The following is a 72,089-nucleotide window of genomic DNA, read 5'->3' as shown; positions in this document are numbered from 1 at the left end:
GAGCCTCCTTTTCTCCTGGCTAAACACGCCCAGCTCCCTCATCTATTCCTCATCAACCTGAGCTCCAGACTTTTCACCAGCTCTGTTGCCCTTCTCTGGACTCACTCCAGGCCCTCAATGTCCTTCTTGTCTTGAGGGCCCAAAACTGGACACAGGACTTGAGGTGTGGCCTCACTGGTGCTGAGTCCAGGGGGACAATCACTACCCTGGTCCTGCTGGCCATGCTATTTCTGATACAAGCTAGGTGCCATTGGCTTTCTTGGCCACCTGGGCACTCCTGGCTCATGTTTGGCTGCTGTCGCCAGAGCCCCGCGGTCCTTTTCCATGGGGCAGATTTCCAGTCACTCCGTTCCAGGTTGTGGCACTGCCTGGGGTATTTGTGACCAAAGTGCAGAACTCAGCACTTCACCCTGTTGAAACTCACACCACTGGTCTTGGCCCATCAATCCAGCCTGCCCAGATCTCTCTGCAGAGCCTTCCCACTCCCCAGCAGATCAACACTCCCACACAACTTGGTTTCATCTGCAAACTGACTGAGGGTGCCCTTGATCCACACATCCATATTTTTGATAAAGGCATTGAACTGGACTGTCCCCAGTATTGAGCCTTGGGGAGCCCCAATAGGGACTGGCCTCCCACTGGATTTAGTTCCATCCACCAGCACTCCCTGGAGCAGACCTTACAGCCCAGTTTTTAACCCAGCAAAGAGTGCTCCTGTCCAAGCCATGGCTGACAGTTTCTCAAAGAGAATGCTGTGGCTTCACTAAAGTCCAGGTAGACACATCCACAGCCTTTTCCTCATCCACCAAGCAGGTCACTGTCATACAAGGATATCAGGTTGGTCAACAGGGACCTGCATTTTACAAACTGATGCTGGCTGGGCCTGATCCCCTGGTTGTCCTGCACATGACATGTGCTGGCACTCCAGATGATCTGCAACTTGAAGTATTTAAAAAAAAATAAATCATTGCTCAGTAGGTATAGCAGCCCTGAGACTTTGTAACAAGATTTGATTGCCATCAGTGTGAAAAAAATATTTAACTTTCAATACTTTGAGGAAGTTAGAAAGACAAAAAATGCAACTGTGACATTTGAGGAAATGAAAAGTCAACATATAACAATGTAAATCACACATAGCAAATACAGCTATAATAAACATACCTTTATCCATCTTAGATACAATGACAAATACTTCTAAAATTCAAATTATATTTTACAGCCTAAGTAAATATTAAAAGGCCGCCAAATCTGCTAGCATAAATCCCTGTGACCTCGCAAGTTTTCACCACGTGTATTAAATAAAATGAGAATGAACCATGAAGGCATTTTTGCTCTCCTGACAAAACACACAGGTAAAAAGAGATTGTATTACCAGCTGCTTTCAGAAGGGCTGTGTTTCTAAAAAGACCTGTGGAACTGTGGCTTTGTCTACAGGCAGGTTTCACATTATTTTAGTGCTAAAGTTATAGAAATGGTCATAAATTATTTGCATGGTGTTTTCACCTGCAGTGCAGTAATGCCAGTAATCAATTACCAAAGACAGCACCTCAAAGATATCGTAGTTGCAGAGAAAACATCCCACTATGAGAATAATTTATACTTGGACGGGTTTGGTCACTGCTGTAGAGTGTCACTTGCTTCAGCTGGCTCAGCTGTGGCTCTGCAGGTCACACTAGGGAACACACTTAGCATGCAAGGTCAGGCTGGACACAGCTCTGAGCAACCTGATCCAGTAAAAAAAAAAATCCCTGCTGGTTGCATGGGGTTTGGCCTAGATGATCTTTAAACATCTCTTCCAACCCAAATTATTCTCTGATTCCATGTTTCTGTGTTTGCTATCTTAGGTGATGGCACATGTGCATACATTCACCTCCTGTGCCAGGCAGTGGAACTCCTCAGAGAGGGGTGCATGCAGTGCCACTGGGGTGAGCATGTGCCCAAGTGACTCCACAAAAACAGCTGAAGGTCTTCACAGTTCAAATTTCAGTTTTCCCCCCTCATTTTTTCCACAGTCCATCAGATCACTTCCATTACTGTTAGCATTCTGTGTGTCCCTATTAATAATGTTTGAGCAAGCCTTGCAGAACTGCAGCAATAATCAGTGTTTCAAGCTGTAACCCTGACTACACCACATACTGAGGCTTAAAATTCTTTTTTCTCTGATAATTTGAAGCTTTATGTTTAATATTTATTGCAATGCATATTCTCAGGAGCTGACAGCGGATGCATGATAAATATGTTATCTCCCCCTGAAACAAACAGACATCCGTCTATCCAGAGGACGGTGCTTGCCAGCTGTGCATATATAAAGAGTAAATGTAAAACCAGCTGTTCTGTCAGTTCATCCCATATAGTGAGGTTGTCACTGTAATCACTTTGGCTGGGAAAATTTCCAGTCATCTCACTGCTGCTCCTCATGAATCACACTTGTCAGGAAAACATCAGCATCTTTTATATGGTATTTGGTTATTTTTGGGATGAAAGCTATGAGTGTTTTTAGGGCAATTACTTTAAGGACTTGAGAGAAACCATTTGATAACACTAAAAAACATATGTCTAGCTCTCCATTGAAGCAGCAGACTTGATGTTTGAATGGAAGTATAGAGTCATCCTTCCAGTGCATTCCAGTAAAACAAGCCCTGACAATAAACCTTCACAGAGTTTCCTGAATTTATGAAAAATGGACAGGTTGGAACACTTCTGAGAAAAGCAGTAGCAGGGACTGGTCAGAGATCTAGAAAATATTGCTAGGAGGAGAAATATGAACAAATTGTGTTAAAGAAAAAGGAAAAAAAAATTACTGAAGACATGAGAACAAATTTCAAAGAGTTCAAAGTGTGGCACAAAAAATAAAGTCAATGATTTGGTCTTGTTCAAATTTAGTGGATCAACCATGGCAGTAAAGACTCAAGATGGATATTAAGAGAAAATTTCTGTGGATTGGGACATTTAAATTAAATTTAGGCATATGCTATATGTCTAAATACTTGGATAGAATCCCATGACATCTATTTATATAAATTCTATTTTTCAGAGCAGTATAAAGATATACATTAGAGATTTTATAAATGTACAGCAGTATGAAAATAGCATTTCTGTGGGAAAATAAGAGGTACCTCAAGTGGCTCTGTGGCTCTCTGTTAGTACTGCTAATCTATAGAGAATGGGTGGACAAATTGCATTTTTAACAGAAACCAGAAGTTTTGATTATGCACAGGTACAGCAATGCCAGGGAAAACAAGTGAGTGGTGCCTTCGTCTGGGATTAGTGATGTCAAATGTGCCAGGTCCAATTTTTCATTGATGCTTGACCTGATAAAGAGGATTTTCTACATCCTACAATACTCCTGGCCCATGAATTGCACAACATCAAAGTGGTTTTCTCCTCCTAACTTTTCAGCATTTCAACCCTTTTCCAAAGGATCATTGATTAAAACTGAAATATCTTTGATGAAATAGCACACTTTGATGGTATTTTTAAAGGGAAAACTGTTCTGGTAGAACACAATTTTTCTCAAGTGTTCAATATAAAGAAAGGTTGACAATGTTTCTTTAATTAGCTACTACTTCTTGTTCTAAAACAAAATATTTCTTCCTGTATGGTCTAGGGTCTGCATCTGAAAATATCAAGTTTAAGAATATAAGTTCATTTCATTTTGTTTTTACTTTCAGATTATATTTATAATAATTAGCTATTACAGCTCTCTGCTTGCTAATGTAGATAAACAGGTGATTTGTACGAGTTTTGATATTATCCAGACAAATTCAAAAAAGTTGAGTCATTATCACTGGTTAGTCAATGTTTTCTAGTATAAATTGTTGTGATTGTCAGTTCTCCAGGAAATATCAACATTTTAGGCAACATTTTGCATCCATTTGGTTTCAAAATATTTTTGAAATGAGGAAGTGTCTTGGCAAAGGGAAATTCTGTTTTTACCATAATCACAGATGATGTAACTGGGGCTCAGCTGCACTATTCAGAGCTGTACCTTCTCAAAGCTCAAGGATAGGTCTATTCTCCACTGATAAAATGGAAAAATTCTATAGGATATGAAGAAAAAATGGGTTATGAATACCAGAATAAATTGTACGTTTAAATTAACTGTAGTTCTGATTAGTCTCATTACAGTCACAGGTGTTTTTCTGTATTTTCTCAGGATGTCAGTTTCTGATATTCTCTGACCCATACAAGCCAGTCATAAGAAAAAGCTAAATAACTAAAAATTAATTTAAAAAAATCATTTTGCCAGTCAGATCCTGTCCTTTGAATTAACTCTGGTCATAAAATACGATTTACCAGGATTTATCATCATTGACTTCTGCAATATAAATTATTCCTCTGGGATTCTTTGAATTCTTCTTAGTGTGGCGTTTCTAGTGTGTACACAATCAGGCAAGAGTGTGATTTAATTTGTTTTCATTCACATATGTGCACATCTGGCCAGTCAGACACAGTTTCACATTTTACATGGTTAGAAAGGAAAAGGTGCCCAAGAGAGGAATTATGAGGAGCAAAGCCAGGGGAGCACCTAACAGAGTCATGGACAAGGTTTTAGGAGATTATTCTGTTTATAGCCATTGCAGTGATGCTTCACAGTTAGTTACACAGAAATTTTTATTTGCTCAGAACAGGGGCTGATGTAGAAAACTGGCTGTGCAACCTCTGTGGGAAACTGTGAGCTGAGCCATGAGGTTTGCTTTATAGCTGTTGGATTCAAGCAAACAATTCTGGCCCTCTTGGAGGACAGTTAAATTTATTTAAAAAAAAAATCTTCCACAGGCTGCCACCCATCCTTTCTAACTGGAAACTTCACCTTCACCTTCTAAACTATTTGCTATTTTAGATGTGTGAAATGCATGTGACTCAATTTTTGCTGTTATAGTGGGATGGAGATGCAGAAAAGGAAAGAGCCAGCTTTAGGGCAGGGATCCAGGGATGTCCTGATGAAGTCAACCAAAATTGACCAAGATGGTCAGTTTACAGTTTACCCTTTGAACTATGCTAAGAGTAAAAAAAGGTTAGTTATTCTTTCCAAATAATTAAATAACTAAAAAGATCAGCATTTCCCATTATCTTTTGGAGTGTTTTCACAAAATGACATTAGTAGATTTATTTCCACAGAGTCTTACCCCACAGGATGTAAATGCAGTGCATACCCCTAAAACACAAGAGAAAAGAGAGGAAAATTGAATGCCCTTACAAACTCAATGATATCACTCATGTTTCATGCCAATTCTTTTTCTTTTTCTTTTTCTTTTTCTTTTTCTTTTTCTTTTTCTTTTTCTTTTTCTTTTTCTTTTTCTTTTTCTTTTTCTTTTTCTTTTTCTTTTTCTTTTTCTTTTTCTTTTTCTTTTTTTTCTTTTTCTTTTTCTTTTTTTTTCTTTTTCTTTTTCTTTTTTTTTTTTTTTTTTTTTTTTTTTTTTTTTTTTTTTTTTTTTTTTTTTTTTTTTTTTTTTTTTTTTTCTAGTGAGGGTGTCTGGCTGTGCCCTCATGCCCTTGGAGATCCATGGAGCTTTCATGAAGCCAAAGAGCTTCAAAAGTTGAAGATGTGGCAAGCAAAGAAAGGATGAGATTCAGGAAAGAGGTGGGAGTCTGCAGATTGGCAGAGTGCCTGAAAAACTGCAGAGAGGAGCAGGAAGAGATACATTAGGAAAAAAAAATACCTGAAAGTTACTGAAGATTTTGGGGCAACCAGAAATTCAAGCTGGTAATAAATTAGTTTTGAAGCAAAGAATTGCTCTGCAAGGCCACAACAAATAGATGAAGATGTGTCTATGAACTTTTACTCACTTCTCTCTCATAGTCAACTTTACAGTCACTGTAACTTTTACAGAAGCTAGCTACTCTAGTTCTTGTTAAAACTTAACTTTAGAAATAACAAATTCCTGTCTGTTTTAGATGTGGTCTTTAATAATAAAAATATTTAGGTAGATCCACTTTAGAGCTCTGAATCCTGTTCCAAACTTGTCTTTACATTTATGTATTTAACCTCCAAAACATCCTATGGCAAAGATAATCACAGTTTAGTTGTGCATTGCATTCACTTTATCAAAAACACTTTAGATTTTAAAGGCTCTACCATCTTTTTTGGTCCACTTCTTTTCCCTCATACATGGAAACCATACATACAATTATCATTGTAAACATCATCTTTAGCTCTTCATAAATCAATATATATAAAACCTGTTCCAAATAGGGTTTTCAGGACTTCAGGAAGTATTGAAGATATTCCAATATTATGGACAAGTGCACTTACATAAAGATGTGTTCTAATTTGGATAAAGTAAACTGCTGTGATAACTTTACAAAACCAACATGTCTTATTTATTTCTGTGAATATAGCAAGTTCAAGAAGTGCTAATGAAATTATTGCAGTCAACAGTGAATGGGCAACATAAATATCAGTGATATAAATAAGTGAGTAAATTAGGATTTTCCTATTTCAGAACTCAGAATAAATGTTCTCCTGATGGAAGTTGACAATAACATTAATGATTAGCTAGGGAAGAAAAATTTTGTGTCAGCTATACAATGTTTCTGTTAGCGAAATTAAAAGAAAGGTGGTAAAATGTCCTTGGGTGCTTGGGGGGGACAGAGTTCACTAGAACATTTCATGCTACCTGACCTCAGGGAAAGCATTTATTTAGTCAAGGAGAGCTTTGCTGTACACTTTGTCAGACTTCTTGCCTATTGTATACATAAGTAGGTCTCATGACATGTCAATAAAAATTAGAGTCAAAATTAGAGTAAAATGTGAAAATGTGTTCACATTTTACATGGTTAGGAAGGAAAAGGTGCACGAGGGAGGAATTATGAGGAGCAAAGCCAGGGGAGCACCTAACAGAGTCATGGACAAGGTTTTAGGAGATTATTCTTTTCATAGTCATTGCAGTGATGCTTCACAGTTAGTTACACAGAAACTTTTATTTGCTCAGAACAGGGGCTGATATAGAAAACTGGCTGTGCAACCTCTGTGGGAAATTAGAGTCAAAATAAAAACAGTAGCTTTAGCATTCCATGGTACAGTTCACAATATAAATGGATATAACAAGTCCCACAAAGCTTCTGTTGACTTCAGTCACTCTAGGATTTCTAAGGTCTGAATATTGCTGTGCTGAGAAATTTACAACCTATTTTAATAAAGAAGTCTACAAGAGTATTATTTAATCGGAACAATGAAGAGAGACCAAAAATGTAGGGAATGGATGCAGTGACATGCAGGACTGGAATATTATTTTAGAAGTCCTGTCTTTCCACTGTCATATGTGGCATAAAACTCAACCTTGGCTGGAAATACTGTGTGCAGTATGAAATTCCTTACAGACCCACAATTGCAGGATCAGGCTGGGTGCTTTTACACATTGATTTTCGTGCTCAGATTCATTGATTCACCTCTCAGAAGGAGAATGACTTTTCTGAAACTAGTTCTGTTAAACTAACACGAGTAATTGTCAGTTATCAACACTCATGCTCCATGTTTCATCAACTCTCTCAGAATCATGATGTTACATCACCTCTCTGCTTATTTATAGCTTGAGTTCAACCATGTTTCCTTATCCCTAATGGGAAGGAAGGAAGGAAGGAAGGAAGGAAGGAAGGAAGGAAGGAAGGAAGGAAGGAAGGAAGGAAGGAAGGAAGGAAGGAAGGAAGGAAGGAAGGGAGGAAGGAAGGAAGGGAGGAAGGAAGGAAGGAAGGAAGGAAGGAAGGAAGGAAGGAAGGAAGGAAGGAAGGAAGGAAGGAAGGAAGGAAGGAAGGAAGGAAGGAAGGAAGGAAGGAAGGAAGGGGGGGGGGGGGGGAAGGAAGGAAGGAAGGAAGGAAGGAAGGAAGGAAGGAAGGAAGGAAGGAAGGAAGGAAGGAAGGAAGGAAGGTTGGTTGATTGCATGTGCTATCTCTGTGTATCAGACCCCATTTGGGAAAAACTCTACAAATGATTGTGGCCTTTGGTCTGTGAGAGGTCCACCTACAGAGAGATCTTTGGTGGCAAAACTAAAGAAACACATAAATATATGCAGCAGAGCCCACAGAGAGCTGAAGGCTCCTTAAAGAATAAGATATTCCCTTCTTGTAAAGGTCAGCTTGTGTCTGCCATTCTCAGCCAGCTCTGGAGAGCTCAAGCTTGGCTCCATGTGTTCTCACAAAAGCTTTCCAGAGCATTTTCTGCACTTCAGGAAAATAAAACCAGCAACAATGCTAATTGAAATAAACTGTCATGAGCAACGAAATGCTCATTGACTCCAATTGTCAGCACTTTCACTTTTCATGATAGCTTTGGAAGGATAAATCAAGAGAATCAAAAACTTTAACAAACCTACTAAGAAATCCATACATTTTAACACCCCCTTCCCCCTTCAGCCAATGCAAGTAGCAGAAAATGAAATCCTTGCTGTGTTTCTGTGTAAAGAAAAAGGCAAGAAACAGCTGGCCTCCTCTGACCTCCTCACCTCCATTAAGCACTGACTCCATATGAAATGTGTAGGTAGTTCTGTCCTATATGAGATGGTAGATATTGCTAGCTTGGAACACAGACAGCACACTTTGTTTTCTGGTTTTGCATCTGACTTATCCCAGGTTAATAAAATCAACCAAAATTTTATTTTCTTAACAATTATTATGTTGTAATCTGCAAGAAAAAAAGAGGTAGGTCAGGTTCCCTTCCATTGCTCAGTCATCTGTTAATCAGTTTTCTTAATAGGAAAGGTACTTGAGGGGCATTAGTGGAAGAGATGGCAGAATACATTCCCAGAAAACTGGACCTCTCCCTAGCAGCACTAAAAGCAACTGATAATCTACCAGGAAGAGAAAAACACCTGGCCTAGTACTCACAGACTAATCCCAGGTGAGAAATTATTGAGCTTGTTGCCATCTCTTCTTCTGTGGCTCTAAACAAATTTTTTCATATCTCTCTTCTCTTTTTAGACCCTCACTTCTTGTTCTAATTACTTTTCAAACCAATAAGCTTTCCCATCTCAGGTTTTGTAGCAACTACCACAGGTAACAGGATCCCAGTATTTTTTTAAGCAATTCAATAAAGTTACAGTAATTAACAACAGCAAAAAGATCATTGGTAATATTATTTTTACTACATCACCCTCACGTGTTTTTAATTTTTTGCCTTTGCTGAAATAAATCTTTCACATGTTTTCATCATAATTCTTAAATTTTTTTGAAAATCCGCTAATTCCTAAAAGAGGCAGAAGATGGTCTGGGTATATGTCTGAATCAGGATTCTGGTCAGATTGACAAAGAATTTCATATGAAAAAATACTCATAAAAAGAGGTAAGATGATGGTCATATAAAATATTTTAAATCATATAAAATTATTCAAGGGCTTTAAATATTGCTATTTCCATATGTCTTTCACATATTTTTCACTACAGACATCTGTTTTAGGATTACAATACACCTGCAAATTTCATTTTGTTAGAAACATTAGCAGATGTTAAAACCCATTTAGAAACAGACCAGCTTAGACCTGGCAAGTACTAATGTCCCATTTTGAGAGAATCCTAAAACATTTTGAGGAAACCATAAATTTCTTACAATATCTGAGTGACTCAGTTCTTCTGGAACACCATACATATTTTCTAATTACATTTTTATTTCTGTTTATGGGAGAGCTACAGATCATAAGTAGAGTTTTAACAGTAGAGGCAGATGTTTCTGATAGTCTGCAGAGCTAGATGCTGTGGTCCTAACTTGGATACCTAGAGGGCATCAATCTTACAGAATCACAGAATGGTTTGGGTTAGAAGGGACCTTAAAAATTATCTAGTTCCAACCCCCAACCTTGGTCAGGACACCTTCCACTAGACCAGGTCAATCCTGAGACCAATTGTCTCTACTGTCTGGACGGAGAACTTAAATAATCGTTTTAGTAGGTCAAATTTAGGTGCTTAAATTTGGTGGGTGGAGAAACTATTCTATGATTTTCTGCTTGTTACGTGGTCTCTAGATGTGTTCAGCCTCCCAGAGCGCTAAGATTTATATACTCAAAAGGGAAATAAAATCCCATGCCCAAAAAGTCTTACAGTCAAAGCAGAGGAGACAGAGATGTGATGAAAGGAAACTGAAAATCAGGAAGATGACATGAATTCAAATAACAGGTTAGATGTGGGGCTGGAAATAGGAATCACATCTACAAAGTCTTAGTCCAGTCATGGGGTCTGCAGACCACACTACCATTAACACCTCAAGCACAGTGCAAGAGACAACAGGGAGAGACCACACCAACATCAGTGTAAGATCTAGAATGAGACCCTCTACTTTGGCAATCCAAGAGATGGGATCAGTCTGGGAATAAGAAGAAGCATATATCCATGGCTGACTGCACAATGCCATCTGGCATCCTGTTCTGAGCACTAAAATGTTTCATTTTTTTAACTTTGGTTTCTGATATTTTATGGTAAACTAAGCTTCCAATTTTATCATATGCAGAAAATACATAACAAGACTTATTTATATTTTTAATAACTCCTAAGCAGCATTCTTTTTTCTTTTTCCTGAAGAAAAGCTACTTTCTTTTTAAAGTTAAAAAAAATACAAATCTGCTGCTCAGGATTGTCTAGAAGCAATCTGCATTCAGTGATTGGATTATGTACTAACAGCATTACTTATCCCCATCTGAGAGGTACCCTACAGGGAAAAGCTCCAAAGAAAGACACTGCATTAAGGGAAGATTTGGGAGTCTGATTGCATTCTGTTTCCATCTCTCTGCAGGGCTGGCTGTCAGTGGCATTCAGAGCCTCGCAGCAGAAAAGGAAAAACAACTCTCTTTCTTTAGCGTTGTGAGTCATCGGTGATTGAAAGCATCTTTACCCCAGTTTAAGGTCTGACAGGGGAATGTGATCCAGAGTTCATTGAGAATTTGCATTGACTTCATACCAATTCAACTATGGCCTGTACTGTTTAGTTGGAAACTGATTATTTTACAGTATCGTGAAACTGAGGGAATAAAGTGTGTAATTCTTATAGGGAAGATGCAGTTGACAACTATAAACATTCTCTCAAGCAGTGAATCTGGATCCAGATGGTATACAATATTAAACCAGAGTATCTGGATCCAGATGGTATAAAATATTAAACTAGTGATATGTCTCTAAGCACATTTTAAAATAATTAATATTACCATGGATTTCCTCCAGACTTCTTCCTTATCATGAATATAGATCAGCACCTTCCCTCAGGAGGGGAAAATTGCAAAGTTTTCTGTGTTAACTGCTAACTTATTTATTTTCATCATCCAGTGATCTAGTAGGTCATGGCTTGAATTCTAAGGGTTGGAGAGAAAGGATATTTCAATAGTTTTACACCAAATAGCTTCATGGAATAGTTTCTCAAATGTGGAATAGCTTCCCCAAATATTTGCAGAATTTCTGTTGCAGTGTTTTGACTGTCTGGAAGAACCACCTAGACTCTGTCAATATTTTTTAATTTTTTTTTTTTTTTTTAGTTTGAATGTAGGGTTACAAAATTGGAAAACTACCTATTATCACAATTCAATTGTGTTTTCTGCTAACATTTTATCCACATGAACAGGAAATAGCTGCGTTGCATGCAAAGGGTAGGAGCAATTTAAAAACCTTCAGTCTTTTTATACCACATATCACAGAGAAGTGGCTGGATGGATAGAAGATGAAGAATGAAAATACATCCACGAATTAAAACCTTTTTTTTTGTTTAACAGAAGTTATTTCTCACAAAACAGGGAGATTAGTGTCTATTTTAGCATGTGAGGGTCAAGATGTCCAGAAGTATCAGATAATTTAATCTCAGTAAAGGAAATGCAGCAACTGACTATCTGCCCTTTGGATTTCATATGCATAATTTGTTTATTATTTTCCTTCATGTGAAATAAAATTAGCATGGAATTCTTTTTGCCCTTTGTGTATGAAAAAATGTGTAGTGCTTTCCACTGTTGAGCACTGGTAATTGTCCTCAGCTTATATTCAAGTGTTTTAATGCTTAAAAAGTTCTGTCATCCTAAGGGACTTCCGAATGAGATTTTGCTTTGCTCCATCAGTATCTTCCTGTATGCACAAACAGATTAAGGTCTTACTGGTACCAAGTCATAATTACCACATCTGTGCTATCTTTTTTTTCCATTAACATGTTTCCAAGATTTTCTGTCAGTCAAGATTAGAACAATATAATTTAGAAAGATTCAAATATGACATATTTTTAAATAACATAGCATCATTTTGTTTACCCTGTTATACAATTTGTTAGAGTTTGATTTTTATTCTTTAAAAAAACGTGTTTTATTGCTAACTCTGCCACTTACTTGTTTTGGAAACTGGAAAAGTCACTTTATCTTAATTTTCTCTTACTATTGCATCTTGAGTAAAGATTGCTGAATGTCTCCAGCAGCTTCTACTGTCACTGTCATCAGAGAAACAATAATAACAAACACCACTGCATTATAAAAAATACCTCCAAAAAGCAGAAGTGAGAATTCATCTATTGCACTTAGACAACTGACAAACATTTCCCTTGTCTCAGCAGCCATATAACTTAGCAAACCAGGCTAGAATGTGTTTCAAAGGGAAGGAGAAAACCAAAACAAAACAAAACCACCTCATATAGATTAAAATATGACAAGGTACTACTATTAAAATGTTAGGTATCTACAGAAAAGGAAATGTTTGTCTTTCTGATTGATGCAGCCTCTCACAGGGTCATCTGAAGATTTCAAAACAATGAAGATAAGTGCCAAAATACTTTGAATTAATCTTAATGGTGTTAGCAACGATAGCAGATGATCTTGCTTCCAAAGTCAGAAATAAATCCATCCAGCTGCAAAGTCATTTGCTTTTTCATATTTTCTTCTTTTCCATCTACCTACTCCTTGTCCTTCACCTTGTTGAGTCTCACGGATGAATATAAACTTAAAAAAAAATAAAAGTTCTGCATTTTTTATTCACATACTTCGTTTCTTTTAAGGTACACATTCTTCACAGACTGAGATAAGGAAGTTGCAGGCTTCAGCTTCATAGAAACAGATATTATGTTTTCATACTGCTTTATCGTGACCTGCATTTCTTTAAGAGCACCTCCAAACTTTTTACAGTTTTATTAGCAACTCCAAACTCCAGACCTCTGTATTTATTCCCTTGCTTTCCTGTGATCAAAAATGGACCTTGAATGAGCTTGAGGAAGGAATACTGCATTTTGATAGTTGAGAAAGAAACCTGTGACAGCATATGGCATAAATGCATCTCACCTGAGACCTCACCTTACTGAGTAAGGTCAGGAAAAAGAGAGGAGTGGAAGAGCTGCATGCAAGAAAAGCTGGAATTTGTCTGGTTACACAATGGAGAAAGGGCCACGATGTGTCTGTGCATTCCTCCCCAGCTATGGGAGATCTGCTGAGCATGGGGTGGTAGGAGGAGGCCCTGGTCAGTGGGTGAGGCTCAGAGAGCTGTGCTCTGGGTCTGTGGGCTCTGGCACTGTCCCTGAAAGAGAACAGAACCCAAAACCTGATGGACACACGCCGGGAAGAGCTCAGCATGCCTGTGGATGTCCCAGACAATGCATTATGCCCATTTATGCCCATTCACCTGCCTTCAAGGCTCTCTTGTGAATTTTCTAGGCCAAATGGAAGAGTCAGAGGCCCAGACCATGCCCCATAAAAAATGAAAGGCACTGAGGAGCCCTTAGGGGCTTTCTGTTGTTGCAATTGATAGAAATGTCCTGGTGTTTGCTGCAGCCACTGGATGGATGAATGCTAACAAAATTACATGTTTGTTTTCCAAGCCCATGGCAGTAAAAGGGAGGAAGGGAGATTTTTGCTTGCTCACTAGCTCCTCAGGGCAGCACAGAGATCATCACAATAGGCAAGAGATCAGCACCATTCATCACTACCAGATAATGCCTGCCAATGACTTACCCACCATGCCTAAGCTTCAAACAGCCTTCAAAATCCTGTAGGTCACTGATCCAGAGCTATCATTTAACAGCTCCCATTAAACAACCCATTATGGTGTGTCACATTTAGGCATAAATAAAACTGTTTGGTCCAGCCAGATAAAATCCTCATACAGTCTCAAGTCCTTTTTGTAATGTTTAGGGCTGGGTTTTTGGTGTTTTTTACATATGCAGCTCAGTATAGGTCACTGATTACTGAAAAACATAAACTCACTTTTCCTGGAAGTTCAACAGTGGAATTAACATAGTCTAACATTTACCTCTCATTGTTAAAGTCACATGCAGGAGCTACAATGGCAAAATTTCTCCCTCTGGTTTCTCATTAATGTGCTCATATAATGCAATGCAATGAATGCAGAAAAGTTTACCTTCATGTATTCTTTTTTCCGTTTTTTAAAGCCCAAAAGTTTTGTCCTTCTAGTTCAGATTGTCAGCTGAATTCATTCAGTGATGATCAGAGCATGAGCGACATTGTGTGCCTATTAGTGATGTCCTGTGCTTCCCTTATCTGTCCATTCCTTAGATGACACTCATTGATGTAATTACACCAGAGATTGGAATGAAATGGATATATTTCAGCTAAGGATCCACCCTACTGAATATACTTGAAGACTGGCATTTTCAGTTAATACATTATTTCAAAGTATACAGGACACATTTTCTTAAACTGGCATTGAAAATTCTCTTAAATAATAGGACTCTTACTGTAACATTGACTTGTATTAGAAAAGGACTCTGATTTAATCAAACCATATCTAAATCCCTACCTGAGTCTGGCATCTAATTATGCTTTAGAATATATTTTTGTATTCCCCATACTCCACCCCTTCTTAGGATTCAGGTAGAAAATAACGAGCTTTAGCCATAGGTAGGTGTTTAAACTTCTTCTGATCTTGAAGAGGCAGAAACAGAACAAATGAGACCCTCTGTTGTGAGCTATGATGTGTGGGGGCACAAGCAGAGCTCTGGCCCAGGGATTGCTTCTATAGCCTCGATTTGCAGAGCATGACACATGCAGGAGCACCCACTCTTTCCACATTTGTTTGCCTGATTTTGATGAGACACACAATGAAATGGCTCAGCCAAGGAAAGACAGAGAGCTATGCCCATGGCAGTTTTGCACCTAAGCCAGCTGTAGCAAATTATATCCTATCAGAGACATCACAGACAGCACGAAGGCAGCAGCAAATGCCGTGAGCTAAAGATGTCAGCACAGACCATGCAGAGCTTGAACTGAATCCCATTGCAGATTTCCACATGTCAGCAAAAGGCTTTGGAATTCCCTGCTGAACACAGAACCTGAGTAAGGATTTGTCCTTCATCTGACTCCCTTCTTTTCCCAGCTGACAACAGCCTAAGAGGAGAACTACATGCTCAGTAAAACAATGTCAGGTGCTACAGCTACCTCAAACTATGAAAAAATATATTATAACCAAGCATTTTACAAACACAACATTTCAACATCCATTTTGTTCAAATCTGTCTCACTACAGGGGCTCTTGCCATTTTCATCCTCATCCTGGCCTTAACCAATATCCAGGTTTTAGACAAAAAAATATTGCAGGCCTTCAAACAGCTCCTGAGTGAGCATCACTTTGGCACACACAGATTCAGGTAGCATTTTAGAAGTCAGTTACTCTGTAATATACAATGCCTGCTTAGCCCATTATGTATTCTTTGCCAGTAGAGAAAAAAGAAGCACATGACCCAAGAAATGTCAAAATTCTGGTAAAGTTTCTTCCGTTAGAACACGAGCTGGCAAAGGAGTAAAGACATCTGTAGACACCTTTAACCTGGGTAAACATAAGTAATTTTGGCTCCATCTGTGCCATACTGAAAGAGGGCTGAGCTAAGTTACATTGCCTTGCACTTTGCTAAGGTCTAACTTTGAGATCTTGGAGAGCTATCACAGCTCAGCTGACCATCCATAACTGGCTGAGCTGGAGCAATATATCTGTAGTTTGAGCCTTCATCTGCCTTGTGCTGAGAATCCTGAGCTTGAGGATAGTTAGCTAGCTATGAACTAAATTTCTTGGAAAGATAAAACATGCAGCTCATGAGCAGGTGAATAATAGAAGGCCTTGTAATGGAGAGGGGTAATCTTCTGGCTGAGACAGCTCCAAAATACATCAATATGGTTAATGCATGAAAAATGACAGGAAAAAGAAGCAAGGACCGGGAAACTGCTGAGAAAAATACAATTAATATAAACATCCTGCATGGAATTGGACTAACTGATGGAAATACATTTCCATGTCTCTTGTGCAACTCTTCTGGAGAAAAACACTACCTAATTTTTCACATAGGAAAGAAATCTGGAATCCGTTCTTTTTCAGAGTTCATGCTCCTGTATTTAACCCTCTATTTGGGTAGGTTAGAAGTTCATATTTACAGCTAACATTCTGGACTTTCATCTTTGCAGTGAATGCTCTTTGGCAACTGTGATATAAATAACATCAAAATCCCTCTTGGCCATACATCCCATCTTTACACACACTGGACCTGGCTACTGGCACCAGCACCCTTGGAAAAGAGGCATTTTACCTCTGAACACAGTGAAGTCTGATCTTCCCAGAAGCTGTAAGCATGCTTAATGCCCTGTGTGCTCTTAATTTTCAGCAGACAGATTTTTCTACCTACCCACACTTCACCTTTTGAGTGGTGATGTTTCCTGCAGTGCAGCTGCCAGATGCAAACCCATAGGCAGTTTTGTGTGAGTCGTAGACTAACAATTCCTTCTACTAGTGTGCTGAATATCCAAAGCATTTTGACACCTTCCAGGATGAAAGGTGCGATGTAATATGATTATCATGACTGTACCATCGATCCCTGCTGAAAGTGTCAGAAGGATCCTTCATTATCTTGTTAGCTAGGGTTTGCTATTTTAATTATCCCCTTAGCTTCACTTTCTTCTTAGATCTCTTTGCTATCAATACATCTGGCCTTTTAAAGGGCTTTTTGCTGCAGGGAGAAGGTAAAGGAGCAGGGAGACCCTATGACCAGTGCTGCATGCAGGGTTACCAGGTCTAAAGACAGTGATCTCTTCAAGGGCAGGGCAGGGCAGGGCAGGGGAAGGGCAGGGGAAGGGAAAACAGAGGAAGGGCTGGGAAGGGTAGGGAAGGGCAGGAAAGGCAAGGGGAAAAGCTATGTCAGCAAAGCCTGCGGAAGGAAATCAAAGACCTCTGAACTCTGTTATCCCTTTCTTCAGAGAAATATAAACAGTGTGCTGACCTCATTTTCTTGCCTAGCTTCTCCTCTTTGCCTCACTCTGTTTTTGCCCTGCCAATCATGACTGTTTCAGGTAAATATATTAAACTTTGTTTGTAGATTTTCTGGTTTCAGATTATTGAGCCTTCCAGCAAGGTTCCCAAGGGCAGGATAAGAGTGCCTGGTTGGACCTACTCGGCAATAAGTTTCTCCTTCATTTTAACACATCTTCTTATGTATAGTAATAAGAAAGTGGAGAAGGTAGGAAGAAAAATTATTAATTGGAAATTGAACTAAAGCCCATGAAATAAAGCTCTTGGATGTCTACTAAAAATCACAGCTTTGATAATGTCTTCTAACTTAAGATATAACTTATGGTATCATTCATCTTTCACTTTTCATTTCTTCAAATAAGTGCTTAAAAATAATGGCTTTCACTATCCAAAGGAAGCAGGAAACCCAGCTGAGTACTTAACTTTAGCCTTCACTTGCAAAAGAATATCATAAAGGCAATAAAAATGTGCACAGATAGCAAATGGGTGTAAAGTCAAATGTCTCAGATGCACAGTAAAAAAAAAAAAAATTTAGCCTAGATACACCAAGTGAAATTCATCTGCCTTGGCACTGGTGCCAGAGTTAGTGGCATAATTCTACATTGTCAGTGAAGTGAAATAGGCACCTCCAGGAGACAATTGTTTTCATCCATAGACAGACACATGTGACAGGTCACATGGATTGCCCTTTGGAGATACTTATTTCTCTCATTAACTATGGAGGGACTCCACAGCGACAGTTTGAAGTTTGACTGTTCCATTATAGATGCCTTAAATCACAGAAGATTCATCTCACTGAGAATGACCTTCCAATATGAAATCCACGTATCTAACTGATCTCTTAAAAAGCTCTAGAAGCACCAGAAAACTCTATTTAACACCAATCCATGCTTAGAAAAGAGAAAATAAAAAGGTAAAATACATTATGGGAGTTTTAAATAGAAAGTAAGAATCCAAGGGAAAGAAAATGATGACATTAAATAGGAAATATTAGGCTAGAGAGTAGCAAAAAGCTAACCTCAGCCAATACAAAGTCACCTTTGAATAGTCACAGACAGTTAATGCTGCAGGGAATGAGTTCCAGAATCTGAAAATGTCACTTTATGCATCGTTAAAAGCACCTGTCTTCAACATAAACAAACAAATGGAAAAACACTACGTGTATTATAGCAAAAATGAACAGGGCATTGGGTTTTTCTTTTTTCAGTGTTGCAAATGCATGTTTAAAGCATTTAACTATTAAGAGAAACTGAATACTGATTTCACTTCTTTGTCTTGAAATCTTCCACTAAACAAAATTGACTATCAGTAATCAAAAAATACCCAATGTCACCTAAAATGTAACATCCCTTGTAGCAACATTAATGTAGAGAACATTAAATTTGCCCTTATCATAAAGGAAAATAAATTACAGCAAATTTCCAGTCATGACCTATAAGGAGGTTTCAGAATGGACTTTAAAAAATAAGTGGCTATGTCAGTGGAGCCATTCAAGTGCTAGATTTGAGATCAACATTACCTGTAAGGAGCAGCAAAGAAATCTGGGTTTGTCTGTTTTGGAGAAAAGGAGGTTGAGGTGCAACCTCATTGCCCTCTTACAGCTTCCTGAGGAGGGGAGGTGAATAGGGAGGTGCTGAGCTCTTCTCCCTCATATCCTGGCGTAGGATGTGCAGGAATGGTTCAAAGCTGCACCAAGGGGGTTTTAGGCTGGACATTAGGATGCATTTCTTTACTAAGGGGATGGTAAAATACGGGAAGGGGCTTCTTAGAGAAGAGGTCAATGCCACAATCCTGTCAGTGCTTAAGAGGCATTAGGACAATGCCCTTAACATGCTTTAACTTTTGGTCAGCTCTGACATGGTCAGGCAGTTGAACTAGATGGCTGTTGTAGGTACCTTCCAACAGAAAGATGCTTTTCTATTCACTTCTATTTTAAACTCCAAGGGGTAGAAAATTTGTAAAATGTGCTTGGGGAGCTGGTCTAGCAACAAGAGAGTCATGGGACCAAAGGAAAGAAAGCAGGAGGAAGACTGACTAAGGTTTCCAGTTGTAAAGAGGTGTTAGGAAGGAGTAACACAGCAGGCAGCCCTTTGGTTATTCAATACCTGCATGGTTAGAACATCCTCCTGGGAAAAGGGTGAAGAAGGTTTGAACCCACTGGTTTGCCTACAGACCAAATATTCTTGTTCCTTGTACAATGAATAAAGTCTCTGCTTTCCAAGAAACAGAGGCTGTTCAGCTTGCCATGGTCCGAGCATCCAGGATGAGCACCAAGCTACCTATCCACAGGAAAAAGGGGACTGAGATCCTCACTCTTCTTGCCTGAGTCATTCTGCTGGGGACAGACACTAACATTTTAGGAATCTGAAAGGGATACCTGAGTATCAAGTCCTGCCAGTATTCGGTGGGACTGCACTGTGATGTGTCACAGTAAAAAAACCCAACAAGTTTTGATGTTTTCCAGAGTTCTTTGCAAACCTCCTTAAGAGTCAAATACCACTTACCTCCTTGATTGTATCAGGGACCAACAAGAGTTCAGCTCTACAAGCTGCTTCTGAAGGCTGATATTTTAATGCAACTTGAATTTAGATGCAGATTGTATCTGCATGGTTGTAAACTTAAAATAACTTCATGGAAGTGTCTTCTTAAAGAAGAAACTGTAACTTTCATTTGGTGTGCAGGTAGACTTCTGCTGCTGATTTCAACAGGAGTTTAGGCTCCAGGCTTTCAACTTGCATGACCTAAATGTCAGTATCATCAATCACCTGATTTCTCAGTTTACTCCATTATTGTTCAAACAGTTTTAATCATCTATTTCCTGCCTCCACTTAATAATATATGTAATGTCTTCTGAAAATTAGTTTTTGAAAAACACAAAACAAGGAGTGAAAACAGGACCTCCTATTGCCTCTCCAAGTAATCAAAAGCTGAATCTGAATAGTTCTGTGGCAACAGGCTGAGAAAAGTGTATTTTCAATTACTTTTTTTTCCATGTATAAACTGCACATCCAAATCACATTTCATGAATAAGTAAACAATTTAATTTGGTTGTGGCTTGTTGTTTTGCTTTTTGGGGGATTTGTTGGGTTGGTTTCTGTTCTTTTTTTTTTTTTTTTTTGAGGGGTGTGGCTTTCTATTTTCTTTTTGTGTAGGAAATAATCAAGAAGAAATGGGGAATAATCAAATGCACCCAGCATCAGCAAACTTTTCTCATTACACTCTGAGCAATAGCAAGATGGGGAAAATAGCAGATCATTATGTCTGATGAGTATAATTACACTTTTTTGAAAAAGGGGGGAAATTTAGGTTTATCACTACACCTGCTTGTTTTTTTTAATAGACACCTTTAAATTCTGCTGAACATGCAGCAGCAGAAAAATTATTCCTTCTTGCTGTTTGATGGCCTCCAGTAATGCTTAAGAAAAATTGTTTTCCATTCCATTGAACTGTAAAATAAACAAAACAAACCCTTCACTAAATGCTCTAAAGGCCAAAGGGTCTCAATGAATGAACTTCAAATGGCTGCTTTGCTCATCATAGGAAAAATCCATTATGTGATTGTGTTTAGAAATAGTCTAGCATATTTTGGGTGCTATAGCATTTTAAAATAATAAGGTTTGGAAATAAATAATAAACTGGCGAAGAGGCAAAAAGTAAGTTGCTCCCTAAATCTAAATACAAATGTATTTCAATGTCATTTTCTATACGCAGAGAAATGCATAGAACTAAATCAGTTCTATCATTTATAGTGAACGTTATGTTTTCCTGTACTTTTCAGCTTACTTTCATTCCTTTCATGAAAGAGAATCTCATGACCTTTTCAGTATTAGCCTCAAGACATAGCTGAGCTATTCTTTTCATATAGAAACCCAAGACCTCAGCTGGCTAGCATGAAAGCTAACTTTGCCGACAAATCTCTAAGAAAACATGTGATAATGTTCATCTGGTTTTGGGGGATATTTTTTTCTTTTTACTGAGACTATCAATGCACCTAAATGTAACAGCTTCCTGTAGTTTTTTAGGTTTAACGAGGGCCCTCTGAGACCAAGCATTAATTAACATTCTGTCCTGAGTGTTAAAAGCTAATAGAAGTTCGAATATATAGCAGAATCATAAGACTTCTGGTAACAGACTCTCTTTCACTGCATGTTAGAAAATGTACATGCTGGTGTTTTAGGATACCTAACCTCCTATTCATCACTAGAAAATAAAATCCCTGTAGTATCTGTTCTGTTGTAAGCCCCACTAAGAGATAATTTCCAACCTCTCAGCTGGATTTCTAAGAGTTTCACTGTGAAGTTTACTTTTTGTAAGGGATTTCTTTATAACAGACAAACAATTGGGACAGAGATTTTCGTTGGAAGAGAAATATTCTCTGGTTTTGTCAAGGAAATTTCTTCTACTGGTATATTCAAAGCCCTCAGGGTTATCTATTAACAATATCAGTAGGTAACGAAGTACAGAAGGTGGGCTTGAAAATTCAGGGACAGTCTTCACATAAGACTCTTCAAAATGGCTTTGGAACAGTACCCAAGACATCTGTAAGAGCTCTTTAAAAACTACCCTTGTACCCACCTTCACTTGCAGACATTCAGATGCAACATCCCTCTGATTTTCATCAGACTTTCTGTCTCAGCCCCCTAATTGATTACACAGGCACAGCTACTGGAAAAGCCTGTTTACAGGTCTCCAGGTGAAGCTGCCACCTGAGCACTCCCACTGCAGCTCTTGGTAAGAGCAGAAGGCACACAGATTTGTAGCTTTGGTAGGCTGAGGTATTCAGGGCTGCATATATCCTTCACCAGTCACTGTCTTCACCACTCCATTGTCTTCAAAGAAAAGCAGCAGGTCGGAAAGGATTTGATCTGTAAGATGCACCCTGGAGAGGAATGCAGACCAGTGCAGCTTTTCCTGAAACTCTGAAAGAAGTGGCTGTGACACTCTTTTCAATGAACATTACCCAACCACAGACCCAACTGGGAGCCTCTGTTAATGGTATTGGACCTTCCACCAGTCACACCCTGCCCATTACGGTGTGTTTGTCTAACACTGGATATTCTGAATAGGCTTCTCAGAAAATTACCATGGAAACCTCTTGGAAGGAGTGTCAGATTACCTGTACAATTGGATTGGGCATTCCTGCTGTGCAGAATGCTCTAGAACCCACAGGGTTCAGAAAACACAAGGTGTCATTCTTTCATTGTAGCTCAGAAAGTGACAGGCAAGCAGCTGGGGAGTGAGCATGGTAAAGGATGATATAACATCACTGCTGAGGCCATTAGAAAATGGTGAAATGTCACCAGAACTGTGTGATGCAGCAGCGAACAGACATGGAGGACAACCCAAAGTACAAAGGGAATGCAATCCTGTACAAAGTTATCAAAGTTGATCCAACTTATCAAAGTATGACTTGGTGGTAGAAGGCCCTCCTCACACAGACAGGGATTATTGGCAAAATGAAACAGAATTTCTTTAGTATCTATCCCTACCTGACTTATACCTGCCAACTGCTGAGCTGATATTATCAGGAAACGACTGTGACTGCTTCCAGCTCTACGCCATGTGATTACATTTGGACATAGGGGTATTGGGAAATATGAGGACCTTTAAAACTCCTGCAAAGCAGGCAGGGGACAAATTCAGTATGTATTTGTGCCTTGTGTGTTTTTCTAAAATCTTTTAAGGCTCTGATTGCTTGGGTTTAGCATGAAGTGGTCACTAGAAGGAAGAGCTGAAGTAATTGTCATCAAATGAAACATCAGTGGTGTCAAAACCACACACACCACTACTCTGGCAGTTGTTCCTGTAGCAGAAGCATTGTTCAATCAGCCATTGAACTTGCAATACAATCTTCCCAACATGCAATTAAATAAAGCCACACCTAATAATGCTGCTCCTTCTTGACTTACCAGATGAATTACTGTTCTGTACTAGCAGATATAATTTTTTTTCTATCATTCAAAGTAAACTTATGCTAATTCCAGAAAGCTCAGTTTCTGATGAGAAAAGAAAAGAAACAAAAAAATCACACTTCCCTTATCTGACATGGTAGTATTTCTACTAATATATTAAGCTGCTATATATAATATTTAGAATTGCTACCAACTCTAAAAACTCTGATAATTCCCACAGAAATAACATGTCTGTCATATATTTCTCTTGGGTTATGGTGCCATTTGCCAACTGGGGGAGACCTTTAAAAAGAAAAGAGCTATTCAAGATTATTCTTTCAGTACTCCCACAGAAGTCAAGACCTGAGCAGTTTCTTAAATGTTGACAGAAGGCAGTAGAGGACCAGTTAACACTTCAGCACATTTTTGATACACTTTTGACCTACAAACTTGCTGTGGAACCCAGAATAGGATTTTTACCCACTCAGTACCAATTAAGTGATGGGGATATTAGAAGTAAGACCTTGCCAACACTTCCACAAGAAGACAAGAAGCTTCACATCTAAACCAAACACATTCAGACAGCATTAAACATCCTGATGGACTATGGATTTATGATTAAAATTGAAGAGATAAATCCTATATGGTCTACAGCTAAATCAGTATATTAACCTGCAGCAGGATATAGGCATCAGATTTCAACTATCCGTACTACTCAGACCTGAGAAACAGTAAGAAACACTTTTGACTTTGTCCAAGGTTAATTTCCTGTGTCTACACCACATCAGGATGTGAGAGAAACTGTCAATGGAATTGCAGTATCTTCCCTTGAGCACTATGTATTTTAAAAGTATAGAAGGTGCCTTAACAGCCTAAATGGCAGAATCTACTGGCACATAAAGCCTGCAGGCAGAGTCAGTGCTTGGGGATGGTTGTGTGAGGTGACAAGAGGTGACTATTTGCTAGATATTTAGGGCTGCTACACTATCCTCCTTTTTATTGATGGAGGAGCAATGTTGAAATTCTTTGACACATCTGTCCTGCAACCAGCTCAGGATTCCTATTGATCACAGAGTATTCTGATTTCGAAGGGATCCACAAGGATCATGAAGTCAAATTCTTATTGAGTGGCCCATAAAGGGCATCAAAACCATGACCTTGGCATTATTTGCACTGTTCTCTAACCGATTACCCCTGTTAGCCCACTTTTGGGGTCTGATGTAGACCAGAAAATTCAGGACTTAAATTCCACCCAGACAGAAACCTGGAGGGCACAGAGAGGATGACATAGCCCAAAAAGACAATCTTAGTGGTATTTGAAAATTTCTGTAGCAGTTTGATCTTTGACCCATAGTTGACTGAGTTGGGTTAAACAGTGAAGTTTTGTTTTGTTTTGTTTTTTTCCACTACCAATTGCTTGGTAAAGGAAAAGAGTAAAAAAACATTTTGAGAGTTGTATGTTTCTTACTGAGAGTTCATATTACAGTCTGTGAGTTCTATTAGCATTAAACATTGAGGGCTTGAATTTTAGAGCTCTCTGTACTAGCACTTCATTTTCTTGCACTGTTAAGAAAATTTGAAAGTCTCTACAGCACACATACAAACACATGATTTTTCACACATTCAAACAAATAATGCAAAATGAGGAAATATCTACAAAAGTAATGAGAAAATCAGTTTACAGTCTTACATTTAAGCAGATTTGTGACTTGACTTAAAATATTTAGAGCATTCAACAGAATATTTCTGTATGAAGTAAATAAGGTTTCCTTGCTTTCTATGAGAAAAAGAAAAAACCTTTACCATAGGCTTCATGGTGTGGTTAAGAGCAACGTAATAGCCTTTACCTTCTCAAAATTTCTAAAAAAAGCATTAATATTATTTTACTTGTCCTGCTGGACAGGTTAAATCACAATTAGGCCTTTATGCAGGAAGCTGGAAAAAAAGTGGTTCTAATACTTAAAAAGTAGTTTTTGTTGGGCATATTGCATCCCTGGTCAGTTTTGCGTTTATGGCTCAGTACTAGTGAAACATTTCATTTTCACATCTTAAAAGATCATTTCAGGGCTGAACAAACACAGCAGATTCAGCAGCAGCTGGAATACAACTACTACTGTTCACCCTTTGGAAAGTTTATGAAAGCGCTGACATGGCTCTGAAATATTAAAAGGACTTCTGAAACTCAGAGAGAAAACAGCAATGTGAAATCAAGGGTCTGGTCTGGCTGAGTGGATAAAGTGCCATCTTTTGATACTGGGGACCTAAATCTTTCAAGTCAATATGTGGTATAGAATGGCTTTTATGGTCATTGGCTAGTGGCTGTGAATTCATATCAACAAAAGTAACATAATTCAGACCAGGAGAGAGGAAGAAATAAAAGTGTAACAAGGCTTGCATTATGAAAAGGCACAGGCACTCGCTTGGAAACAGCCTTGAACAGTAACACCTGACCCAAAAGCTCTGGCTCCAGGGAGAGAGTTCAGATCACAATTTGCATTGGGATGTTTCAGCTCCACTTAGCTCTATACATCTAACACATTTTATACTTTACATGGTTCTATGTTATATGTGACTACACCACCGTGGCACCAGAACATCTCCAATTTTGATGCACTTATTTTTTTAACCCTGTGGGGTAAAGAATTCTTGGGCAGAGACATTACTTACATTTCCACAGACATCTTAACTTGCACCCAGAATATCAAGAGTGTTTAAACATGCTGGCACTAAAGCAGGAAAATCATTAGTCCATAAAGTTTGAATTGCAGCACAGTAGCTCTGGCAGTCCTTGGGAAGCAGGCCAGCACTCCAGATCCACCTCAGGGCATGCCAGCTCATCTCATGTATGTGTTCCAGGCTCAGCCCTAGGAGAAGGCAACTTGATGCTACACTCAAGATTCAGGCTGAGGTAAAAATGACAAAACAAAATCACTGTCTCCCTCAAGCCCTCACCTCCCTCAGGCACATCTTTAAACATCTCTCCAAATTTCCATTGCAAGAAGTTGTACAATGCCTGGGCAATATTCCTGTGTTTCATGCCTGATACCTTTGGGTACTTTTACAATTTACCAGGGAGAAAAAAATGCTTGTTGCTCCAACAGTTCCTCAGTTATTCCCATGTGAAGTGGGAGAAGTGCTGTTTAAAATTATTTTCAGTCTTCCCACCTGCTACAACCAAACAGGCAGCTACCAGGCAAAAAAATCCTCTCAGAACTGGATCTTTCCACACTTTTAAACTGATATAATGCTATATCAGATGCAAGTCTGATCCAAGTCATCCCACACTATGTTTATATCTTAAGGACACATCCCAGAACACACCCCTATTGTCCTATAATATAAGTATTTTTTCCATCCCAGAGGGAAAGATCCTCTTGTCCACTCCCAAATAATGATAATTGACTTTCCTTCTTATTTTAACGGAGGTAGATTATATTTTTTTTTTTAATTTACTTTTCTGCCATGAAAATTCCTTTTGAATGTCAGAGAACACCTGTGGACTGAGTTCAGTTCCATGACATAGCAAATATCATAGTGGGCAAAAATAAGTTTCACCAGACCCAGCAAACAATCTCCCTACTGTAAAAGTTACTGTTTGGGGTCATTTATAGTAGAAGGATGAGAAATATTCCTCTTTTTTATTAGGTTTTGTTTGTTTTTTTTTTTAATATGAGTATTTTATAGGATGATCTTTTCTTCTGCCTAATTTTACAAACTTTTTATAAATCTATTTTACACTTTGGGCACTACAAAAACTTCTGTCAATGAGTTCCAGAGTTTAAATATGCTGTGTGAGAAAAGTGCTTCCTCACTTTTACCTTAACCTAGCAGCATGATGATGTCCTCAATCGGCCCTCAGTTCTTCAAACATTGTTAATAGAAAACATTGCAGTTCATCTACTTTTTTATTTGATATACTCTATAATTTTCTCCCTCAGTCATTTCTTCTCCCTGAAGACCCATAATCCTAGCCTAATTGCTCTTCACACAAAAACTTCATATCTAATCCTTGCTGCCTTTGTCTGTTTCAACAAGTTCTCTGTTTGAAAAAGGGAGGACAGAATTTCATACAATATTCAGGACACGAGTTGATCCTGGTTTTATACAGAGGAAAAGTTGTATCAACTATTCTGTTCTTGATGCTTTCTTTGTTGCTCCTATGATCTTCAGCTTTCACTGAGCACCACCTGGCACTGAGCTAACCATAACTCTAAATGTCTTTCCAAAAAAATTTATACCTCATTTATGAACCCACGGCAGTTTAAAAATTATTAAGATTATGCTTTCTTGCATCTATTACTTTCCACTTATCAGTGCTGATTTTGTCTCTCATTTTATCTCTGATCACTCAAAATCACAAGTTCAGTTTACCCTTTTGTTGTCAGCATTAGTTTCTGTCACTTTGAAGAATTCTGTAGTATCAGCAAACTCGGTCACCTCATTAAGCACTTGCTTTTCCAAATAATTTCTCTCTGTGATGAAAAGTGTACCTCTTATGAAGGTTCCCTCTTAATCTGTACTGGCAATTTCTTTGCACTGTGAAAGCTTTTAAACTATCCCTGCACTATATTCCCCACTTTTTCACCTGGCATTCAGCTTTTCTCCATAAATTCAGTTTATCTTGAATGCAGTTGACAGAAAGTTTACACATGATTCTGAGTCCATTTCTCTCAGTTGCAAAGGAGTTGAATGGAGTTGTTTCTGTTTCATAAAACTGGAGATAAAGCCATTTCTCTGGCCTATCAGAACCCAGCAGCAGCGCAGCAAAGAGAACCCACATCTTCTGCCTGCTCCTGCCTCTTTTTTGTTTTGTTCACTGCTGTTGAACATGGTCAGGATACACTCAAACTGGGCTCAAACATGCATCTCCAATAGTTCTCAGAGAGAGGCAGGAGGAATGCAGACTTCAAAACAGCCACCAGTCAGTATCACCAGTCACTAATCAACTACTTGGCTTTCCAGCCCCATGTATCTCCATAAGCTTCCAGTACACCATAAAATCCTTTCAGTATAGCAGAAAAGCCTTGATTATCTCCATTGCATGTTTTAAATTTCTATCCAATTTCTGTTTAAAATATTTTTCTTTTTCTGGTCTGACTTACATACCCAGCACAGAGATGTAGTAGCTGAATTCATATTTTTTAGCTTTATGGGACAGCTATTTTTCCTTTTTTCTGGTCTAAACTTCCTCCTTCATGACTGCTTCTCCTCGCATTTTCTGCAAGGAAATACTTAGCTTAACATGCCAAGCAAATTTTCTTGCAAATTTGGATAAGCCCATCCAAAATCAGAAAGAAAGACTTGTACTTAAAAAAAACCCTGATGTTTAGAAAATCAGCACTTTCTTTCATCATATATTTTCAATTCCTATTCAAAAGGAGTATTTGATTAGGTGACTCAAAGCATACCTATGCCTACTCCTGCTCTTCTTTATGGCTACCATTTCAGCAATTCATTTTTTACTTAGCATGTTGAGGGTGAGAAGAGATATTAAGACTTAGTGTTGTGGCAAGGTTGTGGAGGTGTATTAACTTACTTGGCTTTCATGCTGATTCTGCAGTGATAAAAATGAGACAAACCAGTGGGTAAAAAGTACACAGAGATATAATAACCAATCTGCTTCTTTGGTACTCACTTCTGTCTTCATGGTACTGAAAATCTCACTGATTCAATCCAGGGAAAGAAATCTTTTTGTATTCCTACAAGAGCTTACAATCTACCACACAAATCTAAGTAATATGGTAATCAGCAGATAAGCACAATAACACATGTGGCGTTAAATGAAGTCTCTTGTTCTCTCATGAGGAGGAAGAGAGAGACTTATTTGTTCAATATACCATTATAAAATTATGTAGTTTCAGGAAGAAAAAAAACAAGAAAGCACTTTTTAAATTCTTGTCTTTTGCCTTTTATTTTGGTGAAACTTATTGATGAATAATTTAGGAGTGTTTCTTAGCTATTCTCCTCTCTCTATAAAAATGTAATCTGACTTAATTATGTGTCATCACAGCAATAACAGTAAAGGAAATCCACTCCAGGGATGAGTAGAGTATATAGCGTTTTATGAAAAGTCCAAAAGACATTATTTTAATTTATACAAAGTGGATTTTAGCACTTGAAACACTTTTATTCATGAAATTGTTTCCCCGCATTTCAGAGGCCTCCTACCAGTAAGGGGAGTTGCACAGCCGATGAACACAAAGGGTGGTGGCAGCCTTGGTTAAAGGCTGACAGGCTGATTGTGAGGATTTTATGCACTCATTCAAGAAGTTAAGATTGTTAAGGAATATTTTATGCATCAGAAACAGAGGAGTTGACGGAAAACTTCTATTAACCCAAGGCAAATCTATTTAGTTGACCCCTATCCATGTCACGTCAACAAATTCATGCTGCACAATTAATTAAAAACAAAATTAGCAACAGCTTTTGCTGTTGTTTCTTCAGCCAAGTGGAGAAATGTGTAGCGACCATTTCAAATGAGATCACACCAAGATAGCATTTAAAGTTATCTCCTAAATCTGAATTCATGTACACATTTTCATCAGAGGCATAGTAGGTTGGATACATACACAGTGACTCAGAGGTATAAAGTCATAAACAGTACAAGGGCAATAAACATTCCATCAACTTGGACGGGGAATAGAATTTTTATTTTGTTAAGGTACAGTAGCGCATACCACCAAACAGACACTCTGTTGCTAAATGGTAATAATTGCAGTGGCTGAAACTACAAACTGTGTGACTGAGAGTGATGAGCAACCGCAAAAAATAAAGCCAGCAGCTTTCCTGCTCTACATGCACACCCTTTCTTCTATGAAAACTCCAGAGCTCCACTAAAAAAAGGCCTATTCCGAAAAATTTGCATCATAGTTATACTACCTTTATATTCAGGTCACAGATGCCTAGGCAGTTTACTGCATTTCCTGATGAGGAAGGGACTCACAGCCAGGTAACAAAGATGGCCACACCATGGAAAAACAGAAGTTTAATAATCAAACAATAATCCAGCTCATTATCTGCAATTGCTTCTGTCTTCAGAGACTTGATACAAAATAGCTGTGTTTTCCAGCACAGACCATCTACCTATTCTGAGATGCAATTTCTAAAATACAGAAGGTTAAAACTTCAAATATTAGTGTAGGAAAACACGATTTGTATATAATGTATGTACATTATTGCTTATACTTCCCTAGAACTATTGTTTCTAAGAGAATCCACACAGGGGTGATTTAAAAACAGAAGTTGCTGGAAAACAGTATTCAAAGTTATATTTCCCTTGTTAGACCTTTTATCCTGTGAGTTTATACCAGACATCAGTTGCTCAATGGACTGCAGTTATTGCAAAAGGACATGAATTTTGTTCAGCAATATAAGTTACTTTAAAAAGTTCACTTTTTTCAAGCTAAAAAGTGAAGCTCAGCTTTCAAAAATGAACAATGGTTTGGGGGAATCAATTAAAAAACCCTTCATGCCTTTTGTTCAAGAGGAAAAATGATCAGAACCTTCTGAAGGGCAAACAGTAAGGCAGTGAAATGGGTGACAGTGACCCAGCCTTGGCAATCACCCTGGGGCAGAGGGTCAGTGTCAGCCCTCTTCACTTAGGAGCTTTTTGAAGACCTTTAAGTTGTGTCATTTAACACTTGCCAGCCATGGCTTGCTCTTCGTCTTCTCCTCATTTCAGAGAAGAGACAAATTCTTGCCATTCTTTTGTCATGGTTAAATAATGAATGTACTGGGCTCCCTATTCATGTCACAGTCTCAATAACGGCCTTTGTAGTACTTCTTCTGGCAATATATGCAACACAGAAGTACTATTGTAATATAGATTAAAAACTGGTTTCATCTAAAATGAAATCCCTTTGCATATAGCCTGTCCTAACCAAAAATCCTTTTGAGGTTTAGAAGCAGATTTCTGTTCAGATTACAGTTTTAGAGAAAAACTCTGGAAGGTTTTCATGATATCGAAGCTAGTTTAAACTGCAATGAAAACTTTCTTTTATGACAAAATCAATTCACTGCAAGCAACATGTAACACATATGTGAAGTCTGTTTATATAACATTTCCTTAGTGTTACCAGGCTTCCACACATTCAGAAGTAAAGCAGGAAATTGTAAAGTATAAGACACTTCAAGTTTTGCATGGCTCATTTTCTTTCTTACTTTTTTTTTTTTTTTAGGTTCAGAAGAAGTGTCTTTATAAATAGTCAAAGGGCAGAATGAATGTAACTAACTATGCTAATTGCATTGCTGGTTTCCCTGCATATAACAAGAGAACAAAGCAAAGATAAAAATGGCATAAAACAATGGGACCAGGAAAAGAGACAAAAAAAAAAAAGGAAAGTACCACGACAGTCTGAAAGAGCTGCTGTTGCCGAAAGAGAAAATTCACTGAAAAGTTGATGCTGAAAAGAAACAGAAATGAGTGGGCTGAATTGATGGGCGTCCTTTCTACATTGAGCAATGCAGAGTTCAGCTGAAGGAAATTGAGTGCAGGCTGTAATGTCAGAGCCATGCATAGAAAAAAAGTGTTTCGAATGCACAGCAGTGTTCTGTAGGCTCACAAAAGTAAGCTCTGATTCCCCCTTTATTATTTGATTGGTTTGATTCTTATTGGACATGACTGTGGAAGTGAGGCTAATAGGAAGTTAATTTTGCCTGAAGTGTTTATAAAATACAAGATTTTGGGAAAAAACTGACATTATATGGTTGGATTTAGTCCTTTCTCTTTAACCCCATCCTATGCTGCAGGTTGGCTCTCAGTAGAGTGCTAGATAAGTAGGATCCTGGGCATCCAATTTGGACACCCAAGTTTAAGGAACAAGAACTTTCTTTACAAACCTCCAAAAGGACCTATTTTCTCCAGACTGCTAAAATGAAAGACTGGGACATGGACAAGTCAAGCAGAATGAGTGCTGGCTGTATGTTGCTTGGTATTCTGGCATGTTTTATGGGGAAAATCAGCATGCAAAGAACAGTCATTTCACATGTTCTAAAACATGCAGCAACCTGTATAAACTTTGTGTTTGGCTGCATGATTTTTTTCAAGAAAAATCACTGAGCTCAAGAAGCAACCATGAAAAAACAGGACCTTGGCAGTACAGTTCTGATTTGTTACATCAGACAATATGCAGATATAATTTATTATAAATTGATGCATGTCACATTTGCAGCATCTTTCCAGGGCTTTAGGAATTTCAGGGCACAATAAACACAGGCCATCAAAACCTCCTAAGGCTACATGTATGGATGAGATGTTTCTAAACTCTCTGCCAATAGGATCACTATTGTTAAAAAAGTTTTAAGGAATTAATGTGGTTGCTCAGATTCTCACAAGGAACCGACAAAGGCTCATTACTAGTTGATGGGAGATTAATGTTGTGGAAAGAGGAGAGACTTCATGGAATTATTTATTAGCTTGCATGAGACATCTCTGAGATGGAATGAGAATACAAAAGGGGTTAAAGACTGCTGCAAAGTCTCCTACTGAGATAACTTGTTATACAAAAGGGTAAGTGCTAAAAAGCTTTCAAGCACTGCCTCACCTGACAAGGTTGGAAAAGTAGGTATTATCTGAAAGGCAGACCATACTTTTTAGAAGTAAGGAGGATGATTCTCTTTTGGCTTGCAAATGTCTACCTATCAGACAGGAGGGGATTTAAATGGGAGTGTTCATCTGTCTGCTGCTGAGACAGACTTACTGGGAACAATTTTAACAGAGAGCAAAAAATTTCTGTGAAAATGATAGATAAAATAGCAGGAGTTCATCTTTTTTCCATTACAGAAAGTCTCACGTCCTTGTCTCTCCTACTCCTCCTGCCCCCCAAAAAAAAAATTTTTTAAATTCTGAAGATAATTCTTCCTCACCATCATCACTAGGAGCTGCTGGATTCATGCTAGTTTTAAAGCCAGTATCCTTATTAAACTTGCTTTATTAAACCCATGAGATTAGAGCCTTTAGGTCTTTAATTTCAGACTAGCAGCTCACAGGAACAGCTGTGAACAGGGCTCTGGGCTTAGAGTCCTCTGTTTGGAGCTTTACAATACAAAAGGAAAAGCAGCCCCCTGGGATAAAATGAAGTATTTAGGAAGTCACACACTGTACATTGGGTTTTCTGGTGTCCTGTTTCCATGCCAAACTCTGGAAATTTGCTACTGTCCTAAGGGCTTGGGTTATTCCAGAAAGTATTAATGAAAACAAATGAAATTTCAAAAGGCAAGGGGGCAACCTGAACACATGGGACAAGTTTGAAAGTGATGAGTGCATGACTTGCCCTGGATGGTGCTAGAACTGTATCTTCTCTGCTTAGCTAAGAGTATTTTAGGTGTTGATCACAGGATGGTTAAGGTAAGCAAGAAGTGGACACAGAAGTGTAGCTGTTACCCCACCAGTGCTAAGCAGAGGTGAAGGATGACCTCTCTCGACCTGGAGTGAGGATGCTTTGCTAGATCATGGTCACCTTGCTGTCCATCAGGACACCAAGCTGCCTTCCAGCCAGGCAGCCCCCAGCATGTCCTGGTGCATGGAGTTGACCCTCCTGGGACACAGAGCTTTGCAATATCCCATGCTGAACTTCTCAAGATTCTTCTCTGCCCATTTCTCCAGCCTGCCAAGGTCTCTCTGAAGGTGACACAACCACCTGGTGTATCACCCAGTCCCCTCAGCTTGGATATCTGCAAACCGGCTGAGGGTAAATTCCATCTGGCTGCATTTTCCCAGTAAGTTTGGGAAAGACGAATTCCATTCTGTGTGTGCACATGTCTACAGCATCCACCTTAAATTGACTCCTCTGGAATTTATGCAGATCTATAGCTTGTTACAGTGTAATTAATAAAATAATAAGAGCAACTATGTTCAGTATAATGAAAGCCACCATCAGAACAGAGGAGTGACAAACATCAAGAAAAGGAGAGAAAGAGAAAGAAATCAGGCTGGGAGAAAAAGATTATTCCTATATAAAAGATATCTGAGGCCTTGTGTACAAGAAACTCAGGAAATAAAAAACAATAATAAAGGTGTGAAGCTAGAATTGATTTGCTAAATCTCACAAACCTTGTGTAGACACATTTGTTCAAAGTTGAAGTGGTTAAATTTGACTTAGCTTAATTCATTTATAGTATGTATTAAATTAAACAAAATTAAGGTCTTCTTTTCTTCTAACAAGGCTGTCAACACAGGGATTTAATGCAGCTGAAGTGTGAACTTTAACATTTAATTTGGATTGACTTTCCTAAATGTCCCAATGCAGAAGAGTCCTATTAGCTTTCACAGTGGCAAAAATTAAAAACAGAAAACAGGCAATGGATGCTAGCCAGATAATGATAAAAAGTAATTAAATGAAGACAAAGAATGTTTCCAGAAGGAATTATGAGAAGCCACAGATTCTGGCCAGGAGGTGATCAAAGCTATTTACCAGCATGCAGACAAAGAGCCAGGAACAGATGAAGAGTAATCATAAAACAGATCAAATACTGTCAGTTAGAGATTGGCATTGCTGAAGATCTGGAGCTCACGAAAAGATATAGAATTACTGTTTTTAAATGACCAGATGGAACTGGCAAAAAGGCAGAGAAAAAAACAGCTAGACCATTTCAAATAGTCACAGAAATGGACCAAGTTTTTAAAACCAGAAGAATCTTTTAGCTTTAAAAAGGAAATTTGGAGATGCAGAAGTGGCAAAATTGGAAGCTGGAAGACCAATTACCCTGCAGAAGGGAAAGAAAATGTGGTTATAAGTAAAAATGACTGTGAGGACTTTCACCTGTATTTCAGGGCACAGTGACAAGACACTGGGACTCATCCCCACTCAGGTAATACAGCTATTTTGGGTACTTGTAAGGGAAATAGTGACTGATCCATGCAGTGCTTGCTGCCTGTTTCTAACAAGCAATAGATTGTTGTGATTTGTAATGATTCCAAAACAAAAGAAATTCTTAACCAACCTAATCACACATCACCAGCCTTGACTTCTAGAATGGTTCTCTGCACCTGCACAAAAAGACTCTTTACAAAAGGTTACAGCTCTACCTGTTCCCCAGAGGGGTCACAGTGACTGAAAACTGAAGCTACAGCTCCACTGAAGAGCTTTGCTATCATTTCATGCTGTTCCTTTTTGCAAATGGCACAGGGAAAGATGGACTAGCCAGCTGACACACTGAGGAGCCACTTTCTATGACACTCATCCTATCATTCTTTTTCTGCACTAAAGTCTTCTGAAAATATTCTTTTTTCAAACTTAAGAAGCCAAATGGGACAACTGCCTTTTCTTGTTCTCCAGAATGAAACACATTTTTGAAAAGAACCATCTGATCACTATTTTCCCCTCACAAATTTCTGAAGCCATAAGAGAGAGATGAACCAAGCAGAGCTAAATCAAGTAGATAAACAGGTTTCCATAAAACACCTGCCTCCCTGTTACCTTACATGCTCACGTCCAAAGTAGGAGAAGAACCAAGGCAAGCTCAGCCTGTAGACTGCTTGGTAGCAGAGAATAGCATGCTATAAAAAAATATCAGATTTGAGTGAAATGGTAGTGGAGGCCACACTGGTAAATGGACAAGATCAAATATGAAGAAAATTATCTTAAATGAGTTCTTAATGTCTGGATTAGAATTAGCCTGAAAAGAGTGCAGCACAGACAAAATCTGAGAAAGCTTAATTTGACCCTTCTGTCCCAGATAGTTTTGCCTTTCTCAGTTTAGCTGAGAGCTTGGCTTACCATTTATGAGGCACAGGCTACATGAAAATATATTTTCTATGCCCACCCCTAGATTGCCAGAAGAAATGCAGTTTGTAACCAAATTTATGCCAATACCTGCTCGTAGAGCCCTCATCTGTTACCTTGCTAAAATTTCACACTTCGTAGTAGGGACTAAATCTAACCATATGTGATGCAGCCTTGCCTAAATTAATTTACAGCAAAAAGACTTATTTATTTCCTGTCCTTGGTATAATCTGATTGGCTTTTGTGACAGCTGTAAAAGGAAAACTGCTAAGAAAGACAATCACATCCGACAAAGAACATGCTAATGAAATCAGGCTTTCTAAAGGGAAGTGATTTTGACAGATTAGAAATTATAGCTTTGTATGGATACTACCCAAGTTGTCAGCCCCTCTTCCCACACTAGCAGCAGGCTCTGTTCAATTTGAGGAACACTCTGTCTGCTCATCATGTTATATAAAATCAAACTCTCGCCATATCTGGGTGATTTCCTACAGTGAAAAACTCAGAAACAGAAGGTAAAAATTCCCCATTTGGCATCTTAATCTTCTATTAATGATGCAACCTGTACTGTACCATCTGAAAAACATGAATCAACACTGAGCCCACCCCTCCACAAATAGAACTCTCTACCCTATAATGTGGTGATCTTTCTCTTTCTAATTACATCTTACAGATTTTTAAAAGGCACTTCAGTCCTTAAGTGTAAAATTTGCATTCAAACTACTGTACAAAGAAACACTAACAATGATTTTGAAGCAATTCCTGTTAAAAAAGAGCACAGACTTCTGATCACACACCATCAGAGAAGATGGAAGTGTACATGGGGTATTTTTCTTATCTCATTAGCAACCATTAGAAGCCCTCAGGGGGAACATAATGACCAGTGGAAAAAGGGCAGAGCAGACTTCAGTGAACAAAACAGATGTTTAGTGCATATAGATATTATCCAACACCAACATCAAACTAGTGAGTTTGGCCATTTAGGGCATCTCCTAGGAAACCATCAGATAACATTAAAAGATATTGACTAACATAAAAGAAGCTGCAGGGGAAATGGTGCATATTTGATAGAAATGGGATGTGCTTCTAAATGCAACAGTTTTAATTTGTTCTGAGGAAAAAAATCTTTTTCTAGATGCATATTGTGATTTTGGTTAAAGGTCTTATGATTTGCTGTACATTTCTGTGGCTTGACATTGCAGTCTTTAACTAAGCAATGGATAAAATGCAGCGCAAAAGCAAATCACAAAGTGAGATAATATAAAAAATATATCTTAAATATGTTGCAACTTGTACAGCACATAGCATTGTTTTGTTGTTCTTGTTATTATCTTCTGTTCCCTGCCAGTTCTTTCTGGGTGAAATTTTCCACATAGTCTGAGAGCTATAAACTGGCAAAGGTGTTGGGCACTTCATTTCCTTTATGGTCCTTTGAGGAAATCTTCTGCACATTACGCCAAAAAAAGCCACTGTAATTGACCTGGACCAACTGGCAGTGTGTTCATCACACCCTGTGAAGTATTCTTGCTCATAACTGCAGAATTTCACCTCTGTGTTGTGCCCAGAAAGAGAAGGCATTTGATTCACTGACATTTTCCCTTCCTCCATCTGATTTTGTGTCTGATCAACAATGTTTATTGCCTGGTAGTTTCTTTTTAGAGTGCTAAGGACATCTTTTCCACTGTGATTACTGTTTTGCCCTCTCTGCAGTCAGCGAGTAGAAAGGTTAGCTCGAAATTTTGCTAATGAGAACTTTGCTGATCTGTTCAAGTTGGCTGATACGCCTCTTGGGCATGACCAATCAGAGCATAAAGTGTCAGGAGATTTGCTGTCTCTCTACAGCCCTGGCAAATGCCTTTCTGCAGTCTACCAGAGCATTAATTCTCTGCCCAGTTCTCTATTTCTATGGCAAGGGATAGTGGCACACACTCACCTCTATATAAATCACAAACTATCCATGCATGTTGTGCTCCTTCTTCAGTTTGGTACATTTGCTTCATGTGTTCAGGTCAAGTTGTATCATCAAGTCAGCTGAATTAATAAAATAAGGAGGAAGGCCATAATTTAAAAGCAGGGACAGGGTATGAAGAAGGAAAACACTTCAAGAACACTGGTTGTTCTTTTCTGGATGGAGACTAGTATGGAGTTCTCTACATCACAGCTGCAGTGTATCAGTAATGGCAGTTTTAAAGGCAAAGCAGCACAGCCCCTGCATGCCATGGTGTTAAACCTGGTAGAGAGCTGGGCAGAACTGAGGAACAAAACTGGATTAATTGTTGAAAAAAATCTACCCTCTTAATTCTATAAATCATATGGCTGCCCCAGCTTTCCTTAGCTCCCATAAGATAGTCCTGTATGTGTTTTCCTGGGAGGCTGTTCCCATTAGTGTGCAGAGTATCAGCTCAGCACCAACACCCTGCTTAGGTGTCCCTGTTTTGGGAGGTGATTGTCATATGGTTAACTCAGGGATCAAAGATTTATGAAAGGACAAAGATCTGCCGTCTTCTAATTTCACCCAAGAGACTCTGTTATATAACAGACAAGCTATCAAAAAACCTCTGTGAAACATAAACCTTGCTGAACTTCTTTTGATGTTTGTATTTTATTTTCCAGATGGAGCACTGCCAAATAACAGCTGCACAGACAGTTAAGATCATTTACAGAACTGCGAAGAGTTTGATTGATCAGCTTAGATGTCAGCAATTTTGTTATACGCTTGGGCACCAAAGGAGCAGAGCAGGTTGGGAAATGCAAAGGGGAAAAATATTGTGTATTCTGATTGTGTCCTTCACACAAAATTACAAGCATTTTCAACAACAAAGTAATTCACTTCGTCCAATAGACTGCCCGCAAGTTCAGGGCAATAAAAATGAAGAGCATCTTTAGCTGACAATTTAAGCTCAAATCATTTTTGACTGGCAAGGTGTGGTATCATCCAGAAGAATTGATGCTATAGTAGTAGCTTCAAATTATGGGGTTATAGAGTGTCTACTCAACATGCAGCTCTGATCAGTGGAGGTAAGGGGAGGGATAGGAAAGAAATGGATGGCAATAAATGCTTTCTGTAAGCTCTGTAGTTAATTAAGGATAAGAATTTGTATACACATTTATATTTGAGAACTCAGAACAAAAATTAAAATGGAAGATTTTTGACTGAGACTGAATACATATTGAAATTCCCATTTCAGGCACCATTTTCCTATTCAATCCCATCCATGATTTTTTTTTTTATGAGAGAGGTCTGGGGGAAAACACATCTCCCTTTCAGCAAAGGAAATTTTAAACAATGTCATTTTCTAAAAATGGTGGTTTATTGAAATTACATGTTTCTGTTATGCCAACCCATTCCACCCCCTACCCAAATATAATTCAAGGCAGTTTGTTGTGTCAGCAGTTGTCAGTCTTTGTTAGCAAGTGTTAGGGCTGAGATAACCACTAATGTCCTTCTCTAGCTGATGAGTATAAAGGGCAGAGACTAAAACTCAGTATTTTTGAAATGAAAAACAAAACCCCTTCCTAGGTTTTCTGTGAGCAGCAGAACTGTTAGCACATTTTTTAATGGGCTTCTCACCCCAACAGAGCTAAATAATAGTCCAATAACTGTAACCTAGAAATCCATCCAATTGTAAGAGTTAATTAAATATTACAATAAATCAAGCAAAAAGAACTACATTGAAAAATCCCAAGTAGTTTAAACAGAAATGGTCCACTAATACTGGAATATGCTTCTGACAAATCAGAAACATGTGAGATTAGAAATCCCTGCATCAAGATGGATAAGTTAAAAGTTAGACCTAAGAGGTAATCAGACCATTGCTATTCCCCCCAGAAAGTACCTTTTATCATTTTCAAGAGAAGGTTTGCGGACTAAAATCATCGAATATACAGCCTCTAAAATTATTGCTTCACATCACAAAACCTGGTCAGAAATGATAACCTGTACTCACTGGGACACTGATTTCAACACAAATGATCCCCACTGGATCAGCAGGAACACCAGAATGATACATACAGAAATACATTTTGTGTTACACCCTGAGAACACTGATATTGGATTTTTCCCAGTTAGTTTTGGAATGATTCTGTTACTTCTCCAAGTGGTGTGTCCCTTTCATCAGAAAGAAGAAAAATTTCACAATGACCACTTGAGGATTCAACATCAGTCAATTCTCATTAACCGAGTATCTTTAAAGGGAAGCACATAGTTGATCAAATAGCTCAACACTTATGTAATAGCATAAGTGTTTTTTGTTTAGTTGTTCCTTTGTTCCATGTTTTAATTATGTTCTTTCTATTCTTAAAGTGAATTTCTTTTCTTTAGTATTAATTTCCTTGCATCTATGCAAGATATGGAGGTTGAAGAACTCCTCACCATGAATCCCTAATCAGGTTTAATAGTTTAATGCTGCACAGTAACAAGGTTGTGTTAAAACAATTGACCCTTCAGATCAGCTGATTCCATAGAAATTAGAACAGCACTTCTTTACTCCTTCCCCCTCCCACATGTCTCACCTAAGCATAGCCACCTCAAAAGCAGGCGTTGATTCTGGAGTGTTGGGATCCCTCTAGAGTGAATAGCAAGAAATAGGCACGATTTATCCCAGAATATTTATCTCAAGATGGGGTCAATTGCCCTCTGCACTGCTTACATCTCTCCATTGACTTTACAGGAGGCTTAGGAGAATTCACATAGAGAAGACATCTAACTTTTAGATTGATATGGTTAATTGAGGTGAATCCTTGCTGTATGTCAATATATGATTTCTGCAATGCTGGGCATCTTATCCAAAATGCCACCTCCATCTTCATTGTCATAGATGGCTCTGACTGTAAAGTGCAGATCAAAAGATACAGCAGATTGGAATGAGTTTCCTTTGTAGTGGGGATTTGCCTGAGAGATACTGTGATTGCTGTATCTATACAAGTAGTGTTAAAGATACACTTGTGCACTATTAACAGGAGATTTACTCTGAGAATCTTCTAAAAATACATCTATTCACTGTTCAACTTTATCTTCACTATGTTCCAGAGCTTGGCATTTTTATTGCATTAACATTTTTATTTTATCTGTTATATTTCTTCTCATAAACAAACTACCAGCCAAATGCTTTCTGGCTGATCGCACCAGAGCTTGACTATGTCTGGCTTTTAATCACAGTTTCACCACCTCTCTGAAAACATCCTTGGTCTTCTGGGTAACACAAGCCCTGTGGCAGGCTAACCTATGCTGAGAAAAGGTCGGCTGGCTGTCGGAGCAAAGCACAGGGAAAGCAAAGCCCAATGCTCAGCTGAGAGCTGAGAAGTTGCCAGGAGGCAGCTGAGCTCATGCAAAGAAACCCCTGCCTTCCACGCTATGCTGAGCCGAGGTCTCGGGATTTTCAAACCTTCAGATTTCCAGACACTCTCCAAACTTTGAATAGCAAATGGGAATCAATTCAGCTGTCAGCTGGAGAAAGCACTCAATGTGTGGGACAAATGGGGATTCGGTTTGAGGCCCAGGGGTGGGAGGTAGTTGCCTGAGATGACTTCAGAAGACAACTGCATAATGCCAAGTTTTTTTATCCCTACCATATTTCTGGGCTTCCTGAGGAAGTCATCAAGGCGAGTTTGACATCAATCACAAGGCTGAGCCAGCATACAGCTTACAAGCGTGTGAAAAACTGAAAGACATAACACCTAAAGAGGACAAGGGGGTCTAGATGATCTTTATGGGCAGGTAGTGATAGGACAAGGGGGAACAGTTTTAAACTAAAAGAGGAGAGATTTAGATAAGATATTAGGGAGAAATTCTTTGCTGTGAGACTGGTGAGGCACTGGAAGTTTCCCAGAGTAGTTGTTGGTGCAACATTCCTGAAAGTGCTCAAGGCCAGGTTGGATGGGCCTTTGAGAAACCTGGTCATGTGGAAGGCATCCTGGCCCATGGAGGGGATTAAAATTAGATGATTTTTAAGGTCCCTTCCCACTCAAACCATTCTGTGATTCTTTGGTTGCACAATTTTTCACAGAATTGCAAGATTCTGCCAAGGAAGAATCCTGCTCTGTTCTGCAGCAACCTGGGCTCCATGAACCACCTCTGCCTCCAGTAAATCCACTCAGCTCCAGCAAGACATTTTGCAACAGCCAAGCCCCAGCAGTACAACAGGGATAAAGAAACTGTCAGAAAGCCATTTTGACGGCCAACACTTTATCCTCTAACACAATACAGTTGTAAGTTATACATTAATTTCACAGTGTGTAATAGTAATATGCACAAGGTAAAAACTCTAAGTCATTAGCAGTGTAATTTATTAGTTAAGTTGTGCCAATGCCTATCAATCAGGCTTTAAGACTGGTTCCAGAGAGGTTTTTGATCTTCCTCACATTGCTTTGCTTTTCTTCCTCCATGGCAGCATTAGCAGGCGACAATTACCTTATATATCTACTCAGCGCTCTGGTGAGAGACCATTATGTTCCCAGATCATTACTGACATCCTGACATTTGTCATCTCCTTTCATAGCAGTTAAATCTTGCTTTATCTGTAAATGTCACCACGTCATTTATTCATGAAAAGGGGTCACATTCCCAAAATAGTACACTCGCTTTTAAAAGGGAAGTTGGTTTTATTCACTGTGGTAATCCTTGGACAAACTTCACTGCTGCTAAGTACTGACATTTTTCCCCATGCAGCTGTTTACTTCCCCACATACAGTTTTCAGGTTTGTTTTTTCAAAGCAAAACCCTAACAGAAAGACAAATTATCTGGATGAGAAAAATAAGTGCTTATTTTTTCAGCTTCCTACACTTAATCCACATGGAATTATCATCACTGAATTTACTGTTGTGAAGTATAATTTTAATTTGACATTGTACTGGCTGAGAACCCACTGGCTGTCTATTTTTACTAAGGCTTTGGCAGGTAGTTCTCAGCTGGACTGTATTTCAACCTCACAAAAACACAGTTTAAATAATCCTTGATAATAATACTTTCTTTTTCCATCTTCAAGGTCTTGAAAGTTTAATTAATAAAAGTCTAGGCCTACCCTGCAAGATATATGGACATTCTTTTCTGAAAAGTAGAGAAAATAAATAAAAGCTTATGCAAGGAACATGCGTAAAGGACTCTTCTGGTGGTCTTGGAAAAATGAATCAAACCAAATGCAGAGTCTGAATTTAGGAGGCTTCCCCTTGCACCATTCACTAACAGGCTTCCTTTTTGCAGTAGGATTTCCTTTATCACCATGCTTCTCTTTTTCACCTGTTCATACATTAGGATTTTAGTGCATGCCTTGAGGAGATCGTGGTTTTTTGGAACTTATGGATTTCTCTTTGAAGTTCTTGTTCAGTTTTCCCTCACACCCAACTACACATCCAGTTATGTCACCTGGAGCTCCATCTTACTCAGGTTATCATTGTAGCACTTGTGTTATTTCAGAAAAAAAATTGGCTTTGGACAAATTTTAAGGCCAGATTCTAAGATAGCACGAATTATCTTAACAGTTGGGATCCATATGTATATTTATATATGTATATACATATTTATATATGTATATACTTATAGCTTATCTAGTGATCTACCATCTTGAGGTTTTCTATAGTGATAAAAACATAGCAGCTCACTTCTCTACAGTAATTTCCAAATCATTTTACAAGCCCTATGAAGTATATGCAGCAATTACTTTTCACACCATTCACAGCAGCTGCTTTATGAGCTCAGCAACGCTCCACAATAGCTGAAGGTAGAAAATAATAAAAACTGAGGCCTGAGTTTACCAGGGGGCTGAAAGGGCTGCAGCTCCTCCATTAACGTTGCCCCCTGAAGCATATAATCAGCAGCTGGATCCATTTCTGAAACTGTCACATCCCTTTGAAAATAAAGAGAATAATTTAAGTAAACTGAACTGTATCACAGAAACACAGAATAATTCAGGTTGGGAGGGACCTCTGGAGGTCATCTTTGCTGAAGGCAAAGCCATGTCAGATCTGGTTGCAGGGCTTTGTCCAGTAGAGTTTTGAATATCTCTAGAAAGTATCAACAACCTCTTTTCCAGGCTTTGACAGCCCCCATTGTAAAAAAAAAACAAAACAAAGAAAAAAAACCACCTAAACAAACAAAACAACAACAACAAACAACAAAAAACATTCCTCATATTTAATCTGAATGTCTTGTCTTACAGGTTTTGGACTTCCTCCTCTCACCGTGCATCTCTGGCAATGCTCCAGAGCCTTCTCCTCTGAACACACACACCTCCTTGAGATACTTGTGACTCCTGACCAACAGAGTCCTGCACTGGACTTGCTCCAGTTTGTCCCTGTCATCCTTCTATTGGGATGCTCCAAAGAGCAGGTGAGTGGATGCTCTCTGTGTTGTCATCTCACATGTGTCAAATCCTGGGGGAGAATAATTTCTCTCACTGCCAGACATCACTGCTGAGGTGAAACCCTTTTTCTCCAGGTGCCATTTGCAAAACCTGCTGCACGCTTCCTCCAGCAAGTTATTCAGGTTGCCATAGTTTCTGCTTCAAGTTTTCAATGTCTCTTTTCCTGCCAAGTTTCCTGCCACTTCCCTCCCCTCCCCCAGCATGTCTTTACAACTTCAGTTATGTGATTTTTGAGACCAGCTGGAACATAAATGCTCAGAGCTGAAGAACAAATAAAATGGTTGCTTTCAAAAAGTTAACAGACAAAATTCTCCTCTGTGCCAGTTATCTGTTGAAGCCAGGGTCATTACCTCCACTTAAACCAGCTGAGAATTTCAAGTATTCGACCACAGCTTCTGATCACTCCAGGGACCAGCTTTCCCCGAGAAATCTGTAGTATTCCAATTACACTGAGTATTCAATTCAGGCACACACTTATTTTTTAACAGTATTGACCATACTGTATTTTCCAAACAGTAAAAATCTCTGTCTACTAAAGACTGGCTTCTGAAATTTGCCTCTACAGTACATTTTGCCAAAACAGCAAAGGAGGTAACAGAAAAAAACATGTATTTGTAACTATTGTATTTGAAAGACTTCAGTATCAACATTAAAAAAAAAATACTGTAATTGCACAGAATTTTATAGGATTTATTAATAATAGAATCTGTGCATAAAAAAAATCTGAAAATGGCTTTACTGGATGTTCTAAAACACCATCTACTTAATACTGGGCTAGGCTTCAGGGAAAACTCTCTGCTGATCACTTTTTGCAAGAAAAAGGATTTATTCTAAAGAAACAAATACAACTTTTTCTTTTGAGATGAAGGGTTGCATATTGTTTAAAGACTTTCTACAGTAAAGCAAAGTAATGACAATCAAAAGGAGAGGGACTAGGGCTCTGAAAACTTATTTTGCTGTAGCTGTACTTGTCCATGTGAAAAACATAATGGATGTAATTTTTGTTTCATACAAGCCAAAGGGAGGTTTGTCACAGGCTTGAGTGATGTCAGGAACTGACACCATTTTTCAGGCTGGCAGTATTTTTCCATATAATATGCAGCACTGTTGGTGTGAACTGAAAGATCCTGCAATTAAATTCCCTAATGCTAATGTAAGCCTTTTTTCTCTCTCTTTTTTTCTTTTTTCCACTGTATTTTTGTCACTTTCCTAAATATACTGGAAAGTTATACATGCAGGAAATGTTTCTGTTTGAAGTACATTATTAATATCTTTTTGCATGTGTCTGTGTGTGTGCACATTGTATGTACACATGTGTATACAAAATCTTTTATCAAACATTAAATGGTGCTGTGGATGTTAAAAGAATTGTGCTTTCTCTGCTCACCATGAAGCCTATTTTCTCCTGATAACTACAGCAAACTCTATTGACCTCTGGAGACTTGCACTGATATTGCATATTGCCTGTTAAAACAATTGGAAAAGCACCTCCCCAACTAAGCAATAGCTGCATTCATTCATGTGAGGTTTTGTTCCTGAATCCTTAAAAATAATTTTGAGACCAAATCCTGGCAAGCCAAATACTATATTTTTTACTGCGAGGTTAAACTAATAAAAATGATCGCACACACACTAACAGTCCCTTTTCTTTTAAAAATGCTTTTAATTTCTCTCAGAACCTTTAATCTCTTTTCTCTCAGCACCTTTAATCTCTATTTCTTTCAGAAATAGCCTTCTTTATGTACCCATGCAAATCAAGACAGTTGACTTCAAACATACATCTGCTTTCCTGGTGTTACTCCCAGCTTACAGCATGTTTGTATTACTCATTTCATCTACCCACTGATCAATTGTTTGACCAAGCACCTTTCCAGCTTATGGCCTCAAATTGGTTTTTTTTGGTTTTTTTTTTTAAATCAAATGCTGACCAGTGACAGTGCTGCTTTTTGAACAGCAGTGTCCATCATGTACGAAAATTGAATCACAATAAGGGATGCTGAAGCAGGGATAATCCACTTTTTTACTGACATCTAGCTTATAGCTGTGGCTCACATTTCATGTAGAGACATCGCTCACAGTGAAACTGAGTGAGTGGTAAGTGACAAATGGTGGAAAGGCTGCCTTCAAAATTCAGGGATTGGGAGGCATTTTTATGCCCTGTTTCTCAAAGATGCTTCCTCATGCAACTGTTGTTCAGGACAACATTGATTACAGACTGGAGCACCAAAAGTGACTGCATAGAAAATGAGGGAAATGTGTCATAAGACAGAATTAACGATGGATGGTCTCCTGCCATCAGCACACATTTAACAGAGGCTCAGCAGCACATTTTCAGCCTAAAGTCAGGTGCCCTGAGACAAGTAAAGAAGTTCTGGTGTTAGCTGAAACCTCCAGATATCTCTGTGGACACCAAGGAGGAGAGTTAGCCCCTCCAGATGGGGTTCACCACTGGGAGTGTTATCACACACAAACCCACAGGGTCTGCCAGCCAGGAGGGATGAGAAGCAATGAGCAGAAATTGAGGCCCAGGAAGTTCCACCTGAACATGAGGAAGGACTTCACTCTGCAGTGACTGTGACTAGAACAGATTGTCCAGAGAGGGTGTGGTGTCTCCCTCACTGGAGATATTCCAGAAATGTCTGGACATAATCCTGTGCCCTATGCTCTGGGATGACCCTGCTTGAGCAGGGAGCTTGGACCAGATGACCATTGTGCTCCCTTCCAACCTGACCCATTTTGTGATTCTGTGAAGGCATCTCAGAGATGGCATTTCTATGAGGCTCAGATGCAGAACCTGAGCACACTTCTAAGCACAGACCTCTACCTCTTTCTCTGCCTATTCAGCCATTAAAGAATTTGGCTGTCAATTACAGCAGCTAAGGATTAGGCTATCCACAGGCTGTGGGAAAGCAAGCAGACAGCTCCTGTGTTCCAAGAATATCCAGATATCTGGCAAAGGGTCTGCTTGTACGAGCTAAGTCATGTACATGAAACCAAGAGGAAAAGAGCCAAGACTTACACCACATTGTCTAGGACTTACAAGTCAGTAGGAGGAAAATCCTATGATCTGCCTTCTCCACAGACTATCCAGTTTTCTGTAATTGTGAAAAATGAATGAATTCAGTGTACTCTTGCTGTCATGCCCTTGCATCGCTGCACAAGTTTTAGTAAAATTCAATACAAAACAGCTAAATCCACTCAACAAACTGGGCTCTAGAGAGAACACAGGTGTATGAATGGTTGTTTTACGAATTTCTCAGGAGAGAGCTCTCCTAAGCAGCAAGCATAGTAAATAGGTGATCCTGTTGTGCCTTCCCAGTGTTAGAGTGGGAAGGAGTTCCCAGTATTAGAGTGGGTGTCTGAGGGAAGGTTTTCCAAAAAAATTTGTGACAGCTGGGACAAATCTAAGGACAAGCAGCTTTGGAGAGGTTCTCCTGAATTCTAGAGAATTTAGACTTCATCATTTTGCTCAAGTGACACATTTTGTTTTCAAGTGTTTTGCTGATTTCCTAACTGTATCATAGAGTGAAATCATTTTGGTCCACTATTGCTGCCAGGGGGACACACAGCAGCAGCACTGCTGGTCTACAACAGCGAATTTCTGAGGCAAAATTCTGAAATGCTTCAGAAACAGTTCAATTTTCCCCAACAGAAATGTGTTTGAGACCAAAGCCAACATTCAGTGAAACTCAATTTCCTTTTCTCCTCCATGCAGAACATAAGGTAGCATCAAAGGGACCCATTCCTGCTCATGGAGGGAAAAAATCCCAATCTGTATATTAGGGAACCAGGTGGAGAAAAGCCAGCTTTTTATTTAAGTGTGACACCTGTGGCTCACTGTTCCAGCTGCAGAGAGTGAGCATATGCTGAGGACATTTGACCAGACATGTACAGAGATAAATACTCTATAGTATTGTATTAGAAGTTTCTGTCTCAGCACAATATGTTCAAGTAAAGAGAAGATATCCCAAAATACATTTCATGTATTAAATAGAGTTATGTAGGCAGGCTCACAAGATAAGTTTTATTACACCTTTTGAGACGTGTGTTATGCTCTTTATGCTAAATTTTGAATATAAGGAATTTGATGTTGGATGAAAGATTTGAATAGTCCTAAGAATAGCAGAAAGGATTATTGGGTAATTTGTTTCACCATCTCTTTTACAACCCTATTTCTTAAACATTCCCCACCTGTGCTCCTACCACGCCATGAAAAGTTGGCTGACATTTTCCACAGTGCTTTACAAATGTGGCAAAATAAGAAAAGAACAGAACAGATCTGCAATTATAACCTGCTGTATTTCAAGACACTTTAACACAGGTAACTGCATGCTATAACTTACTAAATAAATCCCCTTTCTGATCCTCTGAGGATTACTGAAAAACCAAATAAACCATCTGGCTATTATACATTCATTTGCCTAGCAAGTATTTTGGATGTCCTCCCATTAATATGTCATTTGAAAGAGTATTTAGTTCACTGGGAGATGAAGCGTCACCACACAGGTCATGCCTAAATCAACAGAACAGCTTGTCTCTCTCTCACAGCCAATCTACATATAATTGATTTTCAGCATCCATATTCAGAGACAAACACTGTTTCTTTGAGAGATTCAAGTGCCACATTTCACAGCTCTCTTGCACAACTTTGGGCAAGGTCCATCTTCCCCTGCTTCAATATCAGTGAAAAATTATATACTGCATCATTCCTAGATGACATTCTACCTATTGCAGCTGGGCAAAAAGTCATAAAACAAAGTTAGAAAAAGGATAATTGAATTTATTAAAATCTGCTTTCAAACTCCTCTTTTCAAATGACTTACACCGACTGTCACCCACACAGCACCATATTCAGTGTTAGTGAGAGGTGTTAAGCAGACTTGGTTTGATCTTCTTCCTCTGCACATTCTTGGTTTTGGGAACAAAGAAATTCCCACATAAGTTGAACAGATGAGCAGAAATTTAACATTATCACCAGTCTGAGGTAATTTCCATAAGAGCAAACTGCCATATGACACCAGCCTAGGACACAGTACCAGAGCTGAATCAAACATCAGCGTGTAATTTGGATCCCAGTCTCATTATAAATCTTAGCGAGCAGATATTTCACTGCTAACAAGACATCACACCACTTTGGTACAAACACCCACAAAAGTGCAAAGTATCTGTAATAGACTGAGAGCAATTTGTGGGGTTTGGATTGTCCAAGCCCACCCACAGATAACGATGCACATACATATACAGAACTTGGAAAACAGTGCTGTTGTCAAATATTCCCTCCTAGCCGTGATACTGCAGCACTCTTTGCAAGAGAGAGCTCCTGGCTAATGCAACCTGTGGGGGAGAATCACCAGGGCAATTTTCACTCACCATTCTGCTAAAACCACACTTGAATCTGCTCCAACTGCTATTAATTCAGTGGAAATGCTTCCTGTTCTTTCAGCAACAATGAGAATATGTGAAAAGTGCTTTTCATCCAAATACCAAATGTTCTTGAACAGTCTTGTTGTTGTTTAATTTGTATGCCTATTATACTGCTTTTAACATAAGAAGAACATGGATGAGTCTGGGGGGGTAACATAGGAGGCTGGGGAAATGTCAGAATTCTTGAGCCATGGGAGATGAAAATCATAGAAATATAACCTTAGCTGCAAATTAAAAAGAGAAAAAGAAAATTAAAATGTTAATTTGGACTTACCCTGTTATCCAACATTATGATAAAGCACTGACAGTCAGTACAGATTATTTTTATTTCAATTCTTGGGAGATAATTATTATTTTACCTGAATTATCTTTGAGTTATTTGAAAGGAGCCCTGGCAGAAGGAAGCAAGCTTTAAGCTGTAAAATGCATTGCTATCAATGAATATATAATTTGTTCTTCAACCCACATACAGTAAAAATACAAGTAAAACTCCAGAAACACACACACACACAAAATTTAGTTTGTGGCAAATAATGAATTGCCAAGTCAAATACTATAGAAAATATTAAGGATATACTATTTCTATAAATGATGCTCAAGAGAGAAGAGGAAATGGGAGAAAAAAGAATGGCTGTGAAATGTAAGATGGGTCTTCTCATGGGTACTGTTAATGAAAGTGCAAGAGGGACACTGAAATATATTGCTTACTTTAATATCCATTCCTCTTGTCCTCTCTTCCTTTATTCTTCTAGACATATTCATCAATGAGAAACAAGTTCATGTTACAATCATTTACTTATCCACCAACCTAAATACATTAAATAAAAATAAAATTTTATTCTGGGACAAGATGAAGTAACTGCACTCAAGCTTTAATTTATCTTCTGAATAGTATTGAGTTGAGAAAAAAAAAGTTAGAAAATCCATTTACAAAATCCTCTTTTCCTCCAAAATCACACAGCTGTGAAGCACTGGCTAAAACACATATCTTGAGGAAACAGTTCTTGAGGGACCATTTCTAAACACATTTAATCTTGGAGGCTAAAGCCACCATCTCACTGTTTCCTCGTAATATCAATTTAAGAACCTGGTAGATCCCAGGTTCACAGCCCTTCCCATGTGGAATGACTGTCAGGTGGGCAGTGAGTGAAAGGATTTCAGCATGAGGCATTAGAGAGGCTAACTCACAGCACTTTGGGGACACACAAAAGTGCATTGTGACATCTGGGCTAGACCTGAGTCCTGGGTTATGTGTCCTGGACATCTGACAAATCCAGCAATCTGCCAGACTGCTCCATTCTCTAATACCATTTCTAATCCAGTTATTTTTTTTCCTTTTTTAATTGAAGGGAAAGACTGAAAACAGTAAGACTCTGTAACAAAAGTGCAACTCCAGAATTGAAAATCCCAGGATATAAAAATCATAGGATTGACTTAAAATGTATTTGTACCTCTCCCATGTTCTCTCTGTCTCTCTTTCTTTCCATTTCACTCCACCCTCACAAATGGCTGGAGTGAAAACAAACATGGAAACGTTTGAAACATGGAAGTGAAACATGGAAACAATCCAGTTGTCTAGCCTGAGAGTTTGTTTTCCTCAAAATTTTGTTCACTAAATTATTTCTCCTTTTTTTCCATTAGAAAATAAACATCAGACAGACTAGTTCTAGCACCTTAATATTAAAACAATTTCACATGATTCATAATCATAAAGAAAGACCAAGAGTTGGCAACTTCACAGGGAAGGAGCTTTAAAACCACATAATATTTTTCTCTCTTTTCAGAATGTTGATGCATTTCCCTCTTCCTGACTCCAGTCCCTTTTAGCCTGCTCAGAAGTCTCTCTAAGCTGCTGTCTGACCCAGCTGTGTCAGGAGCACACGCTGTACTGCACACTTTGTTGTTTCGTTCTCTTCCCCGCATCAAGGAAATGGTTGTTCTTCTTTGATCCTTCCCTCAGCTGCATGACTTTTATTTCCATCTGTCCTGTCTGCCGTTTATGAAATACCATTTTCTCCCAGTTCCTGCAAAATAACCTTATTTTGATATTTCCGTCTTTATGCTGAATGCCCAGGCATACATCTTTCATAACTGCAGGGTGTGTTTGGTTCTCTGGGTTGTAATTGAAGGCCTGGCTTGAGACTGAAGGGTGAAAACTTCTGTTGTTGAGGGCAATTTATCTGCATGAGTTCCATTAATGTGAGTGGAAGGTAGGTGGCTAAATCCCAACACAGCTCATGAAAAATATATAACTGGCTCTGTATTCCTCAGAAATAATACACTGGGTGCATTATTAATTGTATAGTGCAATTTACAGGGGCTGAAATACAGGGTTGTTTAATTTTGGAGGTTGCTTTATACAGATTTAAAATCAAGAGGATGTTTGCTGAAGATTGAATTAAAAAAATTCAGATCAACAGCAATACATCACAAAAATAAATGTATCTATATAGTTTTAAAGTTCTTTTATACTTAGAAGGAAAAACTTCAATATTTGTACTGCTCAGGCAATTTGTCTGAATATTGACAAATTCTTGCTAGGGGAGGAAATGGAATGCTGAAGATTACCAAGGACAAAAACATCCAAGAACTCTTCTTTTTTTTAATATAAAATGCCAAATGAGAATATTCTTCAAAGAATAAAAGTTAGGCCTTGCACTTTTCAGGTAGTAATTTCTTTATTGTCATTAATTATTGACTCGTCTATTTGCCATTTATGCATTGCCCTACCTTTCCCTCTTGCCTTTATTTGTATCTCTTTATTTTATCTCCTCAATTTTTCATTAACTTACATCAAGGTTTTCTTCTCTATTTTGCATTCGAAGAATCACATCCCTATTCTAGGTCATTAAGCTGTATCATCCTTTCTTAATCCAATTGCTACATGGAGACACAAAACCACAAGGAGTGCAATGACAACCAGGGGATCAACAGGCTGTAAAATGACCTTTAAGTCCCACTGTGTAGCACAATAAGGCCAAAACCACTTAAATTGGAAAGCAGAAGACACAGAAGAGAGCAGAATTAATAAGTAATTCATGACTACTATTATATATCCTGAGGTTGTTTCCCTATGCAAGTGGCACGCTTTCAAGTGCCACAAATAGCTACAGAATATATTTCTGTGATTCCAAATACTTAATAATTACCTCCTAATAAATAATGATTAATATGCTGCATGGTCTTTGTAGTTGGCTGGAGCAATAGATTTTGCCATTCTTGTGTGGCATATGGCTCCTGATGATTGTACTATCACCTGAACTCTTCATAACATATTTTCTCTTTTAATTTTTTGTGATGCTAAGCAAAACCACTGAGTTACTCATCACAAGTGATGACCGACACTCCATCTGCAATGCAAATGTATGGGGATAACTATGGAAAAAGAGCTTTTTCACAGCTTCATGAGCAAGTTAAGAAGCAACTGAACAACTGGAGACACACACTAACAGAAGGCATGGGCGGCAGCCAGGACAGCATCTCCAGGCACTCCATATGTGGACTCTCTGTTGCCTACAGCAAATAAACTTTTGAAGCCAGCAGTGGTAGGAAAGCTGACAGAACGAATTAAAAAGTGGCAGCAGGGAGCCAAATACTGCAGTAACGGAGGTAACAGGGAACTCCCTGAACTCTGGGCAGGACAGGCAGTGAGAGGGTTGCCAGTGACAGAGAAAAGCAGCAGAGGACAGGATGGGTACACAAAAGGTACTTTCAAGGTCAGGAAAGGTGGAAGTGGCAGACAGCTGTAATTACTACAACTACAATTTCCAGGAAGCCATGGAGAAACAGCTTCCCTTAAGGGATGACAAAAATACAAATTCCCGCATGGAAGTAGGTGAGGAACAGCGGACAGCCATGAACATGTGGGAATGGAGTACTGGAAACATTCAGGAGCTGTCAAAGAAACTGCCAGATTTGTCTCTTCAGAACAGAAATCTCCAGAGAGTGAATGACAAGAGGACAGGAGGCTCCAACTGGACAAAATGCAAGCAAAACAAATTTGCCTAGAAATCCATATTTAGGTAACATTACTCATTTTCCAGTAAAGAAAAATGAATATTCTGAGTATGCTCCAGATTTGTATTAAAAATTGATAGAAGAGGTGCCAGCACATGACAGTCATGAACCCTTATCAAAAATTCCAGAAGCATACAACCAGTAAAACACCTTGTTGTGCACCAGAAATGGCTTCCTGCATGTAGTTTTCCTATACGTCATTCTTAACACCAGTGTCTATTTTCTCATGTTTTGTTATTTACCCTGTGAAGTGCAAATTTCTTCTTCTGTTCTGAAAGTCTTGTCACACATATACAGGCACTGTAAGATAAAGTGATAGCTTTCTACACAGTTCTATTATAAGAACTTGAACATCATCCCAAATTACCTGTCATCAGCTGTTCAAGTCTTCTTTCCATTACTGACAAAACAAATGAACAGCTGCTTGCTCCACAAACCTGTGCACTGAAAAAAAAGACACACTAATAAAAAAGTTGTAAACAGCAAGCAAAAAATATATAAGTGTTCTAGACATAATACCAAGTGGGTTAAGGCAGCCTGCACTCCCAGATACCTAAAGAAAACAGTATCCTCCAAGAAGCTGCTTTATAAAATGGTCTTATTTATAAAAGCACTTCAGCAGCAGCTGCTCTATGTAGAGAACAACTAAATTCTTTGTGGATATAAACCTAAGGCAATTTTTTTTATAAGTACTGGAAAAAAGCTATTAGTACATAGGTATTGTGAAAATCATTTAATCATTAAATACAAGGACATGAATTTCTATTTATTTAAAACTGCTTACAAATTTTACAAAGTTCATTAAACTGTGAAAAAATGACATATCATCATCTCACTATTTTCTGTGCATAATGTCATGAAGAAAAAAAGAAAATGTGTTTTTCACTTTATTTTCAGGCAAAGATTGTTTTTTGTTAAGAAAGCTAAGGCTAAAAAGAGAGATAAAAAGGTAGCAGGTAAACAAAAAATACATAAAATTAAATATTATATATATTTCCCAAAAACTTAAAGAAATTAATTTTAAAATAAATAAAACCCAAAAATTTAGATTCAAAGCTAAATTTCAAACAAATGGATGGCCACGGCAGTGAAAATTCTGTGCAATTATTTTTCATTTTCCCTCTTTATCATTTCCCCCATTTTTCACCTTCCTTTTTCCCTTAGTTAATAATTTCTCCCAGGCCTCTTTGGAACATGAATCAACACTGATAAATGTACAATGCTACGTTTCTACCCTACGAAAACAGGTTTTGAAATTCATATGTTTCAAAGCCAGAATGAATAATTGTGAGTATTCACTGTTGCTTGGTGCATCCCAGGCCGCAGAATCTCACCAGGAATTTATCCAGGCTCATCTCTTTGCTTTGCATGGTAGCACATTGCTTAGATATGCACTCAAGGCAATGAAAAGCCTCCATATCCCAAGATAAACTTTTACAGCCACTAACTGTGACAGTCACACAGTTTCCTCCACAGAGCCTCCTCCCTCACAAATAATGAGCAAGCTAATTTCTACACTTATTTTGTGCTTGTTTAGCTTGCAAGTTTAAGCTTGCAACTGTTGGATTTTATGCTGTGGGGTAGTTTTTTGGGGGGTTGGTGGGGGTTTGTTGTTGGGTTGTGGGGTTTTTTTAGAAGATAAAAGAGCTTTCTATGATCAAATACTTCTTCAGATGTAATCATAGGTAGCCATCTCTTGACCTTTCTGGACAAACAAAATTGATTGCACTTCTTTAGTTTCACACTACAAAGTATCTTTTCCAAACCCTGAAATGCTTCAATAAATCTCTCCCAAACTCCTTCCAGGTTGTCAATATCCTTTTTGCACTGCTTTGGGTTGTTGTCATCTAATTCCAGTTTCACTCTCTTTCCCCATAGCTGGCAGAGGGAAATCCTACAGTGATATTTCACCTCACACTAGGAAAGCCATTTCACCTGGGTCTGCTGAAGCACATGGCAAGGAGCATATTTTCTCTGCTGACTTTAAAAGGAATCTAGTTTCAACCCAGGAATCTTAATTCTTGGATAGCTTTAGTGAGGCAGATGAATCCCAGACCGTGGTCACCAGGGGACAATCCAGCTGTCTAGGCACAGGAGTTCTGTGTGATTTCAGATACCTCAGGCATCACACCTGGCTGCACCCATGGATGCCTTGTCACATCTGCCAGCTGCACGCAATGCCTCTGAAAATATAAAACACCTAGGTATGTTTCATCAGGATAATTGATTTATGAAAATATTTTACGGTCTCATCCAGACACTGGATCATTAAAAATATATATATATTTTCCATAACGTTGCATTGATTGGCATCAGTTGTAATTTTAATCTTTGTTCAAGTCATCCAAGAAACTTTTCCTAGGTAAAGTTTGGGCTAACTAGCAAATTGTTTTCAAGGCCATTTAAGTCACTATTTGTAAATGTTGGCTACAGCTATTTTGTCAAGCTTCTGGAAGTTCTTTCGTGTACAGAGATTTCAAAAAAATTAAATCAGGTAGCTCCACAGACAAGTAATTTTCTTGACAATGAATTACCTAATTATGTAGATTTGAAAATATTTAGTATTGCTGTTTAACACTCTTTCTCAGAAGTGCAAAAAAATATTTCATTCTTCTTTTAGAAAATTGATGGTTTTATTTAATTCTACATTTTCTTTACCAGGGTTAACAATTTTACCATCCATAGTTCTACAAAACTGCAGGCATTTTGTTCCTGTTTAAAGAACTTCTTGTTATCTTTGCCCTATTACCCATAGATTTTCAACTGACTGCTTTAGTTTTCTTTATCAGTTCTCCCCATTATCTAGTACTGAATTTATTCATTGCTATCAGGCTCCATACTTTTCCCATTATTTTTTCATCGTGGACTTCACCTCCCTCTTAGCTGGATTGGTTTTTAACTGAAGAAAATACCTTTTGTCAGTGCAAAACTCCATTTCTTCAGGTATCTAACACAGTTTCTAAAAACTTCCCTCACCCATCAGGCCTACTGTTTTCTTAAGAGTTTTTCTGTACAGTTTTGGTGCTATTAGTTTTCTTTCTGGAGTGTCCACTTTATAGTAAAGAATAAATAATCTGGAATTATGATGTGTCAATTAATTTTCTCTGTTCTAAACAGCCCCCAAATATTGTAAAAATCTCCAAATTGTCAAATTTTGGAGAACGAGAAACCATTTTGTTTTGGTTTGGTTTTGTTTTTTTTAAATTCTAGATTTTCTAATAGAATTTTAATGCTCAATTGGTGTGAAAAGCTTTTGGCTTTGGGGGCATTTTAGGACATTTTGGGGGCATTTTAGGACATTTTGGGGGCATACAGTAAGGATACTCTGAGATTCTTCAGTCAGTGAATGGGATCCATCTGCTGCTACTACATCACCAAGTCACTGCCTCAAAATGATGACAATGATAACAAACCCATAAGGCATAAAATCACATTACCATGTTTCAAACTTCATCAGATATTAACGCTTCATGCTTGCCTAAATTTACTTCATCTCAGTCAACAACTGTGTAATTCTACAAAATCCAGAGGCATTTGAGGAGCCATCAAATTGGGGAGATGAAAACTAAAATACAAATAATCTTTTCTTGTTGACATTTTGAAAACTCAGAGGTCTTTTCCTTGATTTGTTTCTCTACTGAAGTATTTTGTCCAGGAGGGTAATTGGAAAAGGCTAAGGCAAAGATAATCAGGTTCACTTTTTTTTTGGCTTTATTTTCAAATTTTGAGCAAGCCTCATTTTTGGCTATAGCCTTACAATCAAAAGAACTTCAGTGCAGTTTAAGATTTTGTGTTAAAACAGTGGTAGTGCTGATTAAGAAGAGTTGCCAAGTGCATCATATAGAACAGGCTGGGGAACTTTATAGCATTTAAAGAACACATGACCAAAGTACATATCCAAAGCTCATCAATAAAAGATTCAAGTCCTTGTTTCCAATTTTCCTTAAGGCTCTTAGAAAAATATAAAAGTCTGTTGATCATGTTATTTACTGGCATGAGCTAGCAAGAAGAATTTGTTATTTCTTCTTGCTATTAAATTTAAAAGTGAATAGATGTATAAAAAAATAGCAATATTTTTTGCTCCTTTTTTCTGATTATATGTATTTCTGGTTTTGGTGGCCTTATTAGCAGCTTTCTCGTGGATTGCAGCCTCACTTTCCTAATGAAATGGCAGAACAGAAGACAGTTCCCAGTTATTAAAAAGAGCTCATCACCACTGCCCTTTGGGCCAGACAAGTAAAAGAACTACAGTAAAGGTAACGAAGCCCTGGAAACAAAACCTACTGAAAGAATGGCCATAAGTGCCACAGGGCAGGCGTCTTTTAAAAACAGAGTCACAATTGTACACAGTGAACCCTACAGTTGACTTGGTTTGAAAGTGTGGTCCCTGTATTGATAATCAATATGTTCCATTGTGACCAAGCAGACACATAAATGAATGCTTTCAGTTTAGCTGGGATTAAAGGAGGCAGCGGGAGTGAGTGGGCTGTGTGGTAAATGCTGCTTCTTTTCTAATTGAGCCACTTGCTTTTGAAAGAGTCAAAGATGTCCCTGGTGGACATAACATGGGGTGTGCTAGAAGGATAAGTTTAAAAGAAAGGAGGCTAGAGGAGTTCAAGGCACTGTTTATTACTTTGAACATTTCTGAATAAAGGGAGGGTTAGCTTTTCAGTCAGGAGAATGCAGCAGTCTCGCTCCTGACTGTACTGATTTGTAAGAGTGTCTCTCCCCTTAATCTTATTCTTTTTTCTTTAATCTGTATGTTTTATAAACCTTATCTTTTCTCTGACCCTACCTTTTGAGTTAATCCCTAGTGTCCTATGCCTCTATGCCTGTGAAGGTCTATTCAGTTTCAAAAAGGCACTCAGCATTTCCCGTAGCACCACAGGGATTGGGAATGAGCAGCGTCCATCCTAAGGTCTTTCCCTTGTCTCTTCAAAAACCCTGTGTTCTATATCCACAACAAAAAGGGTCATCACTGACACATGTTAGGTCTCTTGTGTTTCCTAAAAACTGAGATGAGAGATGGAGACACACCGAGAAATGAACAAGAAGAGAAGGAAACAAAGGGAAAGGGAAAGGGAAAGGGAAAGGGAAAGGGAAAGGGAAAGGGAAAGGGAAAGGGAAAGGGAAAGGGAAAGGGAAAGGGAAAGGGAAAGGGAAGAAAGAGAAAGAGAAAGAGAAAGAGAAAGAGAAAGAGAAAGAGAAAGAAAGAGAAAGAGAAAGAGAAAGAGAAAGAGAAAGAGAAAGAGAAAGAGAAAGAGAAAGAGAAAGAGAAAGAGAAAGAGAAAGAGAAAGAGAAAGAGAGAGAACGAAGGAAGCAGGGAAGGAAGCAAGGAAGGAAGGAGAAAATAAAATTTCTCATAAGTGAAACGAGAAATTCAATTCAAACATAGGAACAAGTTAACAGCAATATTGGAAAAAGTGGATACAAGCAAACCTTGGAGATTAAGGCTTCCTGGGCACAGAATATGAGAGGTACTGCTTATATTTCTTTAGGCATCTGCTAAATAACCAGGACCTACACCTAGATTCTCATTTTGAAAATAAATGTGGGAAATAGGCAAAAGTTCGTGAAATGTCACAATGATCTGCAAGAAGAATGACAGACAAGAGATAAACAAAGTTCTGTGCAAACCAGAATCAGACAGGCATTTATTTCAAGACTGGAACTGTGCTAGGATTTTGTCCTGTAATAAGAGAATAGAATAGGCAAATCTTGCTACTAAAGTAGAGTTACTTCATAAATAAACTAATGAGGGGATGGTTCTTCCCTCCTCATGTCATTTTCTTAAGTTTTAAAAATAAATACTTGGCAGCTCAAAATAGCAAAGTGGATCCTCAAGGCTTCAAATAGTCTGAAATTTTCTTCACGGCTACAATCTTCTCAAGAAGTTCTTTCAAAGAATGAAATAGGCTTCATTATTCCCTAAAAATGCAACTATTAAATGACAAGATGCTCCTAAGCATAGCCACTTTTGTCTATAGTAGATTCACATGGAAGTCAGGAGGTTTGGATTGCAGGCCAACAACACACAGCTGTAAAGTTGGTTTTTTCTGCTTTTCTGTGAAAGGGCTCCTAGTGGCTTTGATACCACTATAAAAGACTGACAGCACAACAAGAATCAGAAGTGTGAATTTGGTAGGAAGAAAGAATTTTGTTTAGCTGATTGAAATCTAATTTATATCATAACAGTCTTATTTTGTTGGGTTTTTTTCCCTAGTTTACTGTCTTGTTCTGACCTGGTTTTCCTTATCTTTCCATTTCTATACTCCTGTCTTGAAGACATTCTGGAGAACAAGGGCACAAGTGCAAATCACCAGATTCCACAAATATGTGGAACATATGTATTAGTGGCAAAGGGCATAACCTTTCCTTACATTCTGTGAACTGGACTGCTGAGCTGAAGTGAGCACAGAGGTTCACCATACTAATCAATTTTCAGTAACTGTGAAGGCAAAAGGGGGCATTTGTAAATATGCTGGCAGAACACAACCTTTCCACAAAGACACCCATCAGTGAAAGAGAGCACAGATCCAGAACATGTCAAGGAGATGAGCTGTGGAGCAAATAATGCCATCTGTACTGCTCATGATATTCTTGGACCAAAGTATCAGAAAGTTGAAAATGAATGGCACATTTACATTCCCAGAATACAGCCATGATTGATAACAAGATACTGGTATCAATGAGATTTTTTAATTCAGTGAAAAGGAAATAATTTTGGATGAGCAACTTTCAGGTGCATTATCAGAAAATTAATAGTTGTCTGCAGAATCACTCAAGCCATAACCTTTCATTATGCAAGGTATCACTAGTGGAAGAGAAAATAAATATTTACGTATGAGTTCAGCATATTCCTCCATTTAGAAATATGTGGTATTCACCATTTGCAGATGAGGGTTTTTCAGGAAATAGATCATTATGGGCCAATTTTAATCTCATCAGGAATACCTGGGATATCTGACATGTATCTCTCAGATGTTATGGCTGCCCCATCCTTACAGTGTTCAAGGCCAGGCTGGATGGGGCTCTGATCAACCTGATCCAATGGAAGGTGTTCCTGCCCATGGCAGGGGGTTTGGAACTAAGTGATATTTAAGGTCTCTTTCAACCCAAGCCATTCTATGATGATTCTGTGCTGATGATTCCAGATTCTGAGAAAACCCCACATTTTGAAAAGCAAACAACACCAGAATCTAAGTCATATATTTTTTACAATTTACTGGATTAAGGGTATGAAAGATAAATGGGCATGACTGTGAGCACACTCATTGAAATCATAGTGAAAAGCTAACAAAGCCTGCCTGGATTTCCATGCCATGGTCACTCAGGACATGAGGGTCATTTTGAATTTCTGTGATAATGTACTTTGAATCATTACAATAAAACAGACAATTACTAACTAAAAAATGATAACTTACTTAGAAGCTACTCAATACTTCAGTGTTTCCATTCCAAAATACTTTCTTTTGGCCTTAAGATAAATTTAATGCAGACTACATTAACATTATCATAGTCACCTCCTACTTATATTATTAGGAATCTTTCTCTTAGTCTGAAAGAAAATAGGTTAAGTCTGTAGTACAATCAATTATTATTGTGAAAAACTAGCAAAAAATTAACTCTAATAGTCATTGCTTCAAAATTAAATTAAACAATTGATTCTAATCATCTCAGAATTTGGTCTCTTTCCATTTTTCTCCAATATCATAAAATAAAGTTTCTTTGCCCTGACTCTTCTAGGGATCAATCAAGTAATTTGTAAATTAATGTTAATATATTCCACTGAATTTTATGTCTCCTGGGTTTTGGTTTTTTGGTTTTTGTTTGGTTGGTTTTGGTTTGGGTTTTTTTTTGGTTTTGTTTTTGTTTTTGTTTGGTTTTGGTTTTGGTTTTTTGGGTTTTTTTTAGATCTATAATCTTATTTTTGAGAAGAGCTGGAAAGGAAAACTGAAGTCAAAGAAAGTTGTAAGGAGAGATATCAGACAAACAATTAACAAAAGAGTTTGGGATTTTTCAAAGTGAAAGTGCATACCTATGAATGTATTCATCATCACTAAGCAATCTACATGAGGCATATTTAAGTCTCTGTGCTGGTTGGCTTTTCAGTCTGTTATGATTGTTTATTCTGCTGTTCACAACGTGCTTCTCCAAATTATCTTTCTCCTTCTATTTCTGCTTATTCTTCTCTCTTTAAACTTCATCCCCTTAGAAATGGTGGGAAAAGCTAAGGACTCCCAGGAAAGTAGCAATTGTTAAATAGAGATTTTTCGGTAAATAAATTTCCTCATATATATATAGCTGTATCAGGTACCTTTTTAATAAGCATTTTAATTGACAGAAATTAAATTTTAATAAGCATTGTAATTCACAGGAACAGAAATGAGTTGTTACAGACGATTATAAAAAGGGGACATTAATAAAACTGGGATAGAGAAAAATAAGGAATTCAGCAAAATATTTGTGTATAACATCTCCAGTTGTAGTAGGGACTAAAGCTTTGATCTAATATTTATACCTCTGTGAGACACAAAAAAATGTTTCATGGTTTGCAGAGCCAATAGATAACTTCTGACTGCAGAAGATTGATCTCAACAGGAAGATAGCTTTTAAAAACAAAACCTAATCCCACTTTCAGATTTACCACTGGTGAGGAATCCTTTGGTAAACTGCATTAAAACCAAACAATTCATGTTTCAGAGACATGTTCATGTTTCCAGTCTTACTTTTTCTAACAAAGATTCCAGTTATATTTTGCTGGTTAGGGTGAAAAATGCACTATTGCATCTCGTTCACCAAACAGACATTGACTCCCTAATCTTCCCTTTGATAAACTAAATACATGGAACTAATTTACTCCTTCCATATAGCATGTTTTCCAGTTCATTAATCATTCTCATAGCTCTTCTCTAAATCTTCTCCTGTTTTATAACACTGTTCACTAAATATCAGAAATTATCCTGATACAGAGGGGTCAGTGCAAAACCCAACAATACAGTAATTTAATCTCTCTATAACTTCTCATATTCTCTTGTGGATTCATGTAGTGGTCTCATTAACCTTTTTGCCACAGTGTTATCTTTAGCAGCTCATTTTCATCAGATTAACTCCCATGACCTCCAAGTCCTTTTCACACTCTCTGCTCCCAAGAACATATTTCCAGTCCTTAATGTATAACTGACTCTTTTTTTTTTTCCTGGCCTCTGAATATGTATTGGGCAATACTGGGAAATAATTTTCCTGTGCCAAAGTTCCAAGCTATCAGAGTGCCTAAATTTTCATAATCTATTTTCTTCATTTATTTATATCTTCCCCTATTTTTTTTTCTATCAGAAGCTTTAGCAGTACAATTCTGTATTTCCCAATTTGTGATAATGCATATGTAGTGTAGAACTGATCTTACTGGGGCTTCCCTGAGGGATGTCTGCTTCCTAATAGTTCCCTTTTACAACTTGGAGCGGGTTGATCTTGGCTGGTCACAGATGCTCACCAAGTCACTCTCTCACACCCCATCCTCAGCAGGAAAGAAGAGAAAATAAGATGAAATAAGTTGTTTAAGATAAAGGCAGTTTAATGAACTAAAGCAAAGGCTGTATGTAGAGGCAATTGGGTTTTTTAAAGAAATTAGTATTTATTTTCTTCTTCCCATCAACAGGTGAGGCTCAGCTGCTTCCTAGGATTTGGTACCCATAGTGTCATTTCAGAAGACAAAAAACTTAATAATGAATGCTCCCCTCTTTCTTTCTCTTAGCTTTTATTGCTGGAGATGACATCCTATGGTACAAAATATCCCTGTGGGTCAGCCTGTCCCAGCTGTGTCCCCTGCAGCCTCTCAGCCAGCCCCAGCCTGGTGGCCTTCAGTGGGAGACAGTGCAGAAACAGCCTCGATGCTGTGCCAGCACAGCTCAGCATTGTCCAAAATTCTGGTGTCACCAGTACCCTTCCAGCTTCCAAGACACAGCCCAGCACTGTGAGGGCTCTGTGGGGAAAGGTAACTCCACCCTAGCAAGGCTCAATGCACAACTGCATTTTGAAGCTCACGAATTACTTTTTTACATACTTATTAATCCATTGATTTTTTCATCACTCTTCCTAGATATTGAAATATTACTCTCTACAAAATCAAATGCCCTGGAGATGTCTAACTATATTAAACAGATTCCTCAATCAAATTTTTAATTTCATAAAAATGTAGCAAGCTATATTAACAAATTTTATTAGCATATACTGATGCTGATTGGCAACAATTAAAATAACCTCTTTTAACCCTTTATTAATTTGAACTGTATCAACCATTTCACTATTTTTCCTGAGATCAGTGGCAAACAAGCTCATAACTATCCTCTGTAATTTTCCCAAATATTTGTGAATTTTCTTTTTTTCTTAACCTCTTTGAGATTACTTTTTAAGCTAAGGTTTCCAAGACTAGTAGAAAACTAGCAAAAGTACTCCAGAGAAGGATCCTAACATCACTTTGAAAACTCTTCAGTGGGGACAGTCAAATTCAGCTAAGTAAAAGGTATGTAATGTATGTCTGGTATGCATCAGCTTTCCTGTTAAAAAATAAAATATGTTGGTAAAGAATAGTATATTGTAATGGTATTATACAAATGAGCCATTCCACTTTTTCCAGAGAGAGCAGAAATATTCGTATGATTCATGATAACCATTGTCCTGCATCCAGGCAGGATTAGACCTAAAGGGAGAAAAAATGCCCATTTTTTGTCTTAATCTGTGTGAAGCTCTAGCAATAAGAACTATTTTCCACTTTTGCCTTAAAAGGATGGAAAAACAAGAAAGGTTTTTGCCTCTGTATGTCCCTTCCATGCCCACAACAGCTGTATATTTCCCATTACTGTCAAAGATTTCAAGAACATACGTGGGGGTGACTATGTCAGTAAGTAAAAGAAATTGCCATTTGCCTGGGTATAAATTTAAGAATATAGGTGATTCGACTTCCATTAGTTATCCAGCCTGCAACCCAGGGTACTCACACTTATTTACTGAAAAAAGCAGAAAGTTATTAGAAAGAAACAGAAACAAAAAGGATCTGGCACAGTTCCTTCTCCATTAGGGCTGAAGCTAGACTATCTATTCTCACTTACTGCTTCTGAGTCACTATCAGAGTCTGTTACTGAGGAAGAATTTTAATGATTGTTTATTTGCTCTTGATTTATAGACACCACTAGCAGCATTACTTTCTGCAAGTTTTCTAATTGCTCAAAGGTTTGGGTGTTTGTATGTTGATGAATAGAAGTAAATTGGCAGCTAGATGTTCTGCAATCTACTCCTAATACATCTTCACTCTGGGTTTACTAAAAGGGTGTAGTCCACCAAATGTGCATTTACCTCCCCAGATCCCACATTAACATGGTGATAAGCATGGGGATTAGCACTGCCAGATTGCCTGACACCACCGTGTTTCCATTCCACTTAGACTGGAGCTACAACTATTCTTGGCAATGCTGTGAACCTGCCCCAGCTGTCCAGTCTGCAGAAGGGTTATAGAAGTATTTCTCTTTTGGCTACAGACACTTTCTTTTCAGCTCAAGCTGCAGAGACTTCTGGTTTTGAGTTCAAAATGTTCCTGGACTAAATCTCAAATGACAACTGAAGTGACAGCTGCCATTGTGTGACCATGCCAGGAGAGTCTGAGGCAGTGATTCTCACATGAACTAACAGGAACCCCAGCACGACTAAGCCCTGCTGAGCTTATTCTGATACCAACTCTGCCACAGTAGAAATATGGACCAGAGGTGGCTGCCACCACCTCTGTCTCTGAGCATGGACATTGCCTATCCCCTTTTCCAGCAAGGGACAATTTCTACATCGAGGGAGGAATCAGTTACAACCATTCTATACAGAATATATCTAGACAAAGTTGTGGGCTGCAGCTGAGAATTAATGAATTAAGGTAGGCACACATTGGTGTAAAACGTGCAGCATGTTACAGAGCTTTGCCATGTGTCTGTGATTTGTCTAATGAATGTAGCAAAATTGTCAGTTATTCTGAGACAAAATTCTGACTTTATAGAACTGAGCCAAAAAGCAATTTGTGATTAAAGTTAGCCTTGAGTGTTATCAGAGGGATCAGTGAATTCATTCCAGTTTTGTAGCTGGAAAGTCCTGTTCAGACCACATAGGAAGCCACCCATCATCATGCCTGAAACAGGCCTTGTAGTAACAGAACATGGGGTAGAAAGTAGAGCATTTAATTTGTGTGTTCCACTAGTTGCAGCAAAACTAAACTTAAACCTGTCCTACAAGGTGGTTCTTCCAACTTGCTTTTAAACACCTCCAAAAATAAAGATTTTGGATAACTTGAACTAACACAATGCTATATGACTATTCACAACTATGTCAAATTACAATATGAAGGGTGAACTTTTTTCCTGGGTTTATAAGTATTCCAGTTCAAATACAATCAGAAATATAAATATAATTCAATGTAAACTTGCGGGCTGACAGCCAAATGGTTACTTAGAAAATTGAAATAAGTTATGTGAAAAATGAAAGAAGAAATTCAACAGAAAAAATCTCTAAATATATCCCATATTTCAGTCACTGAAATGTACTCTGGTGTAAGTCGTTCACCAAGGACTAACATTCAGCTACTATTCCCATTTCAGGGATCAGAAAAATTGCTGTAGAGCAGTTAAGTTATTTGCACTAAGCTGCAGAGAAAAGAAATTTCAAGCAATGCTTTTCTGACTTCTATTCCTGTATTTTGGCAAAACCTTTCTAATCTACTTTATCTGAATTATAAATATAAAAATATTACATCACCCTTATATGCAGCATCTTATTGCTGGCATATAAAGTAAAAACTATATAACTATTCATTTTATATACTGTATGCTTATCCAGTCATTTGCTATCACTAATGTAAATTATCTTCATATAATGTCATCATTAATATAAAATATTAACATAAAATGATTACATAGGGCTGCTTATAAAGGCATTTAAGATTACTACTGGAACATTTTGAATATCCTTAAAATTATGAAAACCAAAATGTGGAAATACTGCACCATTTCTTTTCTTTGTTTTTTGGGGTTTGATTTTTTTTTGGTTTTTATTCATCTATTCAGTCATACTTATTGTGCAGCCTTCTTTTTAGGGACAGGCTGAAACAGATGGAATTTACTGGGAATAACACTGAGGGAAAAAAAAATAAAACAAAACAAAAACCCATAAAAAAACCCCAAAACAAAACAAAAACCCCAACAGCAATAAAAAACCCCAACACCACAGAAATGAGCTCACCAGCCCAGAAGGAAGTATGTGGCTAAGATCCCTCCTTTATTAACATTCCAGAAACTAGTTCAGCCAATTCTTGCTGTCATGTCAGAGGAAAAGTGCCCTCTTCTTAAACACTGATAAGGAACTACACAGAAGGAACATCTGACAGCCTTCTTATTATACTATATCATGTTCAAAATAAACCCCAAATATTTAAATTCATAAGCCTCCACAATAAGGCTCTGCAAGTTGTGTGTGAGATACATCAGTTAGTGAGATAAGCAGAAACATATAAATAGGTATTGTGTAAATTGAGAGTGGAGAGATACAGAGTGAGTAAAATACAAAGAAACTTTTCAACACAATCAAGAACTTCACCCTAAACCTCTTCTCCACATGACAGTGGCATCAGGGGAGCAGATGACAAAGTGCTAATGGAATAAGGAGACATATCACAAACCCCTGGAAGCTGGGTCAGGAATCTGCATTATAGTCAGGTTATTGTGGCAGTTCATATGAAACACCAAGGTATGTGTCAGACTTTATCAAGTGATGGGCAATCACTCAAATTGGCATAAAAGGAAAACCTCCTTAATTTTTGTTTTTTCAGGAATTTCTCACCTGTGTGTCCCCATGCACACACACCCTAACACACACATTATGTTGGAGCTGAGCTGAGCAGAGACTTGCATAGTGCATGGTGTACACATCAAATTCTAGTCAGGTGCAGAGAAAGAAAGGAAAGGAAGATGTAGATTCTAAAAATACAAAAAAGTTCATGATGTCACATCAGGAAAAAAGACCTGAAGGAAACTCAAGCAGCTCTGAGCATTTGAAGATAATTGCAGAATTACTGTATGCCCTGACCCACATACATTCGTTTTTTTGGCATCCACCATGAAGCAAATATATGACAGTGATTCACAGTTCTGTGTGCAGAATGTGGAGGCACAGGGGAACAAATGGTCTTTAAATGAATGGAGACTGAATAAGGTGGGGAAAATAAGCAAAGTTTGGACTTTCTGACTACCTTGGCAACAAAAAAGTAAAAAAAAAAAAAATTAACCCTTTAAAGCAGATTTGGACTTCAGCTAGGTCACCACACTGGTTATATGATAGTAAAACAGTTTAAATTGATATCAGGATATAAGATGAACTATTTTAAAAAATATTATTTGAAGCCATTTTAAAATACAATGACTAAAATACAATCTTTTCCTAAACTTTAAAGTTATTTTGGAAGATAGAAGAAGAAGTGGGCTGTAGCCAATTTATGGTAACTTCCTTTTTTGCACAGAAACAGATTTTTTGACCAATACATATACATACAAATATATATATATGTGTGTGTGTGTATATATATACTCATGAATAATTCCTTCATAATTCAGATTCCTAAAACCAAAAACAATAGTAAAAACAGTGGCGTTTCAAACATGATGCTGTGCACCAAATTAGACATCTTAAAATCAGAATGCAAATTGCCATTCACTTTTGGAAAAGATGGAGCTCAAGCAATGCAGTCTTAAAGCTTATGAAGCAACCTGGCCATTTGCTTTTGGTGATGTGCTTGTCCTCAAATGTAATAAAGACTTTCTGAGCACCAAGTCCTCACCAAGCTGCCATCCCAGTCTGCTTGCACTGGTGTCATCATCACGTGTTCTTGACAGGGTAGGTTTTATCTAACAAAGGTATCTGGAAAAAGGGAAAGAAACTGATCCTTGAAGTCACTTTCTATCTCCCACTGACTACAGAGGGACACTTAAGAGCATGCTTAAATTAGATACCAGCATTTTAACTGATCAAAATGAGTGGGATTAATCTCACATACATGTGTGGCCCACAGGAGACTCTTCACTTCCTTCTGAGGTCAAAAACTAGTTTAAATATGAGCACTGCAATCTTTCTGTTTCCTCATTCTATCACTATACAAAGCAGAGTTTACCAAAACATTTCACCTGCTCCTAAGTACAAGAGGCCTCAATGGTGCACAGATGGCCAAAGATGAGAATGTAGATTTTTTCCTTCAGTCTTCACTTGATACAGCAGCTGTGATTAGATGTCTAACACAATTAACATCAACGAAAAACAGGTAAGAACTTGGGATGGAAAAGGCATGGCAGAGGTTTAATCCTACTTTGAGAAGCTGTCCTACTTTGAGAAGCTGGATGTTTTTTAAACTGGCTGGTCCTGATGAAATTCACCTGAGAGTATGTGGAGAACTGGCCTAAAGTGATCTCACAGCCCAGGGCAATTATTCTCAGAATGGAGTGAGGACAGGTAAAGTTTCAGAAAACAGAATAAAAGCAATCATAGTTCTTACCTTTAAAAAACTGAAAAGAAGTATAGATCAGTCAATCTCATTTCAATTACCAAGAAAAAAAAACAAACTGGTTCAAGTATTCAAACATCTGGACAGGAGCAAGGGGATATGAATCAGACAATGCTGATTTGTCAAGAACAAATCACGTCAAGCAACCAAGTTTTTTTCCTATGACATGGTGACAGCCCTGTGTATTGAAAAGAAAAATATCTTTACTTAAAAAAGTTTTTGACAGTGTCTTTTATGACATTTTTCTATGCAATCCAGGGTCTTCCTGAAACAGCCATATGGTAGGGACACAGCTGATTGGGATACTGTGCGTAAAGACAAACTGTTCAGCTGGAAGGATGTGAGACTGAGGTCTGCTGGGGACTGATTTGAAGTCTAGGTCTATGGAAAACTTCTGATAATAAAAACTGCATGATGGAGTAGGGAATATAGTTGCTCTATTTCCAGATGATTCAAAGTTGGGACAGGCAATGACAAGGTTAGAATTCAAACTGATTATTATAAATCAGAGAAATTGTCTGAAGTGGCTGGGATGCAATTTAATAAGGGCAAAAAATCAAAAGTTCTCCACTTAGGTAAAAGTAACCCTCTGCAAAATTATAGGATGAGTAATAACAGTTCTTCTGAGAAAGGATGTATGGACTATAGTGGATCATAAATTGGGCATGACTCAGCTATGCAAGGCTATTTCAAAGACAAAATGGAAGCTTCATCCTGGTAGAGAATCATATAGAAGACAAAAAAACTTCCTGTTTATTTGACTCAATTGCTTTGTCTAGATGTAGGAAACCTGCAGGAGAAATGCTGACCAACTAAAGAGATAAGAATAATCAAAGGGTTATAAAACACAACCTTTGAGAACATCCAAAAGGAGCTGAGTTGTTTGGTGCAGAGGAGTGACATCTGAAGAGCATTTTGATGGTCTTCAAGTATTTTAAAACATTACTACATAAAGAACTGGAGCAAATTCAAACAGGAAAGCAAGAAATCAGTTAGCCTGAAATGCAGCAATGAAGTTCTAAGTTATATATTAGAGAAAAGAATGTTAAATGTTCTTAAACACTTGAATAAATTGCCTGGAGAAAATACAGATTTTTCAACACTGGAGGTTTTAAAGAATTGGTAAGATGAAAATCTGTCAGACATGGTTTAGGAAGACCTGAACCTGCCCTGTGGGAAGAGGATGTACTGGATAACTTCTCAAGATCTCTTCCAGAAATGCATTTTTTCTGCAATTTTTAATGCATTTGACTCCTGTAATAACAAAGACACATGGAAAATGAGAAGGGAATTTTTATAGTAATGTGTATGGCAGATCTAGTTTACTTACATCAATGTAAGACCTCTGGAAAATATTTATTAATGGGACTATCTACACCTCTTTTTAACACTTCTTATTTTAAAATATCTCCAAAACAGTCTCCATTTAAGTCCAGCCCAGTGCACTGGAATTCCTGAAACGAAGTGACAAAACTCGCCACAGGCACAAGTAAAAGAGAGAACAGCACAGTGGAAGACCCAGAGGAATGCTCTAAATTGCCTTAATGGGTTGAGATGGACAAGGATCCCAAATCAAACTGGTTGCATACATGCATTTGCCAGTAGCTGTCAGTATCTAAAAAAAAAAAAAAAAAAAAAAAAAGAAGGAAGGGGAAGTAAGAGCTCTAGTTGCTCTTGACATGATTTCATTTAACTCACAGGTCTCTGACCTTTCAGCGCTGGTGGAAATAAAAGTGGAAATGTGACACTGAGGGGGGAAAATTCATGCAAATAATAACCTTTAAAGCCACCATGTGAGAATTTTTTCTTTTATTTTATTTTAAAGGAGAGAAATCTGATGATCCAATTATGCAAGTCATTAGGAAAACAATGCTGAAATTTTGTGGCTAATGGGATTTTAAGTTATATTGACAATGAAAACCAATTATACTCTAAAAACTTTTTTTCTCCATCTGCAATTGCATTATTTTAATGAAATAGCACGCTAAAACTCAAGTAACCAAATGAATGTTAATTATGGAAATAGTTGAGTTAACAAGAGAACTCCTCTTTTTCCATGACCTCATAATTTCACAAGTCTGAATAGAGGCATAAAGTCATCCATTTTGCCTCTAAATTGTTTGATGATGTAAATATAGAAATCTTTGAACTCTTCAGAATTCCTACTTTAGAGTAAAATTTAGATTAACTTTCTTAAGAAGTTCAGTGGAACCAGAGCTCAAGCACAGGATGAAAGCAATTCCAAGACTTGGGAATATTTAGATAATGACCCAATTCTTCCAGGTCAGAACCAATTCTAGTTTAACACATTATAACTTTTCTGCTTTAATTGATTTTTCCACAATCTATTTATCTTTCTAATTGGATAGTAAGGTAGTAGGGGGAAAAAAAAATCTCTGAAATCCAACCAGTTCATGTAAAAAATTTCAATAAGTGAAAGGGCCGATGGGAAATTTTTCAAGGTTACTGGATTATTAATAGGAGTCACAGAATTAAAAAAAAAAGTTTTTGTCAGTTGCTAGTGTCATCAAAGGGCAGAATAAATCTGTGATACCCTGAAACATATCATTTACTGCCACAAGCACATTTTAGGTTTTATTGAGTTGAATATGCAGAGAATAAAAGAATCATAAAATCACAGAATGGCTTGGGTTGGAAGGGACTTTAAAGATCAACTAGTTCCCACTCCCCTGCCATGAGCAGGGAAACATAATAGAAATATCTTGAGTGGGCAAGAATCTTTTGAGATGATCTGGCCCAACTTCCTCTTGAAAGCTTGGTTTATCAAGCACCCTGTCAAGCCAAGTCTTGAACAACATTTCTAGCAAGAGAGATTCCACCACTTTTCTGGACAAATTACTCCAATATTAAATCTTTCCCAAGATTAAGTGTTCTTCTTATCTCTTTAGTGG

The sequence above is a fragment of the Lichenostomus cassidix genome, chromosome 3 (assembly GCF_008360975.1).
Source record: "Lichenostomus cassidix isolate B80296 chromosome 3, HeHo_3.0, whole genome shotgun sequence".
Taxonomy (NCBI): Eukaryota; Metazoa; Chordata; class Aves; order Passeriformes; family Meliphagidae; genus Lichenostomus; species Lichenostomus cassidix.
Note: the sequence above shows the minus strand (reverse complement) of the source record.